This window comes from Planococcus citri, chromosome 1 (genome assembly GCF_950023065.1).
Source record: "Planococcus citri chromosome 1, ihPlaCitr1.1, whole genome shotgun sequence".
In the NCBI taxonomy this organism is placed as follows: Eukaryota; Metazoa; Arthropoda; class Insecta; order Hemiptera; family Pseudococcidae; genus Planococcus; species Planococcus citri.
Genome location: NC_088677.1, coordinates 50,546,177 through 50,607,124, shown reverse-complemented (window position 1 = coordinate 50,607,124; position 60,948 = coordinate 50,546,177). Strand labels below are relative to the sequence as shown.

Below are 60,948 nucleotides of genomic sequence, written 5' to 3'. Positions count from 1 at the left end.
TCAACTATTAGGGAGAATGACTTAAGGTGGGCAATTTGTTTCAAGATAGAGAAACTGTACACAGGGTGGTGCACTTTAACTGTATCTATCCGTACGTACTATAGCAAAATTAATGATCTGGCATCTATCGTTGTGAAAGTGGTGTTCCCTGGAAAAAGTGTGTATTCTAGGGAGAGTGTTGGAAAAACACTACTCGTAGAATTTTTCCAAAAATGATAAATTACGTTTTAAGTTGTTCGGTTACGTATAGTACATATGTCTACCACTGTACCAGTGGTGTTTAAAAGTGCAAATTGTTGTATGGGGTAGTTAACGTGTGAGCTTGAAGAATGGTGGTGAAAAAGGTGGAGGTGGCCATAGGTCCCCTATAGAGTGTAACGTTGACAAACACACTCTGACGGTATCGCAGGTCTCATGGTCTCTGTATTTCGCTTGTCAACGGCAGCCTCAAATTAACCGCAATCAGAGCTCGCTGTGTCCCTTCTGTTTTTACTGCTTCGTTTCGTTTATTTATATGGTGCCTTGTCGCAGTGAAGGTGCATATGGCGGTGTTGGAGGAGGCTATGGCATCACAGAGGCGGCTTATCTTGTCGATGATGTGTACTAATGAGTACCTATACGCACGTATACATATACATGACAGGGTTCCCGCCCCCGGTCCCTTTATGGTGGGTGATGTTCGTCGTCAGTGATGGCAGCTAGATGCAAATGCGTGTGTGTTGGCTCATGCGTTTGGATCCATCGGTGTGAGGGAGGGGTGAGGTATGGTAATTTTGTGTTCATTTTTCGTGTTGGGAATTTGAATGTGTCTGAATTGAACTATAATTGCTAAGAAATTCCTACTTTTTTTTACCAAAAAATTCAAAAAGTACACAGAAAGTCATTTTTTTCAAAGTAGGTTCTCGTGTAGCTTAAAAAATATCCTGTTTTTTGCCTAAATTGTATCAAAAATTCCCATTTTTGTCAAAGTTCCCGGCGAGATCCTGTTTTTTGTAAAAATTTACAGAAAATAACATTGCAGAAAATTGCCTGAAATTCCCATTTTTTGACAAAATTGTCAAAAAGTCCTAATTTTTGGGAAAACTGTACACAAGTTTTTCAACCGAAATTACCGTATGAAGTAATTTCTACCAGGATAGTAAGGATAATCCGTTTTTTTGCTGTCAGAATTGTAAAAAAAAACAATTTTTTATGCATAATGTCTGAAAGTTTGATTTTTTACCAAGGAAAAAAAACGAAGGAATCTCTATATCTGTCGTAATTATTAAAGCACATATAGAACTTCTTGTTGGTTTTAAACATCACTCGCCATCATCATCAATTCGATGGAAAACCGTAGCGAATAGAGTGCACTTGATAATCTACGAACGACGTGCGTAGAGAGGGTGGCTTTTGGGTTATACTTGTGTACCCTTCGTGTGTCGGCTTGATTCCACAGAAACCATATTGTTCGGTGATTTCATTATGATTATATAACCGTGCTCTAATCTAGACTATGTTCTAAATTTCCCACTCTCCTGGCTATATCGTTAAATGATTGCGAGCGAGGGTTTTCCCGCTCGCTCATCATCATCATCATCATCTCTCTCATTCTCGTGCGTGTTCGAAACCAAGTTTAATTTCATTGCCATCTACTACTGTGTGCTAGTTGGCACCCTTTTTCTTTCGCGCCCAATTTCTAACCCCTTTCTGTGTTTATATTACCTTTTAAAAACGGCCCGTGGGAATTTAAAATGCGTTTTTAAATTCATTACTGGTATCAGTTCGGATAGCCTGGCGCGAATACAAGTCGATTGCATTTCTCCAAGTCAATCTGTTTGCTTTACGGGTGCTTACTGCTTACCAATTGAGGAAGGGAGAAGAGTTGTTGAAAGCTACGGAAATTTTATGCATGCTAAGGAATGAGATAACGTAGCACATTTTCAAATATACGTATCTACGTACGATATTTGCAACGAAATTGTTCAAGTGCCTGAACTTTTCAATTTTCAGAGCTCAAATTTCATTCTGCCTCTTTGTAAAAAAGTGACTTTAGAGACTTTGGATCAGCAGGCATAGATCAGTAAATTCGCAGCTAAAATAAAAATTTCATTATTCTTTATTCAATTATTTCACATGACACATTTCAACAAAAAGTAAAAAAAAGTACAATGTTCGAATAAGTTAATATTACAGGGACGCACTTATACAATATTATACACACGTTTTTTTTTCTTCAATTGGCACTGTACAAAACAAACAAATTAAGCGTAGACATAGGTATACAATGGACTCCTTGCGCTAATAAGACAGATCTTCAACATCATCGGGTCTCCAAACTTTGGAGTTGCAGACATTTTTACAACACGTTCTGTATTACTAGTACATATAATAAAAATATACATCCATAATATTATACACAACGGGTATTTTTAACGGTAACTTCAGTTCTACACGATAGATAATACTCAACAATCATATGTACATACATACATACATGCATACTTATTTATGTAATTAGTTACGGGCTGATTAACATACGAGTATGAGTACAAAGTGATTACTGCGGCTTTGATTTGGCGCATATCTTAACTAAACAGGCGCATTGAATTTTCGCAAATTCAAGTCGACATCTTGAATTAGGTAAGATTCCCTGTAATCAGCACGCACTTCTCAGAAATGGATTCCAACATTTTATTTATTTCAGCATACTTTTTAAAAAAATAAAATGAGCGTACCCATACTCGTATGCACTTGGTAAACAGCACTTAGTAATTCAATAACGTCGGTCACAAAGCCCGATATTCTGATTCACGTCACATCTCAGATGCAACTTTCGAAAGCTAGTATTCCTTACATTTCACATTTATCAACAATTCAACAGCATCATTACACACAAGTTGTAATAGACGATCTCGTGTACAGTTCGTTTTCTATCGACTCTTCTAGCGACATAGGCCTACCTATTTAAAAGAATTACATAATTTTTATTACTGTACGAATACGTACAACATAGGTATGTACTTTTTAAAAAGTGGCGAAGCGAGAAAGCAAATCCATAATACAAAAAAATTATCGACGACGATTCAATTCCCGTTAGTAACTTAGGTAGGTATTACTTATTACAAAAAGTAAAATAAGTACGTTCAATAATACGTACATTGAAAGCTGGCATGAACACAAAAAATGCGATTAAAGTGAATACGTATAGATTTATGTATTTCGCTAAGATATGGCTGGTGTGTTAACATATGTCGGTCTTCTGGCATTTGTTACTTCAATGTAGCTTTGATTAAAAAAGCAAACCGGCTTCGTCGTGTTTTCGATCTTTTCATCTGTAAAATGTACGCAAGTGCTTAGAACAATAGGAAAAAAATAACTGGAGTCCATCAAGTGTTACATGGAAATAAAGTACCTATGTGTAGTCTATCAACTAAATAAAAAAAGCACCGTCCTCTGTTGACACGGAAAAACGATAGTACTGTTATTTCAGCGTTAAGTTGAAAGTTGAAAATGAAAATTCCAAAAACGAAAATATTCGTACTATGAATACCAATCAAGCGAATGAAGATTTTCAATACATTAGTAAGCTATTGTTAGAAATTTATGTAGAATGAGATGAGTAAGAATTGATGAGAATTTTGTGAAAATTTGCTTAAATTCCTCTGAAGAACTCTCAACTTTACTTTTTGGAGAAAAACATTCCTCTCACCCCCATCGTGGCCTCCTTGTACGAAGTATTCCTGAAACTGGGGAAATATTTCGGAACGCAGTAGTGCCAATTTTTTGATCATTACCTTATCAATTTAAAAAAATTGAAAAAAAATTTCCAAAAATTATGATTTTTTCGATTTTTTGAGATTGGCAGTAACGATGAAAAAATTGGAACTACTGCGTTCCAAAATATATCTTTCAAAATGTTGGCATAATTATTGCGAAGCAAAAAATGTAAAAGTACGAATTTATCGAAAATAAGCGATTTGCAAACTTTCAACCGTTCAGTGGTGCCCTAAAAGCATCGATGCTTAAAAGTGGTCTAGAATTTTGATGACAAGAGCATAGATCGACGCAGAATCTCAGATACTTTCATTTGATTTGAGGGCCAAACCATTTCTCCTCAAAACAGGTTATGTAGAACTTAGAGCGAAAAAACCACGATTTTTTCGAAAATTTCTCATCTTTGGGGGTTCATTTGTCTCCTCCAAGGACACCTCCGGAACTAACATTTTTCTGAGTTCAACTTTCACCTCAAAATGAAGGTATCCGCTGAATATGGTCATGATCCATGGACTTCTTTTTTGCTATCCGGACACCTATAGTCATATCAATCTAATACCTACCACTAGAACCCGTATTCTCCACCAAACAAATTGTTAGAAGTGCTCGCTTAAGCAATGTAGAAAGCAAAAAAGATTCCCAGTACCTCAAACGTATATTTTATTTCTTACCAGGTTTTTTCAACATCGGTTTCATTTCAACATCATCTTCTGGATCCGATACCTCTCTTAAAGGAACATTTACATATCGAGGTTCTTCGTAACCACTATGGTATAGTGGAGCATTTAACATCGCCAAATAGTCCACATCACCACTCAAGTCGGAGTTCATTTTTATATACACTTCGTTCAGGTTTGTATAATGCTGAAAATTACGAATTGAATGATAAACTCGATGCGAATTTCTACTGAACTTGACCCATAACATAATTATGGCATCTGAAACTTACAGATCGAACGCCATCTTCAAGCATAATTCCTAGTCGCTCACTAAGTTCGGTGAATGTTGGCCTCAGGGTTGGTCGAGAATGCCAACAATCTTTCATCACACCATATCTAAGAATACAAAACGATAACAATTATTTATTCTTCGCAAATGACCCAAAAGTTGAACTTTCAAGGTAGAAATAATTCCTTTCACTACAAGCGTTTACAAAAATAAAGTGTAGGTAGATGTCAACTCACATTTCTTTAGATGCGAATGTAGGCTTCTCCAGCCTGTACCCAGACTCCAATTTATTATAAAGATTATCTAGTTGTTCTATGCCTATAAAGTGAATGTGCAAACATAATGAATCAGAATTAAGAATACTTCATCAAGTTTTTGATAAATGGAAGAAGTGGTGTCCACTGAACATACCTGGATAAGGTGTAATCGATAAGGAAAATAATTCCCACATCGTTATACCAAATGACCAGACATCTGACTGCGTTGAAAACACGCGGTCTCTAATTGATTCAACGGCCATCCATTTCACAGGTAGTAAAGCCTACATTAAAAAAAAAATATATGTGTGATCATTATTGGAAAGTGATACAAAGGCGTCTAGTTGAGCCCATGCCAGGATGCGTAACTGCTACGGTGAAAACATCAGAAATAATTTCGAGTTAGACGTTGATTCTTTTATGAATTCAAGTGTATTGTTCTCATCGGCCTTCTGATATTGAAAAATCATTGACCAAAACAAAATTCATTTTTCGATCTTCGTATCTGATTTTTTCACTTTTGCAGTTGTGCACCCGAATTCGTTGACTTGTGCCCACCCCTTATGAAACATACTGCTTGTGAAAGTTGACTAATTTTTGACATTAACTTACAGTCTTTTGTCTCTGATAATTTTCACTTTGGTACATGCTCTTGGCTAAACCAAAATCACAAATTTTTACAATATTATCATCCGCCAATAACACGTTTCTTGCGGCCAAGTCACCGTGCAATACCTGTACAAATTGAATGAAATTGCATTTATTACTCGATAATTGGCATTAAATGTTTACCTACATATTCTGTCAACTATACAATTTATTACCTTTCGGCTGGCCAAATAATCCATTCCTCTGGCTATTTGGAATGACCAGCAAATTAAATCAGCAGTCTTGATTGGCTTAACTGTAGTGTTGTGGTAATCACCGCGGTAATTCGAACGCCAATCCGGTTCGTTATCTTTACTTATCAAGTATCCATCAGATCCTGCAATCATAGAGAATTTTAATAAGTAAGTAATGCTGACAATTGAAGATGAGTAAAATTAGGTTTTCTTGCTTACCTATAGGCGTTTCTTCTACAGAACTGTCACTTCTGGTACTATTTAATCTACCATTCATCACAGTATAGTTACTAAATGGACAAAAATTAACACGAGTATGAGTGATTAAATTCAATCCCATAAATTGAATCGAATGATTTCCCAACTAGGTGCATACCGATTGTTGTTTGTAATTGAAAAATCAATTTCTCCATTTTCGTTTATCTGGTTGATGAAATTATTTCTTTGCTTCATAAGAAAATCGTGTAAATTACCAAATTTGCAATACTCGACAATGACACATAGTTCTCCTGCAATAAATAAATTGACCACATTTTTAAAAAAAGTATTCCCCTTTAAGAGAAAAAGGTTTGAAAGATAAGCTAAAGCTTCGTTGGTTCTTACTTTTGTTCAAATCTTTGGTACAAGCGCCCAGTAAATTGACAACGTTTAAATGTCGTCCCAGGTGGATCATTATTTTTAATTCCGAGGCTAAAGCCCTTATATAGAGAGAATCGGCATTACGCTTCACTGTTTTTACAGCCACAGTAGTTACAGTATTTTCATCAATTATGCCATCAGCTTCGGCTTTCCTCACTTCTCCAAAGGCTCCACAACCGAGTAATTTTCCTGTAATAAAACAACATGGATTGGCATTTGAGCAACATAGCGTTGTCATTTTTTATTGTACATATGTATGTATAACTACATAAGATGGAGTGTAATTGTAAGCACTTCGTGAAAAGTTGCTTTATACCGGACAAAGCTAAGATTGAAAGAGCGTGCAAGAATACCTATCCCACCAGCCAAAATTTCAAGTACCGAAATTCATTTTTAAAGCGTTGAGGAATTTTCAGTAATCTTTTTGTCAAAACAGGTTTTTAAAAAAAAATCAAAATTTCACCCAAGTAATTAAACTGGAAATTTGAATTTAGGTGTGTACCCTACTTTGGACTCCCAATAATGATTGGCAACTGTTTCAAACAATTGTGCAGTTCTGAAGCCTTGAGCAGATTTTCGATAATTGAATTTCTTTAAAATTCCGCCAAATCCAATTACAAAACTGAAATTCAGTTTATAGGTACCCTATTTTCAACGTGCTGAGTCGACTAAATCTACGTAGTTTTCAGACTGCTCTTTGGCTCTCGAATTTAATCCAAATAATTCTTTATCTCGTTCTTGATTCGTTTAGCTTGAAGCGTGGACATTTTGTTTACCCTAACTGTCCCTCTTCCTCTTGGCACTCTTTCAAATTCATCATCATTCGTGCAATTTATGTTAAGCAACTGATTCATAATTGTTGTATTTTGATTTTGTTTCAGGTGAGTACTAATTTTGCAAGCAGTTGTATAAAATTATTATAGGATAGATGTGACTTTATCTCAGAATCAATAAGTGAGTCAGTTTTTTACATTATTTAAAGTACTTAGGTATTCAATCCGAGCAAATTGATTACGAATAGTTTACTGAAAATTTTGAAGAAAAAAGTCGAATTAAATTCGAGAAATTCAATTTTTGCAAATTTGATGGCTGCTCTCAGTGATGCAGGTTTTTTTGACCCTTCGGTTTTAAAAAAATAATCTTTAGCATGTGTGGTATTTTCGTATACTCCTTCGATCTGCCTTTGTGCAGTTGGGGTCCCTTATTTTTTGTCACAATTGAAAAACAAGAATGTACATAAGTATGTGGTAGATATTCAATTTACCAAATTTCAGTTTCTCCCTGGGGAATTCCCATTTTTTATCATACGGTAACAAATCGGCTTGATCTTCTACGCCTAACTCTGGATTCAAACTGTGGACAGCTCCTTCTTCGAAATTCAACAACCCCGTTTCTTTCAATTCTTTTCTTAAGCTCTGTAACAATTAAATCAAACCATAAATAGTCAAGTGAGAACTTGAGATACACGTGTAATTCTAGATTCAAGTTGCCTCGAAATTGAAAATTAAATCCAGCAAAGAGTGGCTATATCAAGGAATATTTAGATGAACCTACCTTTTCTTTTCGTACTCTTATCATCGACCACACGATGCACATTAAAAAGAAAACTATAACGATGCAAAAACTCGCCAAGAATATCGTATGCTCGTGTTCAGCTGGTTTATCTAGACAAAAAAAAAAAAGAGTTAGTAGGTACACATATTATGTAAATACGTAGGTCTAGGTATGCTGAGATCTGCTAAACAAGCAAAATATATAATTGTAAATAGGTATTAGTTACATACCTGCCAACCACAGCATCACCTTAGCTGAAGCATTTCCGCCTTTATTGCTCGCTACGCACAAATACTCTCCTTCGTCGGTAAGCGCTGCGTATTTTATGACTAAGGTTTGATTTCTATCTTTCAACACAATCCGCGACGACTCGTTTTTATTCACTTGTATCAGTTTCTTATCCTGCACAGCGCACATAAGTATTTAGGAAACCAATAACATACATGGGAAGAGAACGCGTGTGAAAAATTTCTTCCATTTGATTCGATTCTCAATTTACAAACATACCTTGTACCATAAGACAGTAGGAGCTGGAGTGCCATTGACTTGAATCTTCATTTCCATTCTGTCATTCGTATGGACCCACAAATCACTTTTGTTGAAATTGGTAGCAGTTATATTGGGTATTGAAACACCTGTGAAATTCGTTTAATTGGTATATTTGATGATTCGGTGTTTTAATTGGGTAGGTACGACAAAATGTGTGGCAGTGTCAATTCAAAAATCCATATCTTACTTTTAACTTCCACAGGGATGAATTTTTCTACGTCGCGAGTAGTTGCTGTATTATTGAGCAGAGTAGCTCGGCAAATGTATTGACCACCGTGATTTTTTTGCACATTTGGAATAAATAGCGTCGAACCGTGCGAAAATTCTGTAGTGAAATTTATTGCTCTAATTCCTGAAACATACATACACGCGGGTTAGTCGTTCCAAATTCTTATCCGTTCTTTTTCAATTATACGTATTCGCACGAATAAGTGAACAAATAGTTAATAGTTTAAGAACACTAGACTGAAAGCACTTGGAAACAAAGAAAAAAAATGCTTCTTACCCGGTAGATGTTTCGCAGCCAAATCGACTCCATTTTTGTACCACGTAACATTGCTATGATATGTGTACTTGGAAGCTCCGCACGAGATTTCTACATCGTCCCCGACTACGATTTCTTTTTCTTCGGTCTTTATTGCAAATCCATTTTCGAAGTCTACGCGAAATTAAATAAATTAAAATATGGGCAGAAACTACCGATGTCTACAATAGGTACAACTTTCAAGTAACAATATTGTCACAATACCATAAGTGGTTACTACATAAATACTACGTGAGTTTTAATGGCGAATAATGCACTTGAAAGATTTGACACGATTTATGTAGGTACCTTAATAGGTGTTAAAGTAAGTTCTGCAAAGCCCAAAACCTCAGTCGTTCATTCAAAAATATTAACTAACAAATGCTCGTCTCTCGACTCGCCTTCGTTTATCAACTTACCAGAGACCAAATATAATGAAGACGCATTCGCAGATCCTTCGGAATTGCTTGCTTCACATCGCAGAACTTTGCTTCGATCAGCGTAAAAATTTAAGATCGACTTCATTTGATACGGTTTCGAGCTCAAATTCGTTTCTTCAAACTGACTTATCTGTGGGAAAAAAAGCGATGGTGATTTTATAGCTTAGGTATTTGATTTGGTGAATAAAAAAACCTATTTTGATGAAACTATAACAACGAAAAAAAGCTAGGTATATTTTACCGAAATGTTTCGAAAAGCAGAGCCCTCGCAAGTGGGGAAATTATTACAATCTTTCGCCGACCACGTGACTCTAGGTAAAGGATATCCTGTCAAACCGCATTCGATCTGATACGTTTTTCCAAGAGAATAAAATTCGACGTTATTTCTTAGTTCGAGCGACGGTTTGTCTGAAATTAACGATGAAAATGAAATTATCGATGTCAAATAGGAAGTAATTACAAAACTTAATTTTTTAGGAGCGGATAAGTGAATTGGAGGATGAAATTCGAAAAAAAATGACTAAAGTCGACAATTGAGATTTTTGATAATGTAAGCAAAAGAAAATCGGGGATACTTTACCTTCAACGGTCAAGCTAAAATTGGCGTAATCGGTACGATGAAAGTTGAATGCCCTCAATTGGTAGACACCGAAATCCCCAATGTTGATGTTTTTCATTTCTAGCGTAGTCAACGGGTCTTTATTGGTTATTACGTATTTGCCATTTGGATCGGTTTTTATTTCTTTACCATCCGGGTCGAACCTGTTTTCGAACAATGAATAATTATGCGTTTGAGAGAAAAGTCCATTTTTTATCAACATAGATACCATGTATTGGCGTTTGCAAGTACCCCGTGAATATTTACCAGGTGATGGCGGCTTTCGGATAAGCTGTCACATTGACAACCCATTTGATTTGCGCTTCTCCGGCTTTGCGAATCAATTCGCGAGATTCTCCGTGGGTAGCGATGTTCAGGAATGATTCGTTTTTATCTGAAAAACCAAAAATTACCTAAATTATTCATCAAGGTTTTCGGGCGATTATTCGTAAGTTCAAAGAAAAATCAGGTTTAGGTGTTTGAGTTTCTATCGGATCGAAGTACGATTTTTAAGGACTTCGATGTTTGGGAAGGATTTTAGATTAATGTAGGCACTTAGGCAGAGTGTCTTAAAGGTTCTGCAAGTCCAGCAGTTATCCTGCTTTTTATTACTAGGTAAAACACTAACCATGGATGTGTAATAGATGAGTTTCATTCTTGCTCGGATAGCCTTGTACTTCGCAGGTATATGGTCCTTGATCGCTTTTAGTTAAATTTGGAATAGTGAGAGCTCGATAAACAATGTGATGGTTTTTGTCCGGGTGTACACTGTTGTCTTCCAATATGACTTTCTGAAAAAAGAAAAATCGAATTACAAATTATACGTTTTGCATCTAAAAACCCTCTTCTATGCGACTTCGTAAACACTCGACGTTTTCAAAAACATGATCTTTAAATTACGGACTACGGTTTTCTTTTTTTCTACGTCCTACTTCACATTCTTCATTTCATTGTAGATAAATGCATCACTCGAGCTCACTATCATTAAATACGAACACTTCAAAAAATTGATCGAATCGTAAAGATAGTCATCAACGAATGCGCTATTTCTTTCAACAAGATTTGGAATATATTTCAATTTACACCCAACTATAAATACGATAGCCAGATAATTAGATACACTACACAGACATGTTGTGTGTGGCCTAAAACTCAGGCAAGAGAATGACGCAGTGTTGATGACATTGAGAACTACACTAATCTCATCATAACTCGACGTGCAGTCGGTAATTTGATAATAATTTGTGTGAAATGGAAAATAAGCTCTATTTGAGCGTAATTTTTCGTTGTTGAGAGTTGAGAAAATTGTTCAAGTTTAGGGACCTCCGATTATCGCCGTCTGCCAATTATATATGTAGGTATAGCGTTTCTCACTCACTATAAGTCAATATGCAACACTTATGCGACTCTATTTTTCATCAGGTGTAAAATCTACTCGCTCATGTCAGTATAATTTATATAATTAATGACGAATAATATTTTTATTCTGAGATTTTGAAGCCTCCGCAAACATGTTCGTCCAAAACCTGTACGACATACGTGCAACGCAGATCAAAATTTAAAACATTGGACATGTTGGGGACGCAGGTATGTACTTATATTTTTTTGAGCGCTGGCGCTGTTGAATTTTTTAACTCATTTCACAAGTTCTCATCGTCAGCCAAAAACGCGAAAAAGCTGTTAAATGTAGGTTTGATGTCGAAACTTACCTTTTGGACCTCTTCGGTGGGATATTTCCATTCTAATCCGATATTGTCGCCAGTACTAATAGTTATGGAACAGTTCAACGTAGCGCTATCTCCTTCTGCCAAGTTGAAAGCATTTGAAACGTCTATGAATGGGTTTGAAATTTCACTGTCAGCAGCTGGAAATTTTTTTTTCATGAAATACGAATAAAGAAGTTGGGAGAAGTAACTGCTTATTTTACAAATTTATCGCCCACCATGAAAGATTCATATTACTTGGATATACTGTATATTAAGTAACGAACTTATTTAAATACATATTTTAAGCAGCTAAATACCTTTATTGCTTACTAGACAAATTAACTATAACTACCTACCTCCACATTTGTGTTACCTACCTACCTAATTGATCTTCTCAAATATTATCAGTATTATCACAATCAATTCTATAGATATGGTTACCTATGTAACGCTCATATGTACATTCAGATTTATGTGTTGAGGTGAATAAGTAATCAGGAGTAATGAAAATATGATTTTTAATTCATCTTCCCTCTGTATAATTTTAAAAGAATTCACTGTAGAATGTCCTATACCTAACTCATAACTTTCAATTCAAAATTTGCAACTTTTTAGATCATCCATTTTGTAAATGTCAAATTACAAAAATTTTCTGGAATTTTTTCATTCTTTGCGTAATTAAAACCTTATTTTGATGTTCTGAACTGAAAGTTTTTCAAAAGTAATTTTAGAAAAATCATTCGCATTTTTTTTGAACAAATCTCCTTGTTGAAAAATTATTATGGAAACTCATTGTTGAATCCTCTGCTGTCCCTTCCTTCATCTAAAGAAAAAGAATACTTATCCACAAAAGCATTGGGAACGTGAAAAAATTTTCATATTGTAGCAAAGTTTTGACGCTCCTCGTTTTCCAACCAAAGAATTTAAAGTGTTGCAAAATATCTTGCCTACAAAGAATAAAAATGTTTGAGGTATGCTTTACCCTCCTCCCCCTCAAAAAATCTTGTTAAGCTGTAACATTCAAAGAGATTGAAAACCCCAAAGATTTACATGTAAGTGAGATTTTAACCCGTTCATCCTTTAAGAAAAATAGGTCTTGAAATGTTTGAAAAATGTCTTGTTTGAATCCGGTTTTCTCATTTTGACATTTTTTGTCGCCTTGCGACGATTTTTTCTTTACACCGAATCCCACCACCGGTAACCTTTTAGGTATTACAATAAACGGAACTCACGATTGACTATAATTTGTATCATGTATGGTGGAGATTCAGTATCGCCGTATGTAGCTGCGCAATTAAGAAAACTAGAATCTGTAACTTTGACGTTTGGCATAATGTATCCGACTTTCGGATTATATTCAAGACCTGTTACCTGCAAAAATCAGTTCAGGGTAAAATTGGAATTAACTTGATATTTCAGTTTCATTTTTAGATATGTTCGTGTGATGGTTTTATGGTGAATTATAAAGTGAATGTTATAAATTGCTGGTGTTGTTAAAACCGTAGCATATTTTGTTAAATGAAAAAAATAGAGTAGCTTGGTCGACCTCGACCCCCAAGTTAAAGCTTAAAAAGTTCTTCGTAGGTTAGATGCCAGCGGTAGTAGCTGAATACGCGTGCTGGGAACTTTTTCGACGAGTTTAATCGTCCCAAGTAAATAAATAAGTAGAAGTAGTGAGTTAAGTAAGCGTGAAATATACATAGAAAACCCACCATCTACCATAAGCGTTTGACTTCTCCATTTTGGTCATACAGTTCGGCAGAATGGAATTGTTAAATTTAAACCAACTAAAATAATATACGACCTATATGTCCAAATGTGCTCAGGTAGGAAGTCTACCTACCTACTCGCATAAAGCGTCATGCAAATCTAAGTATCTATAATAAAAGCTTTAATACGAGCACCAACTACTCCACGAAAATTCTTTTGTACAATACGACTACTCCTTGGTTTATCCATCGAGTACACTGATGGACATAATGATACTTGTTGCATCGTGTGTACCCAGAATCGCACATAGCACGAGCAGGATGTCCAGTCTGTCAGAAGAACGTCATTAACACGTGTATTTTAGCAAAGAAAATTTCGGTCAATTTATGAACTGAAAAATGTCTTGATGAGTTTTTTTTTCAATTTTCAAAAATGTCGTAAAAGTATTTTGACTAATTCGTGGTTGCTTAATCCGTATCTGGTGTTCATTTTAGGCGTTTTTTTGTCCTTCATTCAGAAAATAGAGCCTTTTTTGAAAAATTTTGTTTTCTCAAAAACAGTGATTAAATGCTCAATTTTGAGCAAATTTTTTGTGTTCAACGACCTCTTCGTTTCAGATTCAGAAATCAGAAAGTCTGAAGAATTTTCCACCCAAGTAGATCCTGTAATTTTAAAAAAACTCAAAAACTATTTCAAGTGAATAATTATTTCAAATATTAAGAAAAACATTGCCATCCTAACCGTACGAAATTTCTTCATTTCGGCAGAAAAATTGCACCATTTTTCAGATTTTTCAAAACGCTGAAATCCTCCCGGTTTTTTAGAGACTATGCATCCTGCTATCGCAAACGCTTGTAGGATAAATTCCTATCTAATTGACCTAATGAAATATCCAAGCACTATGAACTTCATTGAAACTTAACAAAGTAAGGTAATAATCACTAAAAAGATGATCTACTATCTAATCGCAGAAAGGTACTATAGGTTATTTTAAAATACTCGTAAATGTAAATGGTAACTCAGGCAGGACTGGCGGGTGCACTTGAATGTTTAACGTGGCGTTAGAGGGTCCAGAAATACTCCTCTCTTCATTATAGCTTGTTTTCGGAGTTTGATAGTCTATTCTTTGCATACTACTTATATGCCCTGGCGAAATCATGTACCTCTACCTACTCTTAATTACTAACCTATTGTAACCCGCCAATCCGAAATACAAAATTACGATTTTTGCATTACAACGTGTCTCGTTACGATTAAACAGACTTATGTAAGTTTAAGTACTAGTATGCAGTGGTAGTCATCTTACGGTCGATTTCAACGGTGATATCTCTGCAAATGGATCTACTATAGGAAGCGGCACCAGGGAGAAGTGGACAACACTCGAAACCTCTATGGAAGTTTCGGGATATATTTTGTACAAAAAAACCCTCGTGAATGTTATATGGCTCACTGATGCTGGACAACTTCATCTGATTGAAAAAAATACCAAAAAAAAAAACAAAGCTTCAGCAGAAAAGCCTGAAGAAGTTTGCTTCATCTCATACCTACTCATAACTAGAAGCCTAAACGTGCATGTGATGGATGAGTTTTGCTAGTGTAAGCGATACATCTATGTACGTAATTACTAATTACCCACCTGTCCTTGATTCAATTTGAGAAGGAGAAGACATGATAAGAGGATCGAGAAATGATTCGGTTTTTGGACGGGAAAGTTCGAAGCGCTGGGTGCTCGAGCTACCTACTTACATACCTACATAATGAGGGATACTTTCGACGGCCAAAAATCATACCAGAGAGTTTTTAAGCGATAAAGTCCGACTTCCTTTAAGCTTAGGTAGAAGTTATATGTGCTTAGGACACGGATGCGAATATCAAGTATCACTTTCGACCAATTCGTGTTCATTTAATTTTTTTTGTTTCGACTATTTACTGATTGAAGTCTGAGAGACATCTTTCCAAGTAACTACCCACATGTGAAACTGTGCAAAAAGCCCAACTTCTTCACCGATAAATACATACATAATTAGCCAATTTGCTTCTATCCGTGTTAGTTATGCGATTACTACTGCTAAGTTTCGATTCAACCATCAATGAAAACAAAAATGCATGTTATATAGGTAGATCAACGTGCTACACACAAACGCCTGACAAGTACATAGGTATATCTTTCTCTATCTTCAATTTCGTTCGAGATGAGCAAAGGCGAAGAGTGAATTTATTTTGAAATGGGATGATGATATGTATATTGGGAATTTTAATCGTATATGGTTTACTATGAAAAATTATCATCTTTTGAAACGAAACGACTTTAAAATGTTTAGCCTATAATTTTGGCAGATATTTGCAACTACGGCAAGCTTATTACATTGATCAATAATAACTGACAAGAATTTGAAATAAGTCATAGTCGCTGGTTCAATTACGGTTGCCCAAGAAGTATGTTTGTAGTGTACATCGATGGGGAGAATGCCAAAAATAAAATTTATGAGCAATTTTTTCGAAGAATCGATGAACGATCGACATCAAATAATCATAATTATGTGCGTCAAAAACGTGTTAATTTCTCTCAAGTTCATAGATACAAATTCGAAAATTTTCTCGCTAGAATAATTTTATTAGTAAACAATCGTGTGCGACCTCTAATTGCGGTAATTAGTCAGAAATGTTTCAACGTGCACGGTGCATTTCTCGGAAAAAATACATCTTCGATAAAAATTGACATCACGGTATAAAGAAGCACTACATAGGTAGTAGGTATAGGTACTAGGTAGCAAGTAATGAGTAGTGACATGAAGAATAGACCCGCCGTTCCTATAACGATGAATCATTAATTTCCACTAAGTATTTTTTTGATGATACGAGATAGGCTTTGCTGAGGAGTCCATCGTACAAGTCATAATTTCTAATGTCCTGCTCGTATTTTACGCTTGCCCACTTTTTTCCCTATTGAATCTTCGTCGATGTACCGACTAGGTATTTTTCGCTTAATTTTTTTCAATTGTTGGTTCGAAAAAAAAACAGACAACGAGTGAATGATTAACTTATTATCAGCCAATATGCAAATAGGCGTTTAAGTCAGGTAGTTAATGAAATAATGAGGATTATGACTGCATGTCGCTCGTTCTGCGTGTGCTAGAGAAAGATAGAAACAGAAAACAAGATAGAGCGGAGGAAGACAGTAAAGCGTGAGGCGTAAGGTGTACTAAATTTAACCGGCACCACATGTTACACGGATATACTTGTATGTACTATGTACTAATCAAATTTGTAGATTAAGAAAATAAATAAAAACCAGGTAAACAATTGATAAAAAGTAATCTCACCTCTTCATCGACCGTATTTAAGGTAACGTTCACAGAGGGGGAGGTGGGTTTGCAAGGTATTACAACGCTCTGATGTACTTTAGCGTGCACTATTATCAACGAATCGTTCAACGCTATTAAATTTTCCTCGTCTAAAAAAGGGAAAAGAAAAAAAATATGGATATTATATTCGCCAGATACATATTACAGTGAGGTAAAATTTAAAATATAGATGAGAAGATATTTTACCGAAAATGTAGATGTAAATTTTGGCTGTTTGACTGGCGTTGTTTTTCGACTGACAATTGAAGTAACCGGTATCGAAAAAATGCGCGTCACTTATTGTTAGATTGCTGAAATAGGTACCGTTTTCATTTTTACCTTCGGCAACTGTTTTGTTCGAATCCTGTATGAACAAAAAAATTTTGAACTATGAGTTTCGTTTCATATTTATATTTTCCATATTATTGTTCGAGGTTCTAATAATCACATTTTTTTTTTTTTTTGTGGAAACCTGATTGAAATTTGGCTGAATAGCTTTTTTTTTTTTCAACTTAGAATAAATGTACTTACATTTTAAGTGGAATCAAAAAGGCACGATTTAGCAATATAGACTTCAAATTTTGTCATTTTCAATAATTATTTCGTGAATTTTACTGGGTGTTCAATAATTTTGGCAATTTTTCGACATTCGCATCAATTTTTGCACCAATTTACTCGATTTTTTACGAAGAATATTTAGACAATCATGTCATGGTAAATTCGATCATTTTTACCCACCAATTTCCAAGTAATTTCGAGACACTTTGTCATGCATTTTTCAAGCAATTTCCATGCATAATTCATCATTTCCGTGTATTCATCGTAATTTTCAAGATTCAAAAAGCTGTTCGCCTCTAGCGATCTTTTCTATCGAATTTGGGAAGAGTGGAAAGCGAACATTTTTCTTAAAATTTGACGACGACACTGGTAACGTTGTCTTGGGTGAAAAGTCACCAACCTCAATCTCAAACACACTGCAGTGCTGACTTTATCCAGGTACATAGATACATGAGTCAGATTACTCGGAGCCTGGGATAAATACAATTATAATAATATGTACGTGACGGAGGCAATAAAAATAATCATCTTACGCCTGATGGATAAGACCATTGAATCGGTGCATCGTGCGAACAGATCAGCGTCAAGGAGCCACCTTTTTCGAGATTTTCTTCGGCTGTGTTAGGAAAAATTTGCAAACCTGAAACACAAGACTCGCATTGTAAATAATGTTTATACAGCTATGGGTGAAACATGAATTAGATACGTCTTCGTATTTGCAGGTAGTGTTTACGTACCTACATATGCAAAGCTCTACCTATTCAATTTATAACGTTTGCTTATTCTTTGTATAAAGCTTCAGTAAAATTTTCCAACGACTAATGAGTGAAAACTTGAAGGCAAGTACTCACATCAAAAGTTTTTCCAAGTCTAATCATTTTTTTAAAATCTCAGTTTCTGTTCGGTCACACGAAAAAAAATTGGCCGCACTGCAGGTCTACTAATTTATCGGCCATGGGTCGGTACATAAGTAAGTAGGTAGGTAGGTATATATTCGTACAAAATATTTTTAAAACGAAATCAACCTATCCTATGCTATAAGTGGTGGTGGTGCTACTACATACAACTGACTTCACGGATGAAATCGTAAAAAAATTGTAAATAACACGTTACCGAACGATCGAATTTTATTTTTCGATAAATACGATCTCGGTGTGGTTAATTGAGCGTCGTGTTCGCCGTTCGCGTATGCAAAGTACATCGCTGGTGGAAACCAGTTGATCGCGCGGTGTTGATGTAATCGGGTATTTTGTCTGCGAAATGAACCAGATTTCTAAGAATACATTTACCACGTCACGTAACTAATGAAAATGAATACTAAATTAGCGGGCTGCGGATGGGCTCAATTCAATACGATACGACTCGCTTGGCGAAAATTCCCGCTTCAGTTATCCGCGTTGAAAGTACAAGTTTCAGAACTGGTAAATTTGTGTACACCACACACACGCATTAAACAGTCATTAATAACTTAGCAGCTAGTTGCTGTTTGTAACTATATTAAAATCTACCTGCGGCTGTATGTAAATGTGCGGCTATTGAACCAATATTTATTTTCCAAATAAAATTCCCCTACTGTTGGTATACTTGGGAAAAATTCCCATCGATACGATTTACGAGTAATTAATCGGGTGCTCGCTGTTGCCATTTTTTAAAGATTAATTTTCCACAGAATAAAGGAAAACCCGGGCTCACATCTTCTATTGAAGTTCCGGAATGCTGCTGGATCCATACAGTCCAGTTTATCGTTTTTACGCGTGTCCGATATTTTTTATGCGCCTCCATCTCTCATCCTCCTCCTATAAGAATAAGATCTCAATTGGATCACTTCCGACGAAATTCACTCCGAAGATACGTATCTGAGTTTATTGTTAGTTTGTCGTTTAATGTGAGGAATTGTACGAGTAAGAACGACCTTGACCCGAAAATCGCGCAAATCTAAATTTTTAGTAGGCGTTGGACGAGGTTGGAAATGCTTAAAATCGTCGAAATAATTATCAATCCATGGGAAATCTAAAGTTGTTGTAACATTATATGTACCTATATTCTATAATCAACATTCGGAAACAATTTGTAATGGAAGAAATTCGAGTTTTCTGTTGTTGTTGTTGTTGTTGTTGTTGTTTTTTTTTGAGTTGGAAAAGTGTTTGGTCACGCTCCCTCACTCCTCCAGATGGACTTATGAGGCTGAAATTTGACATAAATGCATTCAGAAGATACCCTAGTCCAGATATGTTTTTTCTTGGTCTAGATTTCTTAACTCTTCCTCGCTCCTCTCCATACACAGAAAATTGCGCGTCAACGGTTTCCAAAGAAGCAAAGAGAACACGTCTATTGAGAAATAGTACTAAACCTATACCGAAACAACTACATATATACAACGTTTGGGGGGGGGGATGAAGTAATTTTTTTTCACAATTTCAGAACAAGCTAGACATAAGAGTGTAATCAGCATTTATCCCAGTGAAACAAGAGCGCAAAAATATGTGGGAAATTATCACATTTTATCGTCAAAAATTTTTTCAAAAAATGAAATGGACTCTTGACAGGGGAATTCTTACCCAAATGACCCCCCCCCCCACCCTTAAAACCGGCACTGTCATCATTGTGTTGACTTTACTTCTATCCTGAAACACCCTGTAGTACCAAATCAATCATGCAAATCCAAATTTCGTAAATTTTCAGCTTATCTGAAGTTTCCTGTGAGTTTTTCATCTCCTTATACATACATTTTAACCCTTAAATGCCACACTTATATTTTTTTCAAGATTTTCTTGCACTGGACTGACGAGAGACTTGATATCATGGCTACCTGATACATGTGCGTAAATGTTCAGCCTTTCATTTGGCATGTTTGACACATTGCCTACTTTCATATTTTAAGGGGCACAATTTTTTGAAAAAAAAATAAAATTTTTTCATATTTTTTGATAGTTTTTTGTAGCCAATCGACAGCGGCTGGAATGAAACTACCGCCTGTTAAATATTTATGTATCCATGCTCTACTAATTTATGTACAACAACTTGCCTATTTTTCTCATTTAAGGGGCAAAAAATTCAAAAATAATTATTATTTCACTCGTTTTAAAAAATTTCTGCCCCTTAAAATAAAAAAGTATGCAATATGCTCAACAGCGGAATTGAAGCGCAAGACATACACACACATGTACCAATAGTCGTTCCCACCCGAGCACTCTTTCCTGCCAGCGTAACGCATCGAAAAAACTGGTGTGGTGAAATTCACCACCTTGTGGCATTTAAGGGTTAAACTGCCTTGAAAGACTTCCGAATTTTTGTGGGTAGTTGAAAATTTAATGTTTCGCCTTTCGAGTGGATTGGATTCATTTTCATTGAAATCGGAGCCGGACCTCTCAATTGGTTCCGGTTCTCAGGCATTCTGGACAGTGGACAGGTGACTGTGCATAGATGAGATGTAGTTACTGATTAGGTAACAGTTACCGGTACGTCTACGGATAATGTATGCTGAACTTACGTATAATCATAACAATTACCCACTACGGGGGTAGGTATTTAAGCGTGTGCTGCTAGAAGCGGGTATAAGGTTGAGCTAATAACAAGATAACGCGCCAAGACGACAATTACAGATAAGTTAATTAGGAAAATGCTCATTTTAAAACACAAGGAGGCAAAAGGAGAATTCTGGAGAGTTGAATGTAAGTAGGTTCAAATGTCATGTGTTAATTGTATCCGCAGTTGCGACCCGGGTCGTCAATAAACAATAATGGGTTATATGTATTATACGCGACAGCGTTTAGTCGAGAATGTCGCTGCCCTTGCCGGCGCCGCGCCTCCCCGCGCTACCCACCAAACCCGGGTCATTCTTTAAACGTACGCTTGGGTATTATTCGACTATGTGTATGTTCTTGGACCACGTACATATATGCTCGAGTAAGTAGGTACCGTATGTACTTGGAGATAAAATGGGTACATGATTTGAAAAAAGTCACGCAACCAGACGCAATTGATATTTTCAGCGAGAGAATACGAGATGACGATGACGTCGTAGTAAGATCGACGGGACACGTGATGATGTCATCAATAGGGAATGCCCAAACTATATACTGTAGAAGTACAGCCGAACAGGCGATTTAACAGTCATAACGAAGGTATACAAGTTGATCAACTAGCTAAACATGAGCTGCTATAACAACCGAGTTTCGGATATTTTGTTGATGAACGAAATCAACTGAGCGAAGAGGAGGTGAAGGGCAGCGGAGTGCTCATTCTGCCTTATGAATTACTCTTACGTCACGAGGTGAGAACCGGTGACTAATACTCGACTTGTAATTTACCTATGCGCACGTAAGAGTCGCGCAGTTAGTTGTTTCTTTGCCGTATTCGTATTATTATGTACTGTACCTGTTGCAGGTATTCGTATTTTACTACAACACGTCGTATCGTGTCTTACCAATTTTTACACCTATCTTTGTAGTTGATACCCAACACTCAGACCTATCTTCATGCAATATGCACTACACACATGTACACTGTACAGCACGTAAGCTTACGTCAGAAGAATTCGCAGATTGAGTAGATGTAGGTCAATTGGAAAGCGAAACATCCGCTTTTGAGCAAATATTATACTTAGCTTCTACGAAAAGAATGAATAGTATCGTATGCACGTTTTCCGAATATCCGAAAATAATGCGCCTAATTATCGATCAATTTTAATCATCGTATTTCCTCGCTCACGTTCTATGCATGCACTCACTTCGTATTATGTAGATACACGCGCTCCACAGTGTATCATTTACTCATTGACTATAGTGAAATTTGCCTACCAAAGGTTCGCCCATCATGAGCGTGTTGAAATTACACAAGAGCATGCTATAGTGCTATAGAATTAACACTGCTACAAATTAGAGTCTGATAGTAGCATCAAGTATGCTTTGCTATATAAAACAGGGTGTCTACGAGTAGGTGTAGCTGGCGGGTAGGGTAACTACAACTAAGTAGGCTAGTATCGAATACAAAGTAGAATGACTCACTTGTGGCCAAATTAAGCAAACATAGAAGAAACAATAGACGAATTGAAGTTTTCATTTCTCTTCGATACGAGTCCGAATTCGACTGAGCAACTGTAGACGATAGCTATAGCTGAAATTGAAACTGGCATAGCTATCACAAGAGTGCAAGATGAATATCAGATGGTGATGCTGTTCTGGTTAATTCCTAGTTGAAAAATGCAACCGGCACATGCATTGGCACTGATGCGAGCACAATTCAGCGAAACACTAATCCGGCAAACGAAGGAGATATTCTCGCGGATGACTCAAATGAACTATGCACTCGATCGCGATGATTTCACGACAACACTCACTACACGCAACACACGCGCACAATCTGTGATTTGTTTATCACGAGCACTGATTGAAGGGTATACAATTGTAATGTATCAATTTCAGGAATTCGTTTCTCCTGAGTTTTTCTGCTTTAGGTAATGCAGGGAGACAAGTAAACAGCTAGGTAAAGGAGTAAGCAGGTAGTTTTTCACTATCACAGGTGAATACGGCTTCGGCAGGATCAATTTTTCAACAAAGTAAACAAACACAATATCGCAACTTATCGCGAAGCTTATATAAAACACCACACACGCGCTTCGCCCACTCGCGAACACAAGAAGAAGAAAAACGATTATTTCAGATTTTTTACACAATACGTTCTCGTCATCGATATCGGAATAGCGAGCAATTTCTTTTTATTGCTGTTATGAGAATCAAACGACAAATCGGCACGAAACGTCGAATAGAAAACGAGAAACAAGTAGTTAAGTATAGAAGTACCGAGCTATGACAACGGGTAAAATACTCGTACTATGAGCGCCGTAATACGTAAGCGTATGTACTTAAAATTTTTCACTCGCAGGAATAATGCTGCGCGAACAGCGAACAGTCAACATTACTGACTTCGTAAACAACCGGTACGCTAATGCTATAGCATGGTTCGAGCGGTATAGCTGACTGCGTTCTGGGCGTCGCCAGTTCCCGGTCCCAGGACCTAATTGCCTTGTGTTGCCTCTTCATCTATAAGTCAGCATCCGCCGTCATTTATCGTATATTTTCCATCCAAATTGGTCTATAGTCTTGACTGGCAAAAAGTGTTGTAGAATTAGAATTTTTTGGTAGAAATTATTGATTTTCTTGTGAATAGCCCATTATGATAGGTCGCATGACACTTATTCAGGAATCCCAAAAATCATGACTCAATTTTGGGCTCGAAATTCTGGGAAAATGCTCGAAAAACATTCTCATTGAAAATTCTGAAGTTCTCGCGAAATTTTAACCCATTTTGATAAGTCGCATGGCACGTTTTCAAAAATCCAAAAAATCATTATTCATGATCCAATTTTGGGCTGAAAAATCTTTTAAAATGCTCGAAAAACATAATCGTCAGAATTTATGAATTTCTCCCGAAATTTTAACCTATTTTAATGGATTGCATGACACTTTCAAAAATCCCAAAAATCATGACTCTCATGGCCCAAAGGGCTCAAAAATGCCCGTAATATTTGCATTTCTTGCAATATTTTCACTCATTTTGATGGCCACTTTTGAATTATCAATCCTATGACGCGACAGATTATTTTCACTCGAAATTGGAGGGGAAATGTCTTTGAAATTCGTCTAGACCCTATTTGTGTGACCCGTTTTTCGCGAACTACGATTCAGTGGATGTGGAGCGAATTTCTTTATGCAGTGAATATGAATTTTCTGGGCCTCCGACTTCAGAACACCTACGTCACCACTTAGGTGGTAAATTTACCCAAAAGTCGTCCTAACGGGGCACGGACCCCCCTTTTTTAGATTCGTATGATTGTACCCACGTAAGAAAAACTACTAAATTTTTTGCGCCGCCAAAGTGTCAGCAAATTTCGATTTGTTGAACACTTTTTCTGTCACAAGGACGATATCAATAATCAACCTAATTTCTTAAGCTTTTTATCGATAAAACAACAATGCTGCATCGCGGAAGGCAGGTGCTGTTGAAATAATAAAGCTTATATGTATCAAACATGACTGACTTCAATTACGTACCCACAAACCACATTTGCTGACTTCAATTACATACCCACAAACCACATTTGAATTTTTATTTTTCATCAGCTTAACAAATAGGCTGTTTGGAAGTTCTTGAAAAAAAAATTGTGTACGTATTACGTATATGATACCTCAGCTTGGGCTCTGCTACCCTGAGTAATTTTTTGCGCCCACTCGACAGTCGAGTCAAAAAAAATTGATGATTGTTTTCTAAAGAAGAAATAGGTACTCCAAATGCACTTTTGCAAAAAATACTTCAAAAACTGTGATCAGTATAATTTTTTGAAGCCTATACACGCGAACTTTGAATCAATCTCCTTCAGCCACCCTCGAGTAATTTTTTAATTGCTAAATCCGCCTCCAAGGATGACCAATTGATGAGATGCTCGCGATTTATCCTCGTTTTCTTTTTTCTCAAAGTAGATAATCGTCGACTTGACTTTTTTTGCTAAATTTACGAAATATCTAAAACGACGATTGTATTCCTGAATTTTAGTGGTTCGTACTCGTATACTTTGAACAAACCATCGAACGATGAACATTCGTCTACCCCGAAATTCCACTGGATCTCCGAGCGATATAGCAACACACACTCGTAATTCAGACTTCTGGCATACCAAAAATTACTAGAGTTATTATATAAATGCTATAATAGATAATAAAGCTACCAGCTAGATGGCATAGGCCGGGAAGTTCCTACATGTTGCATTGTCAACATAAATCTAGGCAGCATACTTCGGTATAGCTGTAGCAGGTAGGTAATAGGTATACTTGTTAGTGAACCACGTACCTATGTCGCCAAGTGACCAAACCCATTAGCAAAAGAACCTTTAATTTCACTATTAGCCACGATTTGTACAATTAAATTGGCGACTGTGAGATATCGCCGTAGTATACTTTACTTTTCGGTCTAAAATCCTGTTAGAATAGGCAACACCATACATAAATTATTTTAGTAGTCGTTTGTGGACATCTTTTTCCCGTACCAAATTCTACCTGCTTTTATTTCTTCCTTCACTCTCACGTTTTATTCGTTTGATCTGATTCTTAATTAGATATATCAACTGTCTTATCAATATATGAGTATGTATGTATGTATGTAGTATGTACATATACTTGACTAAATATTAGAGTGAATCTACCTAGTAACGATAGTGAATGCGTCATTTCTTTTAATATGACAGAACGCACTTTGTACTCATATTAAGATTTACCTATTATGCACGTACAAATATGCTGCTCATCGTGAAATATCCATTTCTAATCGTAAGTTTAGTCCATTTCCATACCTTATCACTAGTAGGTATAGGTATGCAATCTTGAACGTCATACACTATTTACTTTTTCTACTTTTTTTTTAGGAAGTACGTATATTATTTATATATTTGTACGGAAGAGCATTCACATGATACTAATAATTACCCATGTACATATTTTCGAGCTGCAGATACCTAAATCATATTTGTTGAAGATAAACAGTCAATGATTAATGGAGTTTTTGATTAGAAGAACTCGACGCTATGATGAATATTTCCTAAAAATTTTAGCTACACAAACCAAAAATTGTAAAATAGTTCAAAAATATTGCAATAATTCATTAAAAAGTCGAATGACTATGTACATAACCTAGAAAACGGATTTTTTGCAATTTTGAGATAGGTTGATGATGATATTTTCAGTGAGCTCTTTTTTTAAAAAATTCATGCCAAAAAATTTCGAAATGTGGAATTGGGTAGCCACAATCCTGCCATCTTGAATTACAGTTACAATTTTAGCCTTGAGAGCCATTTGATTCTTCTCACGAGTTTATGCAGTTTTTGGTCCATTTTACATGAAAAAAATTAGGATTGAATTTTTTGTTTCTGCCATTCTGCCTCTTTATTTTTTTTAGACGTGGAAAGGCTGTACTGTGTGTCTTAACGCTTTTGTGAAAAACAAAGAGCTACTTGAGGTTCCTTTATAAGAAAAATAAGTTACTTACTTGAGAGGAAGGAAGCCTGGTTTTTGATAAATTCGATTACGTAGTTTCTCTGAATTTTATCGAAGGAAGTGTGGATAACAATTCAGATAACTAAGGCTCAAGTATCCTTTGCATTGCAGATGTTTGCAGCTATAATATATTGCAGATGGCTATTAATTATTTATGGAATATTTGTGTATCTATAAGTAAGAACAGATAAATAGATAGATGGGCATGGGCAGATATTTTTCTGTATAAATGTTTTATGTGTTGAAATAAGTAATCAATTGCCACTTCGTTATCAATTATCATTTTATGCTTCCTCGGCAGCAGCTTTGGGGAATTTTTATCTCGAGTTGTGCTACAGTATACCGGAAAAGAAGCAGCGACAAGTTGAGAAAATAAATAAATTATCATTATCTCTCAATTGTAACGTACAATTTTAACGTACTCTGGTTGTCTCATCTGCATGTGTATGTTGTTTTTTTTTTTTTTTTTTTTTTTTTTGTAAGTAAATACGAGATGATAAACAATATATACATACCATGATCAACATGTGCAAGATAGTTACCGAATCAGCATTTCGCTAAAAAAAAAAAACTTGTACGCAATTTATTGCATAGGTAGGTACTCAAAACTTAAGAGTGAACAATATGGTGATGTTTTGTGGAAATTGAAATTTTTAGCGTTTCAAAGTTCTCAAAGAGTATAACAAGTTAATGAGTAATTAATGGCCGTGAAATGGATCAATATTCAATATTGATACTGTAAAGATGAACTGACAACTCTGAAATTTGTAAATTGTGTTTAAAATTGTTAAAAACTAGGTATTATTTTTCAAACGAAACTACTCGAACAATTCTCGCCATTTTTATGAATTTCGAAAAACTCTTTAAAGTCATTGATCATTTTTCATGTACCTACATAAATTTAAATATCTTTCAATTTTTCCTTCCAGCTTTCTTAATAAAAAAATTAATTGCATTCATCACATGTTGCACAGTGCGTACACATTACCCACAACTTTTTCGCGCCTTCAAAGTATCATGTTGAGAAGGCATGGAAAAATGCAGGGGTTATCTTATAAAACTAGTAACTAGACACTCTAGACACGTTGTTGGAAAATTTGCGATTTTGTAGTTGGAATTTTCAAGACCCGCCCCCCTCGCCCTTTGTTAAATTGGTTTGTTTCGCTTCCGAATAGCATGACTTGATCAGCAAATTTTTTCATAATGTACGCTGTGAAATAAATTGCCTATATTTTTCTAGCAGGCGAACGTACAATTTACTTCAATCGTGGGTCCTACAACACAACTAGTGATATACGTTATTTTATTACCGTGTCAAACTGATTTGGGTATATCAATTGTTATCTCGAGTAATGTAGATCTAGTTTACGTACATTCTCGTTATAAGTTACAAAGTTCTCGAAAATATGAGCGCAAAAAATTGCCAATCATAAATTATATAGAAGACGAAAAGTAGGTAATTGATTTGTTTTAAACTGCAGAATACCGTGAACCTGGTGCAGAATTTTGTATCAAGAATGTAAATGACCGCCTCTGAGTTTGTGTGGGTATGCTTAGCCTTTAAATTTTAAGAGATCAGAATTGCCTCATCTGACTGAGACAAATGGCAATACACGTCCTAAGTATTGCATTATTTAAAAAGTGAAGGAAAAAATGTGTTTTCCTAAACAGCTCTTAGCTCACTAAATTCAACGGTTGAGAATTCAAATCTGCAATCTGCCCGAGCGGCGAGTTAAGAAGTGATAGCAGAAGCTTTGAATAAATTGATAGGTAGTTCAAAAAGTAAAATGTCCAGCTTCAACATTTATAATTTTTAACAATAGTTTTTGGTAATTCTTTGATTTTCCCTGGGCTGCTGACACAATTTCTTCTAAAAATTTTCAACTTTTCGTCTAAATTCATCTTTCCGAGGGGGGCATCTTTCCCCTCCTACACCTCCCTGTTCAACACGCATCTGAATGGTACTCCAAAAATGTCAAACCGATAACTCAAAGAAATCTTCGTTTTAATAGGAAAATCAGATTGATAGAATAATTTTATTTCATAAATTCATGTACAATAAATTACAAATTCAAGTTCTAATGAAAAAAGAGAACAATAATAAACACCATTCTAATGGAATGTAAGTACATAAATAAATACCAGGCTAATAAATAATCATTTTGTAAAAATTTTAAGCTGTCAAAGCTTCTCTCAACACTTTTTCTAGTTTCCTTGCGTCGGCGTTAAAATTTCTAATTCCTTCAGACAGCTTATCATTCGCCATTTTATCTTCATTCAAATACCATCGGAAAGATGCTTCATCTAATGTCACTTTTTCCAAGTCTGATTTACGAGCTACAAAAATAAGATTGCATACATAATATGTACCTATTTGAGAAGGTTTTAAAATTGCACAGCTTTTGTATAAATTACTTACCACTACTTTCAGTTAGATGCTCGTAAACAGGCTCGTTACTGTTTTCCAATTCTTCTAATAATTTTGGGCTGATTGTCAGAAGATCGCAACCACACAGCGCTTTTACCTCGCCTACAAATGCAACACGTAGGTTAAGTAATAAGTACTTGATAGGTACTACATAGATGTATTTAATGAAATGAAACTTCAGTGAAAATATTTGAATTCAGCCGCAACTTACCGATGTTTCGGAATGAAGCTCCCATTACAACGGTTTTATAGCCAAATTTTTTGTAATAATTGTAGATCTTGGTAACAGATTGAACTCCGGGGTCTTCCAATGGTTCAAACTTTTTTTGATCGGTATTAGCTACATACCTGGAAAATTGTTTATAGATACGTGATTAACTATTCTTTAGGTAAGCATTACCTAATTGATATTCTCATGAATATTTTGAAATTTTGCTGACCAGTCTAAAATACGACCAACGAATGGCGATATCAGCGTAACTCCAGCTTCTGCGCAAGCTATTGCTTGGTAATATGAGAATAGTAGTGTTAAATTACAGTGGATTTGGTAGTCTTGTTCCAATACCCTGAAACGTAAAAAAATTAAAATGTAACCTCTGATTTCAGTTGATACGTAACTAATTCCCAGTCAAAAATACTGCCAATAGGACTCTCCAGTATTTCCTCACCTAGCAGCCTGGATTCCTTCCCATGTTGAGGCTAATTTTATTAAAATTCTGTCTTTGGAAATTCCGTGCTCTTCGTACATTTTTATTAATTTTTTAGCTTTAGCGATGCTAGCTTCTTTATTAAAAGACAATCTGGAAAAGATTCTATGTGAAATTTTTCATCGATAAGCGCTAAATAATGAGGGCATTTTTACTCACTGTGCATCCACTTCGGTTGAAACGCGACCAGGTATAATTTTGAGAATTTCTAAACCAAAAAGTACCACCAATTTATCCATTGTTGCCTCCAGTTTTTCTTCAATAGAACTAAAATCATGGAATTTTTTGAAATATTTAATTAACAGGAAATTAAGTTTCGAATAATTTATTTCAAATTACTCACGTTCCATTTTGTTTGCCGTGTTCTATAGCCTTCTTTATCAAGTGCTGATATTGCGGCATAGAAGCAGCTTGTAATATTAATGAAGGATTAGTTGTAGCATCGGTCGGCTTGTACTTTTTCATCACTACAAATAAGGTACGTAAAATGTGCATTAATAAATCGTGTGATTTTAATGTTCCCATAATCTACACTATTGCTACTTCGTACGAATCATTAATATGAATATGGTTTAAGAATCATTATCTGCGAGCAATATACGTACATAACGTTTTGATACGTACTTGAACATAGATATTAATTACTACAGTAGACATCCCTTTCTCGGTTTACTGTACGATAATTTCTAACACGAATGAATTATTGGCGGGAAGGCATAAACTTGGAGTTCAACTTCAATTTTTTTCAAAATCAATGCACCCAGAAATTTTAAAAGTTGTTGATTTTATGCAGCAGATGTGCATATGCAGTCAAGAAATCGTTGACATAAAACATGAGTATAATTATTTGAACGGCATGACATTTTTTTCCCATATGTTTCAGTCTTGTTTTCTGTGGTGAGATTCAAATTGACAATCATTCTCTAGTAACTGGTCACTCGATCATTGAAAATATTTCCCCAGTTTCAGAAATTATATTTTTCCATGTTTTGGCATGATTAATGCGGACTTGTATTCTAGGAAAAAAAACACGAATATAAACAGCTGTTGAGTATCGATAGGAGTGAAAAAAACACGATTTTTTCGAAAATGCCCCCTCTTTGAAAAAGTCTTATTTCTCTCCTAGGACACCTCCGAAGCTAAAATGTTTTCTGACAGTGAGTTGACTTTCAGCTCAACAGGTGCTGAATTTGGTCAAAATGTGCCAACTTTTTTTTGGGAATCCACCCTAACCGGGATTACTCTTCTTTTGAGGCTCAAATTAAATTACGGGATAGGTACCTACTTTTAATCTGGAAATCAGAGAAATGGCACCTGAAGATAGGAAAAAAATTGAAAATAGTTCTAATACATACAGTCTCAATATTTAAAGTTGACAAATTCTCGTCTCTTGTCAAATTCTTGAAATGGATTGGTTATTTCAACAGGGTTAGGTAGGTATTAATTATATAAATTAAATTTTATCGAATTTTTATCAATTTTTTTTCATTTTGTCATGTTGTGAAAGCTTTAAGAAGTATGAATATTGTGCAAAATGCCCAAAGGCAATTTTCCAGAAATGTGACCTTAAATTTTGCTAGTACCCCAGGCAAGGGTAAATGCGAAATGAAAAATTGAAAAAATCGAGTCGATTCGTATTTCAATTTGAAAAATTGTGGAATAGTTTTCCTTTGATAAGTACCTAATGTTATACAAAATATTCCAAAATAAGTTCCCTGAAAATTTCGCACAGATTGGTTAGTTACTTTTGAAATACTTAATACATCGTCAAAGTAACTTATCTGCAGTGAATGAAATGATTAGGTGTTCGACATTTAAATGCTATTTTGGAACTCCTACTATGACGAAATTCTAGCGAAAAGTGAACGATTAATTTGCTGGTGGGGCTCACAATTTGTGATTAAACATCGTTAGGTACAATAGTTTCAAGTCAACGAAAATAATTTGATGAAAGTTATCGAGTTTATGACCTTTTTACGAAGGTTAAACTTTCAAACCAGTTATCGAACGTATGAAGCTTGAGGTCAATTTAGCCGATTATACGTCAAATATCTACCGCAATATCACCTACGGGTGTTATAATCGAATTTCAATGGAATTTTCTAAGAGCATAATGAATAATATGTTATTGAAATATTCCAGGTAAACGGTTCAAAAACTGTACGATTGTTTCAACTATGTATGTTTTTGTATGATGTAATTGGAGAAAAAACGAAAAAATAAATATGAAAAACATAAGCTCTATGGCAATTATCTTGAAATTCAAATGAAAAATCAACTTGGGTATCAGATTATATTCTCAAGTCAAGAATCTACGAGTATAATGCACCGAGTAGAATTACAATCCAAACTACATAATAATCTAATGTACTGACTGATAAGAGTGAGAATATTACCTTCGAAATCACCGGAATCGGCGACAACGGTGGTGTATTTTTTCAGTTGTTCCAACGAGCTGGACATCTTCTGTTTCTTGATGGGATTTTCACACATAACTGAGCCGTTAAATACTGTCACAAATTAATTAACAGGAGATAATTATCGTTGAACTTTGCTGTACAAGAAATGTGTACCTAAAATTATCAACAGCTACCTGACAACACAATCACTCGCAAGAATGAACAGCTGCAGTGCTAGTATTATTAAAACGGTGGCGGGAGGGGAATTCGTGTGTGAAAGCGCACTTATCGGCATCGCTGTTTTTAACAAGCAACTTGGCAACCCCGCGCCATTCACGATCCCACCCGAGTCGATCATGATTCCCGCGTTTTTTTAAAAAATTGATCAGTTGACAGTTGATCTCGCGATCTCTCGAAAGTCAAAATCTCAGGTTGTTTTTTTTTCTCATATCATAGTTTATAATATTTTGTTGAAAACCAGTTGTATGTAGAAGTAAAGCAAAGCATATTATTTTGATTAGATGATTTCTTATTTTCTTCATTTTTTTCTTTTAGAGCAAATCGGCAAGCGTCGCATAATGATTAGTTATTGTGATAATGTGATAGTGGTTATATGATTACTAATTAGTAATTACCGATTTTTCATATTGGAAAGGTATGCCCGTATTCTTCATGAGTAGAAATTGTATTTCTAAATTTTGTATCACTTTTATTAATCTTTTTTGAAAAATTCAGAAAAATGTAATAGCTCAAAATGAGTGATATTGTTAATCAGTACGATTTGTGGCTGAGTAAATTTCAGATTCCCTATCTCTAACGGTTATTAATAGTTCTCACCGCTGGACTTTCTGTAATAATTTGGAAGGTAGAAATTCGGAGTAGACTTGTACTCACTACTTATTCTACACGAATGTGATGGGGTACTTGACTGCGTGCCAACCGCGGAAGAATGTCGATTTCTGCCCCTGCGATTCAAAATGATACCACGTCTTATTCTCGAATGTAAAATATATTGCAAAGTAATGTACAATCTACGCGAATGGAAACGGAAATAATGCGACTGTGTTCATCGTCAGTTTTGCGTGCATAATTTTACCGGCTTAAATATTTTTTGGGAGATGAGCAGATGAAATTCCTTCGAGTAGTACATACTACATAGGGTAGATACAGAACTAGAAACATTAATCAATATTATTGAAAATCCACTGATTTATGTTTGTTTTTTATCTATAAATCCAATCGGAAAATGAAAAATCTGTTTCCTATCGTGAAAAGTACATACGTAACAGCAGTTACATATGAACAATATGTACATAGTTCAATTTAGAGGTCAAAAATTCAAATTCTGTAAAAAAATTTGAAGCAATTTATCTGCAGGAAGCTAAAAACAATTTCAATTAGCAAATGCGTTGTTGTGTATGAAAAAGTTTTAGTATCATAAATTTTATACGATTCTGTATGTTTCACAGAATAATCCTAGTCCTTCTGATTGTGGTTCACTGGCACTCAATTGTAACAGCTTCACAGGGCGCTAGGATCAACTTTCAAGTTAAGGGTCAATTCCAGGTCAAATCGAACAAAACTTGCACAATGGATCGTCGATTCCTTTTTATTTACTTGTGTGTATAGGTCGTCAAATTATGACAAAAAACTCATACCCCATACCTACCTGCTGTCTCTGCAATTTTTTCAATAAGAAATTTGAGCATTCGAACTTCGGCGAAATGGCGTTGGTTGAAATTTTCAAATGCGGATCGATGTTGTTCCAATCTCTTTTTGAATTTCATTGTACTACAGGAGGGTTCTCCTCGGATGATTACAAAATTAGTTGTCAGGTTTCCTTTTTTAAATACCAAAGTCAATTTAAACTTTGACGATTTAAAGAAAAGTATGAAGGCAACAAGCTGAAATTTTGAAGAAATTGTCCGTTACAGCCCTCGCTCTCTGAATTAACGCATCGGATAATTTTAATGGCGTTTTTCGTGTTTTCTTAAGATGCTATTTTCAACTAAAATATTGAAAATTCGAAAAATAACTTTTATGTATTTTCAACGTGTTCCCGTCTTTTAATGTTTGCAAAAAAGTGAAAAAAATTTGTTTCATCACTTAATAAAGCTTTTTTAATTTGAGAAATCAAATTTTTGTTGCATTCAGGCTTTGTTAAGGAGTGAGGAGGATTTTTTTCTTTTTTCTGTCGATACATAGTACAATTAAGGTGGAAACATGTTGAAAATATGTAGAAAGCACATTTTTCTAATTTCTAATTATATTTTAGCTGAAAACAGCGATCTTTGAAATTCTTTTCCCGAAACAAAAATTTAAAAAACACAAAATGCCATTGTAATGTATTGATATACGAGTACGTATTACTCCATGCATCAAAGCTAATATTTTTTTTCATTATTTCAACTTGTTGCTTCATACTTTATCATTATTGAAGTTTTAATTGATTTTGATGGATTTTTAAAAAGTCACTCTGATAACTAACACTAATTGTTGTCAGCCTACGTTGACAGCCCTTTCGTAGTAAAATAAAATTTTGAAGAATTTCCCCAGCTATAGCAATTTGAGCCATAACTACCTACCTGCATTTAAAATTCTTGAACGATGTTATTTTCTTTGAAAATTGCAGAGATATACAGTTTGCCACATTTATCAGTGTTTGGTGATCTCTTAACACGAAATGATCTAATAGAAAGTGATGACCCATTGAGCAATTTCCGTTTGATTAGATTTGGATTGCTCAAAAGCAATTTGCCGAGAGTGGATGCTTTCAGCTGTGGGTAAAGTCACACTATTAACATAAACCACCCTTGCGTAATACCTAGTAATAAAAATTTGTTTTCCCATCACAATATGGTTTGTGTGATTAAATAAGAGATCCCGTCACATCAAAATACAAGCTTAACTGTTTTCACCATTTGCGAAGTGTAAGTGGTTTATGGCATCTTCCTTAGCATATACACTGCAAGAGATCTTGAAAATCTCTGGATTTAATATGTGGTGTTTCACATTCGGGGCCTCGTTCTTCATCAAGACGGTAACTGAGATCAGAATGATCATTTGCATTTCTCACATAACTTGAAAAAATTGAATTGAATAAATTGATTTAATAAAATATGTAATTGAAAAAAAGGAATATAACAATAATATAATTCCAACCAATTGAAAAAATTTCTTGAGTAATTTTATAAATAACCAATACAAAATTTTAATTGAATTTAAACTAATTAATGAAATAAAATAATTAAAATGAGATATTTTGAAAAACAGTTTATTATTGATAAAATTATATAAGGTGGAAATGATGTAGGTAAAGGTATGCGCGAATTCGGATCGACGTTTTTCTTTAACATCCAGCTGAGTTTTGGGAAAGTTTCCCATTGACTTTATCCCACTGCCAGGAAACAGCCCCTAACGTTATGAAATACCTGCAAAGGGTATTTCTCAAACTGATCACAAATTTTGAAGTATTACCGGCTTTATTTTGGTTCATCGGATTGTTGGAATCTTTATCTTCCAACTTTTGAACATCGTTTTGCCGTCCAACGGAAAACTATAATCCAATGAAGACTGCTCGTACATTAAAAAGTTATGTAAAGCAACTCCTGCAGCAGTTATGAGTCTTACTGTCCTGTTTCTGCCAATTAACGGCCTCCGGAAGATGCGCCAACGAGCAGCAAAAAGACCAAATGTGTTCTCAATAGTTCTCCTTATTGCTCTAGAAATACACTTGTTGAAAAGTAGTAACCGAGTACAAAACCTGTAGGTATGTCGAGCAAAATTTTAGAAATTTCTATTTCGTCTTTATAAATCAATAATGATATAATTAGGCTGCAAAAAGATACAGCGAAGGGGAAAAGGCAGCAGGTCGCGATACATATTTATTATACATAGTGTACTGGGAAATAAATTACTCTTTTAACTCGTTCTCGAGATTAAAATATGGCACGTGTCGACGTTGTGTGACATTAATCCTACACGTCCTATTCGATTATCACTGGCACAGAAGGGCGATTATATGATGTATACCCTTTTCCCCTCCAATCAGTGGTCTCGACATAGTCTGTGCATCTTTCACTGTGTGGTTCGGCTTCTACGATGCTCCTGAAACCTTATTCATTTAAATAATAGCTCGTCTGTGCCGTCGCCGTGGAAAAAGAAGACGTGGAATTATGATGATTACTTTTATTCGCGTATACTGTTAGGTTGCGGGAACTTGGGTGGTGGCGTACAGTTGCAGTGTATTGAAAAAGACAGAAATATAAAGAAAGGGATTCGAAAGAGAGAAAAAAACGATTGTCCATTCAAATAGAATGGGAATAAAAAAAAGTAAACAATTTGATTGTTGAGTGGAAGAGGTATAGGCACAATATTATGTTGATTGTGTCGACGATTAACGCTTATCCGATAAGGGAAATTAAGCCGAAAGGTGCGATGTTAGATTGTTGCTGGTGTGATGTTACATGTTGACTTTGCTGTGATAGGTGGTTAAAATGGGACCTTTGTCGGATTTCTGATGTTTGGTGTGTGTTTTTCTTTTTTGAATGAGGGAATTAAATATACGACAAGGTGTAATGAGGTTGATTAGATGATGAAGAACTGCGGAATTGGGATTAAGTCAAAGACAGGTTTTGTTGAGATATGCATGAAAGGCCGAAGGGGGTTCTAAGTGATGAGGAATATATGTGTGGGCGCATACGGAAAGGGACCTACCGACCAAAACGTAAATTTTACAGGAGAGCCGTTTAAAGTTTTGCGCGCGGTTATTTCTCTTGTTGTTACTGTAAGATTACGTAGGGGTATTCCAACTTCGAAGGTCCTACACTTTACCACACACTCACACACGCCCTCTAATGACCTCTACCGGCCAGATTATGCACTGCATTCAAGTTTTTTCGATTATGAATTCTGTCATGGTTCACTTAGAAGCGAAAAATTTCGATGAAATAGGAGTTATTGGCGGGTTTGGGAGGTTCCATTCGATTCTCTAAGAGTTCCTACAACAATTTCAGGAAAAAAAAAAATTTTCATTTTTTGGTCGGTAGGTCCCTTTCCGTACGCGCCCTCACATATTTCTCCCTTCTCTTGTTTACCCTTTTCTAAATCGATCGTGGAGATCAAAAAAGCTGAAAAAAATTTGGAGGCATCTCTGGGAACTTTCGTTTACGATGTACCTAGCGACCTACCGCTTGAGCGAATACAGTACCATGCAAATTAATGAAGACCATAGCAAAATCGCGACATTGCGTTGTTTTTCAAAACCTCGCCACTACAATACCGCTGACAATTCAGAAAAAAAATTGTGGGTGAAAGCCACTCTTTCAAGAAAATTTTGATGTGTTTGAACCCAAAGAAAAGAAGAAAAAAATTACAAAAGCTCGCTGAAGTAAACATGAGAAAATTTTATGTCTTTTAGTTTCCCGCATATACCAAACATTTTCTTTCAGATTACTGTCATCAGATTTTTGCTCGGGCGTACGGTTCGTCCGGTGTATGCGAAAAACTAAATGACTAGAAATTTTCTCATGTTCACATACTTAAATTATCTTTTGTAAGCTTATTGATGATTTTTTTTTTTTGGTTTTAACACAGCACAATTTTCTTGAAGGATAGGGCTTCCATCCACAAAATATTTTTTTTTTCAAACTTGTTAGCAGTAGGTGTTGTTGCGAGGTTTTAAAAAAGTGTAATGTCCTGATTTTTTCTATCATCTACATTAATTTACACGCTACTGTCGGTAGTCCTGCATATGTAATTTGGATTACATGAAAAAATTCTAATCAATACTGGTGGCATTAAAATCAATGTTTTAATTATTGTTGCTCAGTGCGAATTTTTGATGAGCATTCGTTATTTTTTCGGGAACTTTTCTTTCATTTAAGTATTTCGATAAAAATTTCATCTCGAAACATAAATTCTTTCAAATCATCAGACTCTAGCTCTCCCCCCCCTCCTTCCCCAACACAGAGACAGACAGAATGATTTTATATCTAGTAATAGTTACTTATTTCACGACTTGAAAACCTGATGAACTATCTTGGAAAATAGCCGTGTAATTTCATTCGTGCAATGCGCCTCCGAATTTGAACTAGGCAAATATATCAACACGAGTTGGATCTCTGTGAATTAGTGATGTTGATATTTGAAAAAACGTAGATATCGATATATCGCGATATTTTTTGATGAATATCGATATATCGATATTTAAAAAAATAAATAAATACATAGTATGCTGTGTACTCAGTTACCCACTCTATCCAATTTTAATTTAGCATAGAAAAAAAATGAACAGTGAGGAAATCACTAACAACGAAAACATTAAGCTAAAATCTATACTTCCGGCTTTGGTTGACGATTTCAACAAAACCAAGTTTTTTCTTAAATATAACTCCAAAAAAAAAGTCAATAGTAAGGAAATCACTAAAAACGAAAATATTTATTATGCTAAAATCTATACTTTAGGCTCTGGTTACCTATGTCAACAAAGTATATGTTTTTGGACTTCGGATGGATACCTATTAAAATAAAATCAAATTTGAAAACAACTAGAAACAAAAACACAATGCATAAAAAGCCAACATTAGATGTTAGGAAGGTACTAGGTACCTACCTATAAAAATATTTGATCACTTGTCTACTTCGTTCAAGTATAAAATTTTTTCACCCTCTCAGGTAACAATTGAGTTCTTCTCTTACTTATGGTGTACTCAGCTGTAGAGCAGTCTCTTTCACTTGCAACTGAGGATGTCGGAATGATGAAAAGTTGAAGCGCCATTTCAGCAAGTTCAGTAAAATCAGGATCTTTCCTGTATTTAATCGCGTTTGTATTATTTTATTGGAGATACTTCCTCTCTCGACAGGAAACTATTGAACCTAATAATCGCTTCTGCTGTTGTGTTGTTGCGCTTCAGCGGCTGTTTACGCTTCTTTTTTTTCTGCAGTACATTTTTAAGCAATGCTGAAAATAAAATGACAAAATTTTCAGAAAGTTGCAAAATTATAAAATAAGAGAAAAAACAAATCAGTACAGCCAGCATAAAATATTTTATCCTACTAGTGCAATAAAACGCTACTTTATTCACTCTCGCTAGTCGCTCGAGTGATAAAATGCGCGTTTTCTTCCCACGTTTGGATAAAATATGTTGTTCAACTAGTCAAATAAAGTGATTTTCGACGATTTTTAATTACTCCCCTCGCTTTGCTCGGGAAATAAACCTCAAAAATTGTCAAAAATCACTTTATTTTACTAGTAGGATAAAATACCAATATTCAATACAAAGCAGGGATCACAGATTTGTCTTATCGACGTATTGATCCAGCAGGAATTCCTCGCCTTCGAAACAAAAAAAAAACAGAAAACGCAATTTAGTAAATTGTTTTGAAAATATTTTCTCCTCGAATGTTAGGTACCTACTTGTGATATTGGAGGAATATTTTGGAATAGGTACAATGGTCCTCATTTTTAGGTTAACTGTTGAAAATTTATGAAAATTGAGAAAAATTAATCGAATTTTTCCGAGTTTTTGAGATTGGCGACAGTGGCTAAAAAAATTGGTATTACTTTTTTTTTACAAAATATTCCTAAAGTTCTTTCATTTTTCAATGTTTTTGACGTATAATGTGTATATTTGAGAGGAAAACAAATTCCAATCATGGAGTTCAAGAGCAGCTTTTAACTTCATTTAACTGTATTTACCTGCAATCCTGCATGTAGGTAGGCCTCAAAAAAAGGTATAGGTATATCAGTCCACCCTCATTCACAATACCGTTTAATTTCAAAGTTTTGATCCAAACAGGTGACCATGACGATGCTAAACAACCTGTTAACCTAACACATGTGTATGATGTACCGGTATAGTACACATACATACCGCTTATACCCCTTACTAAATAGTATATCGTAGGGGCTCAACAACTAGATCATTAAAGGGAATAAAATAATAAAGCGAAATCTAATAATAGATAAGATCTTCGGATAGAACAACAGCCCCGCCAATAACGGAACGGCGGCGAACAGTGTGCAACGGAGACATCGCGTTGATAGAAGGAGAAAACAAACGTAAACAAATTAATTTGTGATCACGCACAAAGGACCGCAGATCCGATCTAAACAGAGTACGGATTTGGAGGAAAGTAAGAAAAAAAAAAGACACCCCGCCGGGATATTTCTTTCAAGTGCCGGCCGCTATGTTACTAATTCGTCGGGAATCCCGCTGCTTAATACTATCCTTCTGTCCAATCGAACCATTATTTTATTTCTTGTTTTGCTTAATCGACGTGTTTCTCGCTATCTCGTCCATGTTAACGAGTATTTCCCTGGTGTAAAACAGTACACGTTGACGAAGACGAAACCAACATTTTCCCACTGTTTTTCGTCGATACGATCGTGGTAATTATTTCGTTGGTTCGTAGAAGTGTAGAAAAGTAATCGGCGAATTTGTTACGAGGGAGGTGGTCAAGAAGTCGTAATTGAGAGAATCCTGCTGTAAATAGAGGTATCTATCCTTTGCATTTGGGATGGAAGGGAATTCCATTGCGGTTGTTGCCTTCATCGTCTATGGAAAAAGGTGAAAATACCGAAAAACTGCTACTAGATCCTAAATAAATATACTCGTATCTGCTTGCTTACTGAATTTTTGACACTCTCCTCATGCTTTCCGAGTGTGCTTGTTTGCCATTACGAGTATACCTCCTTGATAAATTCCCAGTTGCTTAATCGGGTTATTTTGAGTAAAAAATCACATGTTTTTGGGTGAAATTGGAAATTATTTGTTTGGTGTTCTTATGTACGAACTTGAAATATAAATTCATCTTACTCTCTAAATTTGAAACAGTCAATTTCACTGCTTAGCAGTCACGACATTTTGCCTTTTTAAAGCAGTAGTTTTTTTTTTTACTGCAAAACAGTGAAAAATTACTGAATTGGTCAGTCAAAATGATTTTTTACTGACCAATTCAGTAATTTTTCACTGTTTTGCAGTAAAAAAAAAACTACTGCTTTAAAAAGGCAAAATGTCGTGACTGCTAAGCAGTGAAATTGACTGTTTCAAATTTAGAGAGTACCTACCTACGGATTGTATTATTGAGATAATGCTTGACAATAAACGAATTTCGCCCTATTTCGATATTCGATTACACATAATTTCGCATGTTGTTTATTAATTTTTATTAAAAATGACTGTCTGCTGGTAGGTGATCAATAATGGTTCGAAGGGTGAGGGTTGCGTTATCACTGTGTGGAAAACACGAGGTGAAACAATTTCACCTATTTCATCGGTATAACTACGCTACTGCGGAAAAATAATAAGAATTACCCGTCTGGAAGGAGAGAAACTCGTCGATATAAAACGAAACAAGAAGTTAAATAATGGTCCGATTCGACAGAAGGGTAGTATCGCTAAATAAATTACACTTTATCGTACTAAATACCTGCGTCGCTGTGCCACCTACTGTACAACAGCACGAAGAACGACAGGAAAACCCCTGGTACTTTTTCCTTCTTCATCTTTTACACGCGGGCTTTTTGAGCGAGAGTTGCTGGCGTATTCGTCGTCTTGGTTGTCGTTGCTGTGTTGTCGAAACACTCGAGAAAATTAATTACCCTCGATCGAGTCGGCGACGGCCGCGAGTCGCGGTTAATTATATTCTAGATTGATGACGTCATCTAAAACTTGTCACCGCAGATTTTGCGAAAACCTTTGCTCACACTCACTCCGTCTCTGTCTGTTTCTCTCGTCGAATATATATGTATAGGTACACGTCTTAATCGAGCTAATGAACTGTAAAGCTGACGATAAGACAAGAACGTAGCGAACGAATGAAAGATACGATGGAGTGAGGCAATGGGGCAAAGCGAGAGAGATGGACGTGTTGCCGGCGCATTTCGAAAATTATGACACGATGATGAGAAGAGCGTCAGAGAAATGTAGAGAAGCCGCAGCAGCTACAGCATCAACGCACGACGAAGAGAGAAAGATACCGCCAGAGAAACGCTATTACCCCGATGGATGAAGGGTTGATGGCGGGCTGCTGTGGTAAACAGGCGGTAGTGGCGGAATTAGCGAGAAACATGGCAAGGTAGGTGGTAGAGAGGATACGTCGAAACGTAGCGCTCGGCTTCTGTAAATGACAACGTTTTCTGACATTCTATTTTCAAAATACCATTTCATCTTCACTCACCCCTATCGTTTCGCGTTGAAAGCGGCGCGGCGCGTATATAAACACGCACACATATACAAATAGCGCAAATAAATACGCCGCGTTCAACATCGAGCTGTACAGAAAGAGAGAAACGAGCGATTTTCCACACAGCGACGACGACAACGTTCGAGTTAACGTAAAGCCATCCACCTCTAGCCTCCTGCCAGCCTACATTTTCGACGCCGCAGTCGTAGTCGCACAAACACCAATCATATGTCTGAAACAAAGACGCGTTTTTACTAAGATATTACCCGAAAGTTCTATAGCTAATCTTTTTCTGCTGCTTTTCGAGCTTTGTTTCTGTCTCTTTCCGAAACATTACTTTTGCTGATAGGTTTTCTCGATCTGCTATCCTGTATATACGATTTCTACCCCCGATTACTCTCACGACTGCGACTCTTCCATTTACTCCACTCGTTGTGTAGTCGTTTATTTGTTTTTTTTCCTCGCACTGTGAGGCTTGTGTCGTCGCGACGACGATGAGATATTGTCTTTTCTAGCTGTTTCTCAACGTCATGTCACCTACCACCTCCTACTCATCTTTTACGTTTCTTTGGTGTCTACGAAAATGAGAATTTTTTTTCATTTTACCACCGTTTTCCCTCTTAACATTGTCATATTTCGCAATCGTGCTAAAGCAACGGCTTCCTACGCTGCGCTTATTTTATAGTAGGTATGTGTATTTTTCAACAGATGTACGTATGTACTCGTACATTTCAAAAACAAACTTTTTTGATCCTATATGCTGTCTTTATCGTTGCCATCATTGATGTTCTCTTTTTCTATGTGAGTTGAATCAAAGGTTCCGTTTGAGTTGATAGGGCCAACTTCTAAATTTTGATTCATATTACAGATAGGTTTTTGCATCATCGGTGTGTTTTTTTTCCACAATACAGGATTCTCAGAAATATCGGGCATAGCTGGCGAGAATTTTTGTGAAAAAAGTGGGTTGGCAGCGCTAAGCCATATCAGAACGCATTGATCAATGTCGCCAACCCTCATTTTGTTTACGAAAATTCTCGCCAGCTATACCCGATATTTCTGGGAATCCTGTAGGTAACCTGAAAATGCACCAAAAAGTGTGTTGAATCACTTTGAATAAAAAAAAAATCGTTCAATTATTTTTTGTGATTGAGACATAAATTTTACATTTTTCTGCAAAAATCTTATGATCATAATAACTGAAGTAGAAAAAAATTCATCTGGCATTTCTTAAACTAAGCCAAGATAAAAACTTGCTGAAAGTACCCAAAAATCAAGAAAACAAAAATTTAGACCGCAAACAAAGAGTTTTTCATCAAGTCAGAAAATCTTGATGGAAATCGGACTGAATTATGACATAAAATTTGGCGAAATTGAAAGTTATGTTGTGGGGGTAAGTAACAATGACAGAAATGCTTTCGCTTTGAAATGCGGGTGGTGAAGCGTATAGAACTTTTTTTTATTTTGGAAGAAAACAATTATTTTACCACTTATTCGGATGTTGGAATACAAAAATAGCATAAAGAAAAATAGTAAACGGAAGATGCAAATTTATCTCCGAGATCCATGTTTTGTTTGCTATTTCCCTCTATGCTCATCTTCACATTTCGACATCTATGATTCATTGGAAAAATGATCCCTTTTTTTTCAAAATGAAAGAATTGAGAAAGTTCTATGCTACATCGCCTGTTTCAAAACAAAAACTATATTATCATTTCATTACTTACCTTCCCATTCCCATACCTACAGCTTTCAATTTCGCCAGATTTTGTGTCATATTTCGATCCGATTTTCGACATGATGTTATGACACTCGTATCTGAAATTTCAAACAACAAAAAAAAAAGGGGTACCACGTCATCTTCCGAGATTGCTTTTCCTGCAGCCATCCCAGCCTCGCCTCCATATTCCGTTTCTGAAAATCCGAGGTTACGCCGCGCGCCTGTATCTCGGATCCAAAATTGTGGCTGTCAGAAGCGCCTGTTTTGCGAATGCCGGTCTGTTGAGTCTTTCCTTGTTGCATGTGAGTAATTAAAATCTTATTTGATAAGGTCCAATCAAAAATTTTATTATTAAATTTGTTGTAAAAAATTAATATATTTATATAAGTAATTGTAAATACATATAATAATTATTATGATGATTATAATGTAAGTACATAATTATTTAATTTATTTAATACATACCTATAATATAATTATACCGTAAAACGAGGTGAAGCGGACCAGTTTTCGAGGTTTTTTTATCCCCCCATATAAAGCTACAAATGTGGTTTTGGTCTTAAATAATTGAAGGTCTATCATTCAGCTATACATGTACCAATTTTGAACTTTTTTGGTCCCATACCACGTGGCTGGGACGAGGTCAAAGAGAGATCCGCTTCAGACCGACCCCCGGGTGAAGTGGACCCCACTTTTTTTTGTCAAAAAATGAATCCTCCGACCTTCCTCTTTACAATGATGTATCATTTCGTAATTTCTATCGACAGTAACCCCCCTAAAAATGAACCAAAAGTACAAAAAAAAGTGTTTTTTGATGAAATCTTGGAAATGAAAAATTTTCTATTTGTGATAATATGAACGAAATGCTCTGAAAATTGGTCTGTACACTATTATCAACCTCCTGAGTCGATTGGTGATGGTTTCAAGCTTTTCTGAAGCCTTCTGCAAATTTTCAGATTTTCATCTAAAAATGTTTGAGTTTTTTTTTCAATGTTTTTTTTTTAATAAAATCGTAGCTAAATCGGTTCAGTTACACTTAAATCGAAATGTTAATACACCAAAATGTTCGCAATGAAATTCTCTACAAGTATATATGAATTTTTAAACCCAATATTTCTCATATTGGGCGGTACAGACCATAGTTTTTGCATAAGAAAATTTTCACTGATTTTTGTCTTTTTTTTCATCACGCTCTGGAGTATCTTAAATATTTCGTAAACCAACTTGTTTTATATGGAAAATATTCGCAAAAAAGAGAGAGCTCCACGGTGGTTTTTAGTATAGCTCGCTACATACATAATTTCTGAAGCCTTTGGCGAATTTTCGGATTTTCGTCAAAAAATTTTGAGTTTTTTTTCAATGTTTTTTTCCACAAAATCGTTGCTGAATCAGTTCAGTTACACTTAAATTCACACTCCAATATACCAAAATACTCACAACTAAATTATCAACCCAGAGCTACATATCAACATTTAGAAAAAATATTCATTGAGTTCGGCTGCACAAACCATAGTTTGGCGAGTATGAAAATTATCACAATTTTTTTTTTCAACATTGAATTCCGACATGGGGTTGGGGTCCGCTTCACCCCAGTTTACGGTATTAAAAGAAAAATTATTTTGAAAAGAAGTGTTTGAAAACGTGAGAAAAAATAGTCATAGGTAATAGCGATGGTAAAAAACTTCATCGGGCATTTTCTAAATTGAGCAAAAAAGTCATGGGAAGAGAGGTGAAGTGGAAGACTGGTACCTACAATTATAAACAGTGTATTATGTCATTGAATTGCTTGAGCACATGAGCAGATATGGCAAATGATCGAGGACCTTAAAGGAGTCTTACCAACATAATCGAGGCCGTATCCATGTTCGATGTCTTCAAGAACATTTACTCTGAGACCCTTTGGTAGCCGAATGTGCCAATTGTCATGCCCAGTTGGCCACTTTTTATGTAGTAAGTTTTTAAAATCCATCAGTACCACGAGATCATTTTTTACTTTCGTGACCTTGTCATGTTTTAACTCTCTACAATATTCACGATTCGTTAGATAAATTTCGGACGATTTTTTTTTTGCTATTTCGAAGACCTTGACGCGTCCGTCGTCGTTGCATTTATTCGCTCGAATACATTAATGGGTCATTGGCACTGCAGCTAAAAGCTATGGGGAAAGTACAAAGGCTGAATGCTTTGTCCTACCCTGTACAGGAATTCGTTTTTTTCTTCTCATTTTTCTCTAAGGTCTAAATACACCTACCTAGGACATGTCGTACGTATAAGTTTGATGGCTCGTAAAGTGTCTTTTTGGTAAATGTCAGTCTCTGTAGGCGCGTTTAGCAGCAGTTCGCCGAGCTGATTAATGATATTAGAATTTTTGAAAAAGTATCCCGCGCTTCTTTTGTTGCCACGATGGGGTATATAAATGCAGAAATGTAGTTTACTTTTTAGCCCGGTGTGTGCATGTGTGTGTCGCTTCGATAAACAGGTAAATTAGCCGGCTCACTGATCAGAATACTGGTTTTCTGGCCTTTCCTAGAAGGATCGGCATGGTCAGTGTGTCAGAGTGATATCTTATTAAGGTGACCGATGCGTACCAACAAAGGTACTTCGATTTGGTTCGGAATATTGGAATATTTTGATATTTTGCAATGCTTTGTGGGTTACCTACTTGAGGAATTTTGCGTTGTGTCCGAAATAAAAAATCATTTTACCTCTGTATATTTAGGGCAATGTTACGTTGTACTCGGCATTTTCTGATGATTGGAATTTACTAGTGCAGCATTGACAGTTTTCAGTTTTTCTGATTATTTTAGATTGGGATTCTTATACTGAATTACTATCTTGTACCTAATTGAATTTGCGTAGACCACCAAAAAAAAAAAAAAAACACCGCGTGCCAAAAACGGCACACCAATGTAATTTTTATTTAAAAACCCACCATACGTGCCAAAAACGGCACGTAATGTATTTCGATTAACATTAGTGCCGTTTTTGCCGCGTGGTGGTTTTTTCTTTTAGAAATACATTGACGTGCCGTTTTTGGCACTGGTGGTCTACGCAGGGTTTAAGAGGTCCATTTCAATCAATAAAATTTGCACAGTTATAGAACCTGCGAAACCTGTATTTTATGTTTGTCTTTGGGTATGTACATACTTATTACTTATTATTAATTAGCTGAAGGAATTCATCATTTTGATTCAGTTTATAAGACAACATGCGAATGTGCTTCCCCAATGACGCGTACTGTGTATAAAAATCTGTGGCCAGACTCTCAAATATACACGACGATTAACCCAGATTGTTTTTCTTCCCACGCGTACCCTTCGCTATACGCGAAAAGACGACCCTCGAGCACAGATCTAGTCAAGGGGTTGTGTATCTGTATATGTGTGTAAGTGTATAATGATTACGCCAAACATGCGATTCAACGTTGTTTTGGTTCTTTAATCAACGAACCGTTATCAATTTAATAGCGTATTCGCGTGATACGTTTTTATTATGTGGTACTTATCGTCTTTCTTCCTCCTCGAGGAATTAATAAATTCGCTGCAAAAGAAATTGGACGATTTTTTATCCACCGCGCAGCATCGTTTGCATCATGTACAAATATCTCTGAAGTGTGCTGAGGAAAAATGTCGCTTTTTGACCAGATGCTTGATTTACCCGCGCTCCTGCTGACGCGTGATATTTTCTCTTCATTCAAGTCTTTAACGAAAGCATTTTTCAATTTCTTCCTCTGTGTGACTATACTTACTATTTGAAAAGTAGAGGAAAAAAGCTACAATTTGACTGTGCACGGCTGCAACACTATGGCATGGGAAAGAGTTGAACAAAACAGGAAAGGCCAATGAAATAGGACCCCAAGTACGCAAAAAGTCGAAAAAATTGACCGAAAACATTTTTTTTTCAAAATTTTTATAAGCGCATCAATTTTTGTTTACCAAAATAATAATTCTGTGCTACAGGATCACCAAATTACTGTTTAAGTAAAAAAAAATTGATGCACATGAAAAAATTTATAATACTGTCCATTTTTTTGGTTTTTGGCGTACATGATAATTATATGGGTCATCTGTTGTTTTTTGTGCCATTCCCGTTTTGTTAAGCCCCTTGATCAGCAAGTTTCAGAAAAGTATAGTCAAATTGCAGTTTTTCTCATCTACTTTCCAAATGTTTTTAAAATTTTGTTGCATTACAAGCGTTTAAAGTAGGGTCAGTATTTATGGCTGGACTAAGTGGTTCCATGAGATTACGTTCATTTGTTACAAATTCAAATTCCTCAGAAACTTCACCGCCCCCCTCTTCCCATGCTTGAGTCTTCATCGATTGTGGTATTCTTTTAATGTCAAATCTCATATGCAAGGACGTTGTTGCACCGCTGAAACTAGGTACTTATCGATGACGATTATTAATTCTGAAAATCTCAAAAGAACCGTGCTGTACTTCACAAAATAGACGAATGCTATAGTATGTACCTAATAATTGATTAAATCACAATTGCATAGGTACATGAATTTTTTTTTTAGATTCATTCTCTTTAAGCTTAGCTTGAGTCATTTTTAAACTTGGAAAGTATTTCACCCACACTGCATTAAAATAGGTCGAAAATAACAAAAGAGTTGAGCGAGTTCCAAGTACAGGGTGTTCCAGAATAACCTTTCACATTTTGGTAACCACTGATCTGTGTTCAAGAGGAGCTAGGGGAATGGTAAAGGCGGTTCTAGGTAGCCAAAGCATGCCGAATTATGTTTCAATAGTTATTTTTTGCCCTGGAGAAGTAGATGGCTGCACAGTGTACTTTTACTGTGAGGTCCTTTTTTAAAAATAAAGACTCCCGGACCCCTTTACTTTACTCATCAGTAACAAAGCTCATTTTTAACTAAACAGTGAAGTGAATATACAGAATGTGCGCTTCAAGTGTACAGAGAATCAGTTGATAATACTCGAGAAACCTCTACACTCCGCCAAGTTGACTGTTTGGTTGGGCGTGGCTAAGTTTGGTGTAGTGGGACCATGTGTGTTTAATGAAACAGTAACGGTGAGGGGTAAGGCAAAATGTTGAACGAGTTTCTTGTTCCTGAACTGAAAGGCAGACGATTATATAGTGTATGTATAGTTACTTACTTGGTTACAACATGTTGGAGCTACCTATCATTCAGAGACCAACACAATATGTTTAGCGCGTGAGCACTTCGGTCATTGAATAATTTCGTTGAACACAGAAATTTAATGGCTACCTCGATCCCCTGATTTTTCCGCCTATGATTTTTTTTATGGAGTTACCTCAAGTTAAAAGTGTATCAGGATGAATCTAGGACTCTAAAACATCTTCTAGGTGATATTAATCGTGAGTTGAGACTGATTGGAAGAGAAGTGTTCAATAATTCGAAAAAATGTTTGGTTGAATGTGTCAAAAATGATGGAAAATATCTCGATGGAAAAATTTTTAAAACTTTATTTTTAATGGAAACTCAAATATATGGTCTAAAAACGGCATGTTTCTACTTCATTTTGGTTGTAAAAGAATTTTTGTAAACATTTTTCTCTCAGAGTAATAAGAAAAACAAATGTGAAAGGTTATTCTGGAACACCCTGTATTAGCATAAAAATAATTTCAATCGATTTCTATCATCCGATTGCGCAAGAATCTCCAATTTTTGGAGAAATAGGTAATGAAAATCGATTTTTTTACAAAATTGTAAAGCCAGAAAATTATTCAATTTGAATTTTAAAGCTTTATTCTTCTTTGTTTGAACCATTAATTATAATTTTTTAAGAAACAAATCATTGAGTATATCGGTAGAAATCATGATTTGTGACCTAATTAATGAATAATTTAGCTTATGTTTCTATTTGAACCAATTTTGGCAATTTTTATGATTTTTGCAATTCTTTCAAAAATCGAAGGCTCTCGCGGGATAGAAAAATATTGATCGCTTGAATCTATTCAAGGTATTTATTTTTAATTTTAGTGAGCTCCACGAAAGGCATCTGCGAGAGGTTTCTCGAGACGAATCTTGAAAATACATAGAATGTTGAAAAAAAGAAGCAAAATCAACCCTTAACACTCGATCTATGCTTAGTATAATACACATGTACAATGTACATTCGGCTTTCACGAGTCAGATTTCACTTACGTATATGGCACCAAAATGAGATCAAATAAAACGTGAAGATTAGACATCTTTGATGAACAGATCGATGTAAATCAACAATTCGTTCATTCATCCTTGTCTGTTAACACTTGTTGATAACTGTAACGATGATGTTGATCTTCATCAATCGTGATGGTGTTGTTTTACGCAGGTTGTGTCTGCTGTGTATGTATTAAAGGTTTAAATTTTAGTCCTTTCTTAATTAATACATATCTACCCTACCTGAATAACAAGTACACTGTCACACAATTTCAAAGTGAAGGGTTAGTATTATCAATAAACAGGAAATCGATGTTTTTTTTTGGAGGGTTGGGTGATTATAGCTTTCTTTTTGGGTGTAATTTCCATTAGTCGTGTACCGTTATATGTAGCTCGTATGTAAAAAAGGTGTTTTTTCGTATTACCTACCTTGATTCGTTAGGATCTGAAGTTTCTTATGCGTATGCCTTTGCGTTTTGTACTTCGCGTATCATCTTGTAGGTGTAGGATGCCTCTTTTTTCTCTTCCTACAATTTCCAGATTATAGCCTGCGTATCGAATTCTCATGGGGTACATATTTAAAATTGCTTGTGGTATCGATGACTCTTTTATTTTTTGATCGATTTAAATGGAATTTTTTCATTTTGAGCGAGTACCTACCTAATCAGCTAATGATTCTCCTCTTTTTTATACTTACCTGCCAAGCTTAGCACAACAACTGTTCCAGTGATAAGATCCATAAATTTAATAGTTTTAAATTCAATTTAGAATTCTTTACCGTTTGAATATAAGCTTACAGGGGTGATTTCAAATAACTAATTTTTTTGTAGTTATTCCAAATGAGTTTTTCCGCGATTTTGATTACTTAGATGGAATCATTTCATTTTGATCACACAGCTGACCAGGTGATGGTTTCCTTTCTTTTAAGACCTACCTGCCAAACATCAAGAAGAATTCCAACATACGAGATATTATCAAATGTAATGTACCTACTTCCACTGAATCCGAAACTGTCAGCTACTTCACTAAGCGTGCTGATGTGATCTGCAAACCACAGGAATGCCAGCATATGGATTTCTGCCGACTTCACTGCAGGCTTTCCATCAGGATGAAGAAATTGTTGGTAAATTTCTGAGCGTTCGAAGAGATCTACAACTTTATATACAACCATGCGGTTACGTTGACATGATTTTCATTTTTCCTCCTCTCTTCACTCTAGGCGGAGGTCAGAATCAGGCCTATGCCAGCAAGAAAGTCGTCTAAATGAGAGAAATGATATTGTCTGTTTAATTAGGAATCTATTTATGACCAATAAATTACTATTTTTCATCTCATGACAGTCATGACTCACCTAACCCATCTTCCATCACTGCCGGACACAGTCTGATCGTCTGTATTCCAACTTGTAATAATTCTTCCCATTGCAACTGATTGGGTTCGCCATTTTACAGTTTTTAAATTAATCAAAGAAATAAAATATACCCATAAAAAACAATTTTTACTTAAATTACTAACTAAATAAGAAACACATTTATATCAGAACAATAATTTTATTTATTAAAAATTCCATATTTTCTTCTTTTGGAAGAAAACTTATTTGATAAGAAATTGAAAAAAAATGAAACGAACAGAGTGCAGTGCAAGGTGTACACTGTACAGTACACCAAAGTAAACTCGGTATACAACTGGAGTATATACTGGATTCACCTGGAATAAAATTTTGGTAACCCAGTGTAAAAAGTGCATGCGAATCGAATTTGCCTAATAGTATGATTCGGGTGCCATTTATCGGCACGACAGATTAAATCATTCGAACGACAGAAAAAAAGTGTTTTGCACGACAGATGCTAACGTCCCAAAACCACTTTTTTAACGACGGAAACAGTTTTCAACAATCGCACGACAACAAAAATTGAATTGCACGCCAAAAAAATCAAATGAACGCCAGTGTATGCCCGACAAATAGAATGAAATGCATCGACCACTTTAGGAAATGAACGACCACATAATGATAATAGCGACGAATTTATTCACAAAATCAAATTTCTAAAAACTATTAAGTTAATTATTAAAGAATTAAAGATACCAACGTACATAACATGAGAACAGTAAGTAGGTATGAATGATTAGATGAGGAGTGCCTTTTTAGCCTTGCTTGGCCTACCCCTCTTTCTTTTCTGCCCTAGAGGCACATTTTTGGCTTCTATTGGCACAGATACTTTATCAAGTCATATTTGCATCCCCAACATCGGGGAATTGAAATAATTTCGTCGGGCTTTCCCATGTTCGTCGTGCATTCCCTTTTTCATGGCGTGAATTTTCTATGCTAGTCGTTCAAGGTCTGTCGTTCAATGCTGTCGTTTTAATGACCAAAACTGTCGTTAAATCCCTGTCGTTCAAAAACAAGATTTCGTCGTGGGATTTTTCTGTCGTGCAATTCACTTTTTCTGTCGTTCAATTAAAGTTTTCCCGTATGATTCCTCTTGACCGAGTACCTGACAGTAATTTGTCCATTGCCCAAGAAATATCGGTTCTATTTCATTGGCTTTCAAAAAGAGGGTTGTCACTTGAATTTTGTTTCAATTGGAGGAGAAGTTGAATTTTCATGCGATTGCATTTTCTATGATGTACATAATAGGTATGTGCACTACATACGAAATGATTAATTATCCTCGTTATGTAAACATTTTCTGTTTCAGGTGAGTGTAATTTTTTCCTTGAGAGCTGTATCATATGAACTCGCGTATACCAATAAGTAAGTTGTACTCGTATATGATTTATAATAATCCAAATTTCGATTTTTTGAGCTTCAAATTTTTTTTATAAATTCATTCGTAGTTCTTTCATTTTTCAAGTTGGGAAAAACGTTATTGAAATGGCTCATTTTCGCATTATGCTTTCCTATTTCCATGGTAGAAATCTGATTTTTCTCTTGAGTAAAATGTACCAATTTTTTTCATTAATTCTTCTACTTATTTCTAATAATTTTCATCTTTTCAACGAACTGAAGAACTTGAAAATTTGAACGAAGAGAGCGCAGAAGTTATTGCAAGCCTCGTTCTCGTTACAATGTCATTTCACGATTGGGTAGAGTAGGTACTTTTTTAGGTACTTATGTTGGTGCGTTTTCATAACATCTTGCTCCGAAACTGATTCAGTAGGGATGAAGAGTATATAAGTAATTAAATACTCTCTAAATTTGAAGCAGTCAAATTTCACTGCTTAGCAGTCACGACATTTTGCTTTTTTAAAAGCAGTAGTTTTTTACTGCAAAACAGTGAAAATCTACTGAATTGGTCAGTAAAAAATCATTTTGACTAACCAATTCAGTAGATTTTCTACTGTTTTGCAGTAAAAAAACTACTGCTTTTAAAAAGGCAAAATGTCGTGACTGCTAAGCAGTGAAATTTGACTGTTTCAAATTTAGAGAGTACCCATAAACGACTTCAGCCAATTTCATCTTGGTAAATGCAATTTTGCGAATTTTTTAAATTGTGAAATGAATTAAAATGAGTATGGTGATATTGTTACCAAAATTGTTCGATTTACGAAACGCAAATGTTAGATGTGAAAATATTATCGTACTTAGTTGTAATGTACTTACGATATTTTCAACGTACGTACCCGGACGTCGTCGATTTATGGGTAAGGTACGAAGCTGTGTAGTCTGTGAACCTGTATTAGCTTAGAGCGGATGTCCGGTTTATCTCCGACCTCGTACTGCCCGCGTATATTGATACAACACCCATCCGCATAACCTATAATCACGGAGACGTGAAAAACAATTAAGTTTAGTACATATTTTGGGAAGAGGCTCGAAAATATGGTGAAATTAAACCGAATTGCGAAATGCACTCGTATTGACTGTTCGTGACTCGTGCATTGTGCACGCTTCCAGGGTATCTTCGTTGGCCATTTAATTTCGCGTAGAGCTGAACTCCTCAAGAAACTGATTTTAACGACGAATTACTGGATAAGCTGTGCCCAATGCAATATTAAACAAATTAGGTATTTCATTGGTATATACAGCAAACCACAGAAATACTTACAGCTAAGGATTTATTAGCTGAGGTTACTGAATTTTGATTTGGATACAAATCAGATTTTTCATATTCTTTTGCTAAGTTACCAAAATGATCACGCGATATTCGAAAATGCAAGTACAAAGGAACATGAATATGATAAGAGAAAGACTTGATAGTAGAGAAATGTGACAAAAATTGATCTAGTACATACTGCTCACCTAACCCAGCAGAATCGAATAGATTCAAGTCAGCTGTCGCTAAACTTCGTCAAACTTTGCAAACAGGTGATATTGGACCATGATCTAGAATTCCTGTTAGCATTGTTGAATTGTATGTTAATTTATTTATAAGTTCTCGATTCATAATGAAGCAAAAAAAGGAATACATTGAAAACTTCATAAAAATTTACCATTAAAACTCTTGAAATAGTTACAAAACGTTGAAAAATTAATTCAATTTCGCGATCTAGCTCTTCATAAGAATCATCATCAAACGTTTCAAAATTATTTTTATTTCTCAGAGCTAAATGTAGAAATGAAAAAGTTGTAAAAACTTTTTTAAACCCCATTTTTTATTTTAAAAAATCTCCAAAATTTATAAAACGACATTAGGTCTGTTCAAGCAACCCTCCTAAACTCCAAAATTAGGACTTTTGGAACTTAAACTTCTCAATTCCCGTTCGGGTGACCTCCGTAAACTTCGAAAAACAGTTCGGGCGAATCTGTGGAAGTTCCTTAATTTATTTTGTGGAGTTTTAACTTCATGTACGAAAAGGTTGCATTGTGAATTTTTGCGATTTTTTTCAAAACAAAAAATGGATTTAAAAAAGTTTTTAGTACTTTTCCATTTAAATTTGGCTCTGAGAAATGATAATATTAAGCTGTTTGGTGATTATTCTGATGAATAGAGCTAGATCGTGAAATAAAATTAATTATTCAACGTTTTGTAATTTGTTTCAAGAGTGTAAATTGTGAATTTTCATGAAGATGTTTTTTTTTTACCGGGAATACCCCACACACTACACAGTAAAATTTATCAAAATGACTTGCAACCTTAGTATTTTGGTCAAAAATTCATAATTTCATATAGTATTTTTCTAAAATTTCCCATGTATTACGAGTACCTACTGTCCAAAAAATACCTCTTTTGCACTTAATGTACTGAGAAATTCAGTTACGTATGGGTGGAAAGAATGAGAAAATCAGTTCTTTCTTGGATATATAGCACACACCATGTTACTCCAGGTTCGCTCACACTTCGCACATTTTCTATCCATGCTGTATGTTTTAAAAACTAAGTAGGTATAGGAGTATTAATTGGTAAATTTTGAAAAACTAAATTTGCGCATGTTACTTACTGCCATATGCTTTAATAATAGCCACATAGACAACTGTATCATTATTTTTTGATTCTATAGTTGAGATTGATTTTGGATTTGGATCGACATTTTTCGGCCACGTAACTTAACTTCCGTTTTTTTTTTTTCAATAAGAGTTTTAATGAGTTCTTCATTTTCTTCAAGTTCTGTCGGTGTAGTGACGTAATTTAAGAAACCAACTGCAACGCTATTATTTTCTAGCGAAAATTCAAATACAGCGGAATTACGTTCATCTGGTCCCATTTTATTTACCTGCACTAAAGAATAATCAGTGAAAAAGTAATAGATGCTCATTTACTATACCTACGAGTAGGTACCTAAGTTCAAATTTGTGTGAAATATTTGCAACATTTGAACAACCTACATTATAACATGGGATTTATTAATATTAATTACCGTTTTTCGTGAGGTTATTGCAAGAATTTTTTTTCTCCGAATTCCTTACTACTTTTTAGTATTGTTATTGGGCCTGGCAAGTAAACTTTTGAGCCAACGCCAGCGAGATATCCAGTAGGATGAAAATAATACTATAACACTAGGCGACTGCACATTTGTGTTCTGGTTAAAAATTGGCTTAATCGATACTTTAGACCTTAAAACTAAAAACAGAGTGGGGTTTTTCAATTTGAGTTGTTTTTGTGGTGAAAAGAGATTGTCAAAGTTGCAAAAATGACTGTTTTTGCCTTATTTCACGAGTTTGTAGCGACATAAGTATTGTTTTGCGAAAGAAACCAAGGCCATTTTCAGATTCTACGCACTTTTTAAGTAAACTACTCTCTCCGATTTTTGATTTTTGAAGTTTCAAGCGCATACGGTAGATTTTTATTTGTATCGGTATTTTAAAACTCAAGAGCGCGCGACGCTGGCGTTACTCCACCACGTAATCGTGGCGCGGAACTGTGTTCGCCCGAAGTTTAAATAGAATTTTTCGTATTTAGAAAAATTAGTCTTATGCGCTTGAAACTTCGAAAATCAAAAATCAGGGAAATTGGTTTACTTAAAAAAGTGCGTAGAATCCGAAAATGACCTTGTTTTTTGTTTTTTTTTTTTGCGAAACAATACGGATGTCGCTACGAACTCTTGAAGTAGCAAAAACGGCCAGTTTCGCAACTTTGACAGTCTCTCCTGGCCACAAAAACAACTTTAATTTAAGAAATTCACTCTGTTTTTTGTTTAAGGGTCTAAACTATCGATTAAGCCCATTTTCAACCCAAACACAAAAAAAAAACAGAACAAGTTGCCTAGTGTAATTGAAGCATATTTTATCGTTATGTGTCAATTGAATTAGGTTCTGATATTTCTCTTGAGAAACCGAATCCAATTTACGTTTCTTAAGTTTTTTTTTATTAATCCAAGGCTTGATGGATTGTAATTTGATACCTTTTTTTCGTTTTTCTTAAGTGACTTGAAATGATGAGCGTCACATTCCTTTTTCAAATGGTGATTCATCGTAAACTCGTGTCTTCTAATTATTCGAGCTGACACCCGCCTTCAAAGTCCCTCTGAAAACTTCACAGAAGCTTGTAGAAGAACAAGTATGTGACCTATCCTATCGATTCAAGTAGCCAATATCCTATTGATTATAAAAACATACTGAAAAATATGGTAAAAACTCGCTGTCTGTTTAGGTAGTATGTTCCTGGTCCAGCATGCTATTTTCAAGAATCCTAAACCGCATCCAAAAGAACCTTATACCTAATATATACGATGATACTTGAAAGAGCCGGAATTCGGTACGTTGAACCAGGTTGAGTACATTTATAAACAGATTTCGTGTTATTTTAGCGAATTCCAGTAGTCGTTCGATGAGAATAGGTTATTTGAATTTGGAATTATCCTTCTGTATGGTTGTTGAGATTGTAACCCCCATCGTGTTCAGATATACTTACCTAAGCACTTGAGTATAGGAGAAAGTTTTTTTCCCCAATAATTTTCAGTCTTGGTATTTTAAGCTGATGCGAGTATTATTTTTACTAGTGATGCTGTGTTACATTCACATACAAAACTTTTGAGTGATTTCTATAAATGAATAAACGATTAACTTACTTACTTACTGATCATCGATTAAGTACCTGTATTTAACAATAAGTCTTCAACTCTTCATTCACTTTGGTAATCGCAAAAATCACGCCGCGCTGGTGAAATCGAATTGAATGAAGAGGGAGAGATGAATGTTAGTTGAATAAAGAAAATTATTTTCGAAAATGGTTCACTTTTGTTTCAAAATTATTACGAGGCACTTTGAACTTTGAGGTAATTTTCTCTATGAATTTGGTCAAAATCCAAAGTACTTACTTTTTTTCACTCTACCCTACGGTCTACGGTATATGAATAAGTATGTATGTAATATATATAGCAACGAAATGAGTTCTCGGTGAGATTAACGCCCCCTTAGGACATTATCGGGTACCGCGGTCTTCGTTTCCCAGCCAGGTAAACGCAGATCCGACCAAGTACAACAATGAATAAAAGAACGTTCTCCCTCGATTTGAGAGAGCGGCGGAGAGAAGCTTGGGTAAAGCGTGAAACAAATCCGGTCTGTTGGTAATTCGAGATGTCCTGCAAAAATCCCACGCACCTGGAATAGCTATCCTGCGGAGATCAGCAGATATTTTAGTTCCTTTTATTAAGGATAAAGGGAATGACGAATTCTTTTGTTATGCAAATTACAAAAAGGAAGCCGACACTGCCAACGGTACGCAGTTTCTTTCAGGGGGTTTCTCCTCGTCTTTCTATCTCTGTTCGTCTCACGAAGCATTTATAAGTCTATGGTTGTTTCTTTATTTTTCTGTATGTGTGTTTTGTTTTTTTATTTCATTTCATTTGTCATATTCTACGGTGTACGTGCGAGTAATGTCTCGTAATGATGTCATTTCTTACGTCAAGGATTTATTTTCAAGGTTTTTGTTACTATATGATTGGATTCGAGGGGTTTCTTTGGCACCGTTTTCGAAGCTGTAAAATTCTTGATTAGCTTTTTACCGCGATATATTTTTATACATACTTCGAGATCGCCATTTATCTATTGAGGCCCATTTGTTCTGGATTCCCCACGTTATCAGCTGATTTTTGCCTTTTTGCAAATAAAGTGGGCTGAATTCAAGTAAGTATAATGACTTTTTTTTTTTACTGTTTCGGGGATTCCTCTACGATCCCCTGCATAGGTGGGGAAATGAACTGACAGCTGAACAAAATTCTAGCAAAATTTCATTCGCAGCACTATCACTTCACAAATCAGCACAAATAATTCCAATTTTTCCCCTTCGCAGGTATCGTCTCTTTGAGTAATACGAGACATCTACTATAACTTCGCTCGTAGAGAATATTCGTTCGATAGTTCGCAGAGATCCCCGACCGACCCCCGCCACATCAACCGATTAAAAATTGAAAATTACAGCACTCGATCTCTCGGCTATAATACAACACTCGAGATCCCGTCGTGAGCAAAAACGCACTCCAACGTCGTCAAATCCCCCGTTTCTCGAGTGGATTTCGTGGCGGGTACGAGCTAGTTGTCGAAGTTTTTCAAAAACTTTTCAATAGCGCGCCAAGGATATGAGGCAGCCGTCCAATTAAAGCCACCCTGTGGGCGAGAATACTTTTCTGTCCCCTCGTCCCACCTTTTTCGTTCACTAAAGCGTCTTCCTTGTGGTTTCTTTGATAATAATGATGAAAAAATTAAGAGAGAAAACTCGCTTAAAACAACCACGTCGTTCTCGCTCGAGTGTTTTTCAATGTGTTTGCAATCGTTTGCATACAATGTGAGCCGGTTAGCCGTCAGTTGGCAGTTGTGGAGGATTTTTCAGATGTTCTGAGAGAACCCAGTGAGGTTACTTTCAGTAATTTGCTACTTTTTGATTGTGTTTGTTTCTTTTGGTTAGGTGTGTTTTTTTCAGTCAAAATAGTAACGAATCAATTGGATAGCGTTCAATTCAAATCAGAATATTTACTCATCAATTTTTTTTTTACTTTTTTTTTCTCAAACCTGTAATTGTAATTTTGGTTCCTTCGTTATCTTGAAAACAAGCAAGCAATATTATCTAAATAAATTTCCTATCATGTAAACTTGATTATGAAGCATCCACACATCAAACAAAATTTACTCCCCTGTCTCAGCATTCATAGACATCAACTTTTTTACCTAGAATAAAGTAAAACACCCACAACTAAATCATCCAACAGCAAACCAAAAATTTTTGAAAACTAGTTCCTGAAAATCGATGCATGAATTCATGGTCCTATTTTATTGGATGTGAGCTTGAGCAGGTTCGAAGTAAAAGGGTGATTTCTAATAGTCTCCTACTCGAAATGAACTTTCTCGACAATTTTTGTCAAAATTAAGGTCGTATTTTTCTCCCTCCATCCAAATACTCATAGTGGGGTCTGATTTTTGTCAATTTCGATTAGTATACGATTTCATAAGTGATTTTGTTGGCTCCTATGAAACAACATTCCTTCTCAATACAGAATCTCTTTCATACAACCTAATATTTCGTTTGACAGTCGAGCTTTTCATAATATTGCGAACAAAACGTACAAATTCTTGGTACAATTCGAGCCTGCTATGACATTAGCGCGAGGCTATGGTATTTTGGTAACAAATCGATTCGATTAATGGCCGTGTGAATTCGAACCAGCGATAAAATTCCATAATACGTGCGTATACGTATACTATATATACTACATATAGCTGTAAATTTGTCTGAGAATGAATTTGGCTTCAGAATGGCGGTGGTGGCGACGACAACGATGACGACGGTGCTTTTAGGTATTTTTTGAAATTGTGTAAATCACTTTTATAGTCTCGAACAAGGGTAATCGAGTCTGAAAAGTAAGCACCGCGTATACGTATAAAAGTCGTCGGCTGCGTAGTGGTCTTTCGCATGTAGTGATATAAAAACGACGACGATATTTTTGCCACAACATACAAACACTTTTACTACGCGTGTCTATGTACCTACTTTTTGCTGCTGAAAAAAAAAATGGATAAAGTATACTCCTGCAGATAAAGGACGAAGCGACGCTTTAGCCTCGTGTATCCGACGACCTAAAGAAATGGAATGGGATGAGGGAAGGGAATCTACTGGAACCATACACCGTTAAAATAATTTTTAATCGGTGCCTTTAGTATATGGGAAAAGTTTTCGCCAAGTACACAAATTTTGCCTTCTAAGAAGTACATAGATATGTATGTCCAGAAGCAGGGTAAGCCTAGTAGAGTTTTTAAAGTCCTCCCGCTCCTCCTCAAATCTCTCGTCCTTTGACCGTATGTGCACCATGAACGCGCCGCGCCGACCGACCAAATAGTCGACTATTGTATTTCACTCTGAGGCGCTCTTTTTAGTGCAGAAAAAGCTTGGGCTTTGGGTAGACTAGGTGAATATGGTATGTGGAATTACAGGGTGCTGCGGTGTGTGCCGTCGAATAGAGCGCCGCGTCGGTCGTGTTTCGAGGCCCACCGAGTACCAGAGAAAGACAGACAGAAAACGAGCAGCAGGGTTGAACGGATG

The 60,948-nt window shown here is 35.6% G+C and overlaps 2 protein-coding genes across 5 annotated transcripts; both read right to left on the bottom strand.

The window, feature by feature from the left end:
• Nucleotides 1-2,080: 2,080 nt before the first annotated feature.
• LOC135832522 (vascular endothelial growth factor receptor 1-like) lies at nucleotides 2,081-23,387 on the bottom strand. 4 transcript variants are annotated; one of them, XR_010556328.1, is made up of 28 exons: nucleotides 22,431-23,387; nucleotides 17,958-18,064; nucleotides 17,074-17,230; nucleotides 16,846-16,976; nucleotides 14,829-14,991; nucleotides 11,816-11,970; nucleotides 10,735-10,897; nucleotides 10,374-10,500; nucleotides 10,089-10,270; nucleotides 9,750-9,916; nucleotides 9,488-9,638; nucleotides 9,051-9,203; nucleotides 8,733-8,897; nucleotides 8,504-8,631; nucleotides 8,227-8,398; nucleotides 7,997-8,106; nucleotides 7,707-7,857; nucleotides 6,407-6,631; nucleotides 6,180-6,312; nucleotides 6,023-6,093; nucleotides 5,786-5,946; nucleotides 5,574-5,696; nucleotides 5,116-5,245; nucleotides 4,941-5,022; nucleotides 4,706-4,811; nucleotides 4,428-4,620; nucleotides 3,140-3,314; nucleotides 2,081-2,942 (listed from the first exon to the last, which is right to left on the bottom strand). XR_010556328.1 is itself a non-coding variant. In XM_065345815.1 (27 exons), the coding sequence occupies exons 1-27, from the start codon at nucleotides 22,483-22,485 to the stop codon at nucleotides 3,205-3,207; spliced, it is 3,771 nt and encodes a 1,256-aa protein (XP_065201887.1). In that variant the 5' UTR covers nucleotides 22,486-23,387; the 3' UTR covers nucleotides 2,081-3,204. The 4 variants fall into 4 exon arrangements, 3 of the variants coding, with proteins under 3 accessions (XP_065201887.1, XP_065201889.1, XP_065201888.1); XM_065345815.1 differs by having other exon boundaries at nucleotides 2,081-3,314; XM_065345817.1 differs by lacking the exon at nucleotides 3,140-3,314.
• Nucleotides 23,388-28,485: 5,098 nt separating this feature from the next.
• On the bottom strand, nucleotides 28,486-32,233 carry Taldo (transaldolase). Its single transcript, XM_065345814.1, has 8 exons — nucleotides 32,000-32,233; nucleotides 29,947-30,070; nucleotides 29,763-29,870; nucleotides 29,565-29,696; nucleotides 29,337-29,462; nucleotides 29,108-29,244; nucleotides 28,888-28,998; nucleotides 28,486-28,805 (listed from the first exon to the last, which is right to left on the bottom strand). The coding sequence occupies exons 1-8, from the start codon at nucleotides 32,094-32,096 to the stop codon at nucleotides 28,642-28,644; spliced, it is 999 nt and encodes a 332-aa protein (XP_065201886.1). The 5' UTR covers nucleotides 32,097-32,233; the 3' UTR covers nucleotides 28,486-28,641.
• Nucleotides 32,234-60,948: the final 28,715 nt, after the last annotated feature.

What these genes read in the sequence shown, in the direction of transcription:
- Taldo (XM_065345814.1), bottom strand. Translation starts at nt 32,096, where the DNA reads ATGTGTGAAAATCCCATCAAGAAACAGAAGATGTCCAGCTCGTTGGAA. An exon ending in CACGGCAAACAAAATGGAAC is followed by an intron (nt 29,871 to 29,946) that starts GTGAGTAATTTG and finishes CCATGATTTTAG; the next exon opens with TTCTATTGAAGAAAAACTGG. An exon ending in GCATCTAACTGAAAGTAGTG is followed by an intron (nt 28,806 to 28,887) that starts GTAAGTAATTTA and finishes TTATTTTTGTAG; the next exon opens with CTCGTAAATCAGACTTGGAA.
- LOC135832522 (XM_065345815.1), bottom strand. Translation starts at nt 22,485, where the DNA reads ATGAAAACTTCAATTCGTCTATTGTTTCTTCTATGTTTGCTTAATTTG. An exon ending in CTGCTTTTCGAAACATTTCG is followed by an intron (nt 9,639 to 9,749) that starts GTAAAATATACC and finishes TTTTTCCCACAG; the next exon opens with ATAAGTCAGTTTGAAGAAAC. An exon ending in TCAATTACAAACAACAATCG is followed by an intron (nt 6,094 to 6,179) that starts GTATGCACCTAG and finishes TTGTCCATTTAG; the next exon opens with TAACTATACTGTGATGAATG.